This window comes from Capsicum annuum, chromosome 7 (assembly GCF_002878395.1).
Source record: "Capsicum annuum cultivar UCD-10X-F1 chromosome 7, UCD10Xv1.1, whole genome shotgun sequence".
Lineage (NCBI taxonomy): Eukaryota > Viridiplantae > Streptophyta > Magnoliopsida > Solanales > Solanaceae > Capsicum > Capsicum annuum.
Genome location: NC_061117.1, coordinates 223,371,817 through 223,428,983, shown reverse-complemented (window position 1 = coordinate 223,428,983; position 57,167 = coordinate 223,371,817). Strand labels below are relative to the sequence as shown.

General features: G+C 33.3%; 6 protein-coding genes across 42 annotated transcripts; 4 read left to right on the top strand and 2 right to left on the bottom strand.

Moving 5' to 3' along the window:
• The first annotated feature begins 4,286 nt into the window (after window positions 1-4,286).
• Window positions 4,287-9,165, top strand: LOC107856325 (probable beta-1,3-galactosyltransferase 2). The gene is made up of 11 exons (XM_016701318.2): window positions 4,287-5,100; window positions 5,856-5,952; window positions 6,048-6,112; window positions 6,216-6,427; window positions 6,528-6,591; window positions 6,953-7,025; window positions 7,111-7,231; window positions 7,374-7,461; window positions 7,551-7,676; window positions 7,762-7,871; window positions 8,704-9,165. Exons 1-11 carry the CDS (start codon window positions 4,976-4,978, stop codon window positions 8,850-8,852), a joined length of 1,230 nt encoding a protein of 409 aa, XP_016556804.1. The 5' UTR covers window positions 4,287-4,975; the 3' UTR covers window positions 8,853-9,165.
• Window positions 9,166-11,130: 1,965 nt separating this feature from the next.
• Window positions 11,131-14,057, top strand: LOC107856326 (autophagy-related protein 8C-like). 6 transcript variants are annotated; one of them, XM_016701319.2, is made up of 6 exons: window positions 11,131-11,311; window positions 11,409-11,489; window positions 12,821-12,876; window positions 12,981-13,033; window positions 13,592-13,710; window positions 13,787-14,057. In XM_016701319.2, the coding sequence occupies exons 2-6, from the start codon at window positions 11,453-11,455 to the stop codon at window positions 13,879-13,881; spliced, it is 360 nt and encodes a 119-aa protein (XP_016556805.1). In that variant the 5' UTR covers window positions 11,131-11,311; window positions 11,409-11,452; the 3' UTR covers window positions 13,882-14,057. The 6 variants fall into 6 exon arrangements, with proteins under 6 accessions (XP_016556805.1, XP_016556806.1, XP_016556809.1 ...); XM_016701320.2 differs by having other exon boundaries at window positions 11,165-11,306; XM_016701323.2 differs by having other exon boundaries at window positions 11,188-11,306; window positions 11,447-11,489.
• Window positions 14,058-16,051: 1,994 nt separating this feature from the next.
• LOC107856302 lies at window positions 16,052-17,078 on the top strand. The gene has a single exon (XM_016701285.2). The coding sequence runs from the start codon at window positions 16,552-16,554 to the stop codon at window positions 16,939-16,941; it is 390 nt and encodes a 129-aa protein (XP_016556771.1). The 5' UTR covers window positions 16,052-16,551; the 3' UTR covers window positions 16,942-17,078.
• Window positions 17,079-18,268: 1,190 nt separating this feature from the next.
• Window positions 18,269-21,959, bottom strand: LOC124900137. Its single transcript, XM_047415642.1, has 2 exons — window positions 20,761-21,959; window positions 18,269-19,043 (listed from the first exon to the last, which is right to left on the bottom strand). Exons 1-2 carry the CDS (start codon window positions 21,011-21,013, stop codon window positions 18,976-18,978), a joined length of 321 nt encoding a protein of 106 aa, XP_047271598.1. The 5' UTR covers window positions 21,014-21,959; the 3' UTR covers window positions 18,269-18,975.
• LOC107856384 lies at window positions 20,608-30,115 on the top strand. Of its 5 annotated transcripts, XM_047415633.1 has the most exons (9): window positions 20,608-20,910; window positions 21,966-22,047; window positions 22,130-22,266; window positions 22,342-22,392; window positions 22,468-22,776; window positions 24,593-24,662; window positions 26,332-26,745; window positions 28,818-29,195; window positions 29,379-29,521. In XM_047415633.1, coding segments are annotated over exons 5-9 (891 nt in total). In that variant the 5' UTR covers window positions 20,608-20,910; window positions 21,966-22,047; window positions 22,130-22,266; window positions 22,342-22,392; window positions 22,468-22,749; the 3' UTR covers window positions 29,381-29,521. The 5 variants fall into 5 exon arrangements, with proteins under 5 accessions (XP_047271589.1, XP_047271588.1, XP_047271590.1 ...); XM_047415631.1 differs by lacking the exons at window positions 20,608-20,910; window positions 21,966-22,047; window positions 22,130-22,266; ... (1 more) ...; window positions 22,468-22,776; window positions 24,593-24,662 and having other exon boundaries at window positions 25,821-26,523; window positions 26,608-26,745; XM_047415632.1 differs by lacking the exons at window positions 20,608-20,910; window positions 21,966-22,047; window positions 22,130-22,266; ... (2 more) ...; window positions 24,593-24,662; window positions 28,818-29,195 and adding an exon at window positions 29,893-30,115 and having other exon boundaries at window positions 25,810-26,745; window positions 29,379-29,564.
• Window positions 30,116-30,377: 262 nt separating this feature from the next.
• On the bottom strand, window positions 30,378-43,020 carry LOC107856360 (protein Iojap, chloroplastic). Of its 28 annotated transcripts, none has more exons than XR_007057911.1 (6): window positions 42,848-43,001; window positions 40,709-40,829; window positions 32,395-32,700; window positions 31,721-31,908; window positions 31,503-31,591; window positions 30,378-30,834 (listed from the first exon to the last, which is right to left on the bottom strand). XR_007057911.1 is itself a non-coding variant. In XM_047415637.1 (6 exons), the coding sequence occupies exons 4-6, from the start codon at window positions 31,819-31,821 to the stop codon at window positions 30,597-30,599; spliced, it is 327 nt and encodes a 108-aa protein (XP_047271593.1). In that variant the 5' UTR covers window positions 31,822-31,851; window positions 32,395-32,700; window positions 40,709-40,829; window positions 42,848-42,993; the 3' UTR covers window positions 30,378-30,596. The 28 variants fall into 28 exon arrangements, 11 of the variants coding, with proteins under 11 accessions (XP_047271593.1, XP_016556862.1, XP_016556856.1 ...); XM_047415637.1 differs by having other exon boundaries at window positions 30,378-30,733; window positions 31,721-31,851; window positions 42,848-42,993; XR_007057921.1 differs by lacking the exon at window positions 40,709-40,829 and having other exon boundaries at window positions 31,807-31,928; window positions 32,395-32,715; window positions 42,848-43,013.
• Window positions 43,021-57,167: the final 14,147 nt, after the last annotated feature.

Here is a 57,167-nt window from a genome sequence, read left to right as displayed (position 1 = left end):
TGTAGAATCGGAACCAAACCCTAATTTGACATAAATAATCTTAATTAAACATGCCTAACATAATTGATTTGTTTCTGTCGTTAATTAAGTCAATAATTTTAACTTATAATAATGTACTTTAATTTATTTGTTAAAAAAATTATAGGAATAAATAGTGCTTATTAAGGCATAACTTTATGTTTTTTTAAAGCTAAATTTATGTCTTTTAAGTTCAATAGGAATTGAGTCATGTCTGGTAAAATATAACCTTCTGAAACTAATTTATGTCTTGTAAGACAAAATTTGTGCCTTCCGATTCTTTTTTCAATAGCAAAATTATTTTCAATTACTTTTTTATTATTAAAAGTATCGACGCAAACATTAGTGACCACTCTAAAATTGGAACATTCGTGAATGACCAACTTTTAATCATAGATACAGTAGGGTTTGTTTACTAGCCAATTTTTTTTAAGTTGGTATACCTAACATCAATAATATTATTAAGATATGTTCCTATATTTTGTCGAAAAGATTTGCTATTTTTTTTTTTTTTTTTGAGAAAATGCATTGTTTTCACCTTAAACTATACACGAAATTGTTGAGACATACCCGAATTTTAGGAGGTTTTTATTGCTCCTTGAACTAATTATAATTGTATTTTTGACAACCTTAGTACCTACGTGACACATACGTGTGCCTACGTGGATATCTTCAGTGTGTTGATTCACCGATGTGCCACGTATGTGCCACATAAACAATAAGGTTGTCAAAAATACGGTTTTAATTAGTTCAGGGGTAATAAGACCCTCCTAAAATTCGAGGTGTGTCTCAGCAATTTTGTGTATAGTTCAGAGCCTTAATAAATACCTTCGGTACAAGTAAACTTCTCAATGTACTCTCTATCATCATTTTTATTTATTTATTTTATTTTATTTATTAGGTCTATATGATAGTGTAGCAGAATAATAAAATGGTTAGAAATTTTTTATTTTTTCAATCATTTCGGAAAAAACTTTCTTTATTAATTTACTATTTCTTTTAGTACACACATCTTCATAATCAAGATGATAACGATTAGGATTCATTATATTTTTAATAGATGTTTTTTTCCTAAATAAATCTTGAGCAATATAATGTGAATTACTCGAGTTTCAAATTTCAAGTGAATATCAAATAGCAAATGGGAAATTAAAAAATAATAATAATTTATTTTTGACTGCATGTAGCATGTGAATATGGAAGAGGAAGGATTAAAATAGAGAGTTAATGAAATGTTTATAATATTAAAATACAAACTTTAATTTTAGTAATTATGAGCTTATAAGGATCAGTTATTCTTTGCTCAAAGGGTCTTCAAGTCTTGACCTACCATGGACACATTATTATTTTTTTTGTTTTTCGTTCGATGTTTAAAATTCACATTCATACCATTACAATGGAAAATTAATATTCGCTAGCTTATTAATCCATATATTAATTTACCAAGTTAACTTGTATTTCATAAATTATAAGCTCCAGTTTTTTAAATATCATGTACTTTACACGTTAATCTCGATGAGTTGAATTAGTAAATTTTGAATATCAAACAGTTAATCAAAAAATAAAGTTATGTACATAACTTTTTTTTTTTTCATTCTCTTTTATATTTATTTATTTATTTTTATTAATTATTATTATTTTTGCAGAGATTTTCTTTGCTTTGAGCTTCTTATTTGGTAGGCAATCATGTTCTACCAGATCAAATATGGCTGGAAGGTGGTGATAATCTAACCACTATAGACCCCACCCACTTAAAACTTTTGCTAAAATACCAATATATTTTTTTTTTTTTTTCATTAAAAGGTTCAATTTTCTCTTTTGGAATCTGATTAATTTAAATTCACATATAAAAAAGTCACTTTTAGAGATAAAACCTTCCTATCAGAAACGACTTTCACATCCAATACTTGAACATAGAAATTTCTAGTTAAAAATGAAGAAATACTATCACTTCACCAGAACTTTTAATGATAATAGAATACCACGATTAAAAATAATACTAATACAATGAATTACAGAAGTTTTTAAGGTGTGTATTAGATGATGTTAAGGTAACACATCACTTTCACACTCTTTCAGGTAGGGCGAATTTAGTATTCTGATTACGAATTTGATAAAATTTAATAATTTGGATATTAAATTTCGTATTTATACTAAAGAACTTATTTAATATGCATAATAATAATAATAATAATAATATATTGAGAGCTCAGTAAATTAAAATAATATGATTCACAATTCGTAAACTACTTCTAATTCCATTATAATATTGTCCCAATCATATTGCCATGATATCTAATCCCAAGTATTCTATTTGATTTTCTTTATCCCTCTAATGCAATTATTGAGATCTAATTCATGGAATGCACCTTTTTATTTTGAGGATAAAAGGACCAAAGAGGACTACACAACTCCACAACCATATAAAATAAAGTATTGATATCTCAAAAAGCTAAAGATAACATTAGGGAAAACAACACATCACATGTTCCATTGAAAAGATAAAATTTTACCTCTTATGATATTAGTACCTACCCATATTTGCTGGCATTTTTTTAATTAGGTATAGAATTCAACATATGTAAAAAGTGATTTTTAATTTAAAAATTGGCATATTTAATATATGAATGAATTATAAAAGTATCTATGTATTATTTTATATATATGACAGAAAATGAAATAACTAAACTGTTAGAGTTTGTGATCCGAATTTTATTGATTTGGCCTTGAAAAGCTTACGGTGCGACCTATGTTTGTGATTTTTTGTGGGGTATGTGGTGGTAGTGCAGGGATCCCCAGGCCCTGTACGTTTTTGGGCCTAGAATTTATTTGTACACACGTATTATATAATTGCGGTTTAGTGAGCCGGTTTTGGACGTTCAGAAAATACGTCATTTTCCTTATTGTATTCTCCATCCATTATAGTGAAATTCCTCTGTTTCTGCCCGTGGCTTTCCCGCAAAAGTTTCCACATAAATTTATGTATTCATCTTATTTTTCTTTTGTTTATGATATTACTTATTCTATCCGATTTTAACATATACTCTGCATATCTAATTCATACTTAAATATTACTATATAGTTTTGCATTGCTAACTTTAATCATCTACCAAATGATCCTTTAATGCCCCCATGTCAACAGTAAACACCAATTAACATGGGACTTTCAAGTACTTTTTTTCCAACTTTTAACTTCTTTTTAAAAAAAGTTTCAACTTCAACTACTCATACTTACTGACTTACAAGTTTTAAGTGATTATTACTTTCACTTACTTTGTTTTACCTTTTCTTTTTTGTTTATTTTAAAAGATGCTTTCTTTTGTTTTTACAATTTTCTGATTTTAATTTTTCACCGTACATATTTACAATCACAAAACTAAAAATAATTTCCTTTTAATACATTCTACTATATATTTTAAATTATGACCTTTGAATTAAAACTTTTTATTTTATATTTATAAACTTCATATCAAATCAAATCGGACTAGACTCTTACTACTTTGGACCAAAAAGAAAATCTCTTGGCACACAACACACAAAATGGTAAAAACAAACAGCAAAACACAATTGAAGTGACCCCATTTTCCAACTAAATTGCAGCTGCCAACTTCTAACATCTAACAGTAATGATACAAGTGCACTGTCCATGATTTACTTTTCTGTACTAACAAATAACCACCTGTTAACAACACAAAAAAACACCTTTGTAGTGAGACAAATCTCAAAAAACACAATAATAACATATTCCAAGTTTAAAGAAGGTAAAGTATAAAGCATTTCGTATCATTACCTCATATGTGAGGCAAATAAAATGTTTATGATAAACTCTCGATTCAAGACAAAATAGTTTTTAAAAAGGCTAATACAAGAAAAAAAAAATAGGTAGTATCAAAACAATAGATTACAACCTAAACTCGTTTATCACTAAATATTACTCCTATAATTTCTACACACATAACAACAACAATAACATGTCCAGTGTATTCCCATATAGTAAGGTCCGGAGAGGGTAGAGTGTACATAGATCATACCACTACCTCAGATGAGGTAGAGAGACTATTTTCGATACACCTCCGGCTTAGAATCGACAACAGTATAACAAATACAAAAGATAAGTGTATATAAACTAATACAGTATGCAAAATAATACTACAGTCAAAAGATAATACTACTAAGAACTATCTAACCGAAATCATAGATATCACACAACACTACAAACAAGAAACTACAGATACAAAAAAAAGCTCGCTTGCTGTTACCGACGCAGAATTCCCACGCACACAAAAAAAAAAATTAAAAAAACAGTTTTTTAATTATTACAGTTACAAACATTTTTACCAGCTAGCTCACCGACAATGTCATCTCTCTCTCTTTGACAGAAAGAGAAACAGGTGTCCACCATTAAAAGAATAATAAGAAAATAGTTCTCTTCTTACTTTGAAAAAAGAGAAACAGGATGGATTCCTGAACTAAGTGCTGTATTGTGTGTGGGTCTTGTTTTCATCAAATTCCACATACTTCCCAATACTTTCTTCTTTTATTTCACCCCAGCTACCGCTTCTCCCATGTGAAAATAGAAACCCCCTTTGCACAGAAAGTAGAAAAAAAGGAATCTTTTTTAATATTCTTGAAATCTTGAAACTGCTTTTGGGGTTCTTGATTTGGGTTTGAATTGCTATTTTTAGTAATCTTGAGATTGATATTGCTTTGGGGGTTCTTGCTTTTGGGTTTGAATTGGCTATTTTTAGTCATCTTGAGATTGGGAGTTCTTGTTTTTGAGTTTGAATTTGATTTTTTTAGTAATATTGAGATTGGGAGTTCTTGTTTTTGAGTTTGAATTGATTTTTTTTTAAATAATCTTGAGATTGATATTGCTTGGGGGTTCTTGATTTTGGGTTTGTTGACTTGGGGAGTGAAATGGATGTTGTTTGAATTTAGCTATTAATTGGTTTAAGCAATGAAGAACACAATGAATTTGAAGAGTAGAGGAGGTGAATCAGCTGGAAGAGGTGTTTTTTCTAGGAAATTGACTGTTCTTCTATGTATTGTATGTTTCTGTGCTGGGATGCTCTTCACTGACAGGTGAATATGCATTTGATCTTTCTTTTGAGGTTTTCTTTTTTTGATTGGATTATGAAAGTTTGGATCTTTATCATCTAAGCCTTACATAGATTGTTAATATTCAATGTTTCTATAGGGAACTTTTGATCCTCTGACTTTTGTTTATGCAATGTAGAAATTTAATGATGTTATAGTAGTGCTTCTAAGTTAGGATGGTGTTGTTGTTGAAGTAGGCCTGTTTATTGTCATGAAAAAGATCTTTAGTTGCATTTCTGAGCTTATTATTGTACTCACTGAATCCCAAAATACTTGTCACTTCCCGATTCTCGAGATTCAAACTACATGAACTTTAACTTAGCTTTCCTTTGGCCATAGATTATGAAGTTGAAATCGAAATTTTTGAGTTTTTTAAGTCTGTCATTTTTAGAATTTGAAATTGAGTTTGCATATGCATTTTACTTGGAAATTTTTTTGAAGTTGTGTGTGGAAGTCCCAAAAACTGGTCTGAACAAGTATTTGGGAACTTGAAATATTTGACGATTGCGAGTTTTTATGTTATATGTTGTATTGATATGAGAGTAATTACAACTTATAGTACTTTTCATATAGTTTTCGAATATCTAATCCAATTAAGCTCAAAAGATTAGTTAAATTGACTCTCGAGAAGTTCAATGTGACAAGTATTTGGGACGGGAGGGAGTAGCTTAAAATGCCCAACTATTGAGCGTTTTGCAACTTTGTTCTATTTTTTCATCATTGAGGATATTTGGTTATAGGATGTGGACAGTGCCAGAAGCTAAAGGCATAGCAAGGACAACACAGATTGATGATCAGAAGCTAGGGGTAGTTTCCGAGGACTGTGATCCTACTAATGTGAGTATTAGATAAGAAGAGTGTAGCAGCAATTTGAGGAATGATTTTCGCGTCATTTAAAAATTAATGGTTTTTGATCTTCTTGTTTTCAACAGAAGGACGTGAAAAGTGAATCCAAAGATATTTTCGGGGAAGTTACTAAAACACATCATGCTATACAGTATGTTTTTCATGCTTTTAACTAATAGATTTGACGAATGTCATGCTTTATTCTCCTCCGAAACAACAAACTCATTGATTGTTGTCCTTGTAACAAAATACAGAACCCTGGATAAAACAGTTTCAAACCTAGAGATGGAACTAGCTGCAGCAAGGTCTTTGCAAGATTCTATACTGAGTGGTTCTCCGATAACGGAAGACATAAAGATCCCCGAATTGGCCAAGAAGAGGAAATATCTAATGGTCATAGGGATAAACACTGCCTTCAACAGCCGAAAGAGAAGAGACTCAGTTCGTGCTACCTGGATGCCACGAGGTTCTTGAGCTTCACTATTTGTGTTTTTCTGGGTTACTCTGGAGATTTTCAAATGTTGGATGCATGCTTAGAATTTTGATTATTGACTTGTGGAAAACAGGTGATATGCGAAAGAAGCTAGAGGAAGAAAAGGGCATTGTAATTCGTTTTGTCATAGGTCACAGGTAGGTACTACAACTGATAGTTGATATTCTCAAGGTGTTGTGTTTCCAGTGTTCTTGATATTGTTGTTAGCTTTTAATTTCTTTCCAGCAGTGACCCATCATCGCCCATTTATAACTTCTTCTTGTTGTGTGTAAAGTGAGGGCTTCCATTGGAAGTTTTCCTCGAGATTTTCTTACAGCATATATTAGGGATGACAAAAACAAATGTATTTAGTTTGCATTTTCTCAATTTTGTATGGTATAATTGAAGACTCGATACTTCTAAAAAGATATTTCAAAGTGGGGCAGCTGTTCTTTCATATTTAGTTACTTGTGATTTGATATTCTTGTTGTCTTACTCATGTAATTATCCAAAAACCAGTGCAACATCAGGTGGCATTCTTGATAGAGCAATTGAGGCAGAAGACAAGAAGCACGGGGATTTCTTGAGGCTGGTAACATTTAATGCTTTGGCCATCTTATATCAGATCCAACCCCTCTAAAACTAATCTATCGGACATGTTACTGTGACTTCTGTAGGAACACGTTGAGGGATATCTTGAATTATCTGCCAAGACAAAGACATATTTTACTACTGCTGTTGCTCTGTGGGATGCTGACTACTATGTTAAAGTTGACGATGATGTACATGTAAATATAGGTAGGACCTGCAGCCATTATGCCTCATTCTTTCTGCATCATAGATGGTTCACAAAGACCATATTTGTGTTACCATATACAACAAGTGCACTGCTATACTTATGCTATGACTCATGCGGCAACATGCTTGTTGAAAACTTCAGGTGCACTGGGAGCAACTCTGGCTAGGCATCGTTCAAAACCCAGGGTATACATTGGGTGCATGAAATCCGGTCCCGTCCTTGCTCAGAAGTAAGCAGAGTAGTTTCACTTTTGACCGTAAATGAGTCCTGGATATATTTCCTCAGCTCACTCCTATTTTGCCCCTCTTATCTTTGCAGGGGAGTGAGATATCATGAGCCTGAGCATTGGAAATTTGGTGAGGACGGAAACAGATATTTTCGACATGCAACAGGGCAGCTATATGCCATTTCAAAAGATTTGGCCACTTATATCTCGATAAATCAGTAAGTTTGTGCTTTTTCTGATATACTTGCCCTGTTCTTTTGCGTAGATATCATTTGCTGATCGTGGTTTTTAATCATGTACTAGGCATGTTCTACATAAGTATGTTAATGAGGATGTCTCGTTGGGGTCATGGCTCATTGGATTGGATGTGGAACATATAGATGATAGAAGATTGTGTTGTGGAACTCCACCTGGTAACAATTCGTCAAACTATTCCTTGGAAATAGAGCATTTTCTAGAACTGTCAAGTCTTAAAACCGCTGAAGTTTTGATTTGTTTATGTGCATTGAACATTTTTAGATTCGGCAGTGCTGTATTTCATTTATCCATCTTTTCTTGTTTCTCCAAGCAAATAAGGCAAGAATTATAAGTTAATGACTATCGCTAATTTGGGAAGGTGATTAAACTCTGCCTACAAGATCAAACAATTGGTATAAGAAAATCTCCCAAGTACACAGTATGATCTTTCACTTTTGGGTCGTTCAAAAGACTTAATATTTTTTTGGCCTCTTTATTTGTTTTACCCTTCGGTTTACATGGTATTAGAACAACCACAGGAACCGAGATGTTGTGGTTTACCCTGTGGCAGTTTAGAAGTAACAGGACATGACTCCCCCTTTTTGCTCATGACTGTTCTGTACTTTTTCATATGGGTGTCATTCTAATAGTGACATAGCTTTTTTCTTCCACATGGCTGCCTTGTCCTTTTATGCACATGGCACCGGTCTGTTAGTGTGTTCTTTTCTTTTTCATTATTGCCTCGTGACAGGAAAAAAATTGCATCTATACTATTTTTCGTGGCTCATTTGGTCGAGAAAAGTTTTGGAAAATTCTTGAATTGTGTTTCTGTTTATATTTTCCACCCTCTTTTACGCACTTCAGTTACCCTCTTGACTCTTCAGAAGTTTGCTTCCTGTCCATACATTAGATCCTTGAATGTATATCGCATTCTCACCAGGAATCTAGTCCGATCTCAAAATGTTCCGAGATGATTAATTCGACTTTTGTTTATCTTAATTTCACCAGATTGTGAGTGGAAAGCTCAAGCAGGCAACATTTGTGTTGCTTCCTTTGATTGGAGCTGCAGCGGGATATGCAGGTCCGTAGATAGGATTAAGGAGGTTCATCGACGTTGTGGGGAAGGCGAGAATGCTTTGTGGAATGCAGTCTTTTGACAAACTGCAGTGTTTCTCCAGTCTCTGGAGGCTCCAAAGTGATCGATCACCCGAACACTTGAAAAAGAAAGATGTATCCAAGAATTCGCGGAAGCATGCACAGCGGGAGAGGAAGGGGGGATAGTATAGTAGCAACCAGTTTCATGTGAGCCAAAAGTGTAAAGAGCCATTCTTTCTTAGATGCTTAGAATAATAATACGTAATTTTTTAGTACTAATAAGTGTGTTACTTCAGCAAGTACTTTGCTGCTTTTAATTATATGAAGTATTGATATGAAATTTCCCTTTCTTACATGAAAACCACATGTTATTCACGAAGTATTGACAGTAGAGAAGAATTTTATGTGGTTAAATACTTGGTAAAGAGTTGTCCTGGTAATATATTGATCATCTAAAAAGTTTGCCTAATAGTTATTAGGGGTTATTTGATATGGAATGGGATAAACAAAGTTATCTCAGACTAGTGCAAAAGAATATTCAACACAAAAGAAAAACAAGCAAACAAAAAAGGAAAGAGGTGAAGTCATTTGACATGCTTGGAAAATTCAACTAAAAGTACACAAGAATCAGTAGGCAGTGGTTCACCTACCTACCTTTAATTGCAAGTGTTGCTACTACTACCAAAATTTTATGATACCAAGCAAAATTAGTGATGAAAGAAAATCAAAATAGATATTTTTTTGTTTTTGTTTTCCATTCGGTGGACTAATTTGGATTCGCACCGCGTAGAGCCTCATTCGGGGGAAGCACTCCCTATCAAGGATTTTACCATATCAGGGCTCGAACCCGAGACCTCTGATTGATGGAGGAGCAGCCTCATCCGCTGCACCACATCCTTAACAATAAATGTTTTCTTTCTTACTTCTTCCGTTCATCAATAGTTCTTCACTATTTACTTGACATACAAATTAAGAAATAGTAAATGATAAAAGTAATTTCACCACATTACCCCTAAATATAATAAATTTAATGTTTTGAAAATACATTGAATAATGAATGTATTTAATGCTAAGAATAAAATAGATAGAAATAGGTAAATCATCCATTAGTTTTTCAAATTGGATAAGTATTGTTAAACATACTCCCTCCGTCCCATTTTATCCGTTCCAAATTTCCTAATTTGATGTCTCATTTTACTTGTCTTATTTTACTTATCAAGATAAGACAATATTTTTTTTTTCCATTATACCCTTAGTGTAATTAATTACTCCTTACTATTAGCATTCTTGAAAAATATTGCAAAGAGGAGTACCATTAAAAATATAAATGGTGCTTTGGTATTAGTCATCCATCAATATTAAAACTAACAACAAAATACAATTAAGAGGGGTAAAATGATAAAATTACATTACCAATCATTATTTTTTTAATAGTTATGTCATCCCAATTTGAAACGAGTAAAATAGAACGGAGAAATTATATTTTTAGCATAATAACCAATAAAGTTGGGCGGCGGACGTAGTTGTTTATTTTCGAAAATCAATAAAATTTTATTACTTCTTTTCTATACTATTCTTAGTATTGAATAACAACATAAAATAGTAGTAATAGTCAAATTTAAAGTTTAAAAAGTTCATGAACTTATCCACCTCTAATTATAATTTCTTAAAGGATTTGTCAAATCAACATGTGCTAAATGAAATGAAATGGTAGAACATTAACTATTACCTCGTTTTATTTTATTTGGACCTTATTGACTTCGCGCATTCATTATAAATTTTTTTAATTAGAGATCTATTTTACTAAATTAATCTTATTAATGGTATTTTAAAACTTTAAATTTGACTACTAATGTTTATTAGTTATTTAATAGTAAGAAATCATTTGGTTGGAAATAAGTTATCCCGAGATTACTAATCTCATTCTCAAGGTGGAATAAAAATAACACTATAATTCCGGAATAAGTTATCTCATATATTTCATTCCAACCAAACATGGGATAAACTCATCCTAAAATTAATTTCGAGATTAGTTATCATTATCTTCTGTACCAAACGAGCCCAAAGAATAGTATGAGCTAATTTCATAAATTGTTGACAAATAAATTAAAATTCGGAAACAACCTCTCTACTTCTTCGGAGGTAGCGATATGGACTGCGTATATTTTATTCTCCCGGATCTCACTTTGTGGAAATACACTGGATTTATTGTTGAGAAATAAATTAAAATAATTATTTTTAATTGGAGGGACAAGTAAAACCATTAAATATTTGATAAAGATTATAAAGGCTCCCAATTGAACAAAAACATACTTAATGGTATTACTTTAAACTCACCCTTAAATGTAAGGGACTACCTTTGTCATTTTCTCCCGGGAAAAAAGGGATAAAATAGGAAAAACGTACATAATTCATTATCCAATTATATATAATGATTTTGTTTATTTATATTTATTTATAAACAGAGAGAAAATTTTATTTTTTTCTTTCACTCTCTTTGTGATCTTCCTTTGTGTGTAAGGTCTCTTCCCCTAAATAAATTCCGGATCTTTCTCTTTTACTTACATCTTTTTGGTTAAAAAATAAATTAAAGCCCTAATTTTATTTTCATATTTTAGTTTGCAGATTGTTCAATTTTTGTTGGTATTATTTTCAGATCATCATGGCTAAGAGCTCCTTCAAATTGGAACACCCTCTTGGTAATTTTTTTATTTTTTCTTGTTTTTTTTTAATTGTATTGTGTTGTGGTTTCAAGATCTGATCTTTTGATTTGTTCAATTACGAAATTTCTTTAATTATAGTGATAATTGAGGAATTTTTTGGGGTTGGGTGGGGGGTTGGGTCTGTGTGGTGGTGTTGGGGATTGTACCTTCAAAACCTTTTGTGCATATGCTTGATTCTTGCTATTGGATTTTTTTTTTTTGGGGTTGAGGGGGTGGGTGGGGGTTATACCTTTAAAAACTTTTGTGCATATTCTTGATTCTTGCTACTAGAATTCTATTATTTTTTTGGAGGGGGTGAGGGTGGGGTGGAGACAGGGTGGGGATATTACCTTCAAAACCTTTTGTGCATATGCTAGATTCTTGCTACTAGAGTTCTATTTTTTAGTACATTTTCCACTGTCTATTTGATACTTCACCTCTGAGGTAGAGGTACGGTCTGCGTACATTCTATTTGTGGGACTACACAGGGTACGTAGATACAATCAGGGTGGAGACGGTGGGATTTTGAGGTGGGTGGGGTGAATATCTGTAAAACCTTTTGTGCATATGCTTGATTCTTGCTAATCGAATTCAATTTTATATTCTTTTTGTTTAAACTTCCAGGCCTTTTTTGGTTACATATACTTGTGAATTTCACTGTCTATTTGATATAATTGGAGGTTTTGGTTTGCCTGATATAAAGAAATTTTTTATGGGAGGTTATGGAGTTTCGCCGTTTCTTTTTTCAGTTACAATCATGTGTGTCTATTTGTTGTATAATACTGTGGTAGGACAAATTTACTAGTAGCTTCTTTTGGTATCTGCTGCACTTGTAAAGATTTCATGAGAAATTCTCTTCACAATGTGGTGTAGAATATCGTAGTTTTAGTCAGCAAAAGAATCCTCTTTGGTCGTAGAAGTTGTTTGTTCTTAATGTGGATAATTACATTCTCTACCAATGGCCTTACGGAGAGTAATTGTCTATCATTTGATGGTTGATCATGGGCTTCTTGTGTATACCTTGCATATATGTTTTTTCTTTTTGCCATGTTTTATTCACTGTCGGTTTTCCTTTTCATTACTACTTTGATTTGTTACACTAGAGCCGGAGATCCTTCAGAAAGAACCTCTCTACCTCCATTAGGTAGGGGTAAGGTTTGCATACACTCTACCCTCTCCGGACTCCACTTGTGGGATTTTATTGGGTATGTTGTTGTTGTAAATTCTTTTGGTTTCTCTTTTGAATTTCCTTCCGTTGCAACATTCTTTCTCTGCTATCATTGGATTCCATTTACCTGTCTTGTTTATTTGGTCATATGTTCATTTAGAGAGGAGACAGGCTGAAGCTGCTCGTATCAGGGAGAAGTACCCTGACAGAATACCGGTATAACTTTAATATATTTTCTTGCAATACTCGTCTGGATGTGCAACAAAATTTATCCTATGCTTTTTCTCCAACCTAATCCCTTGTTTCTTCTTACTATTTAGGTGATTGTGGAGAAGGCTGAAAGAAGTGACATCCCTGACATTGACAAGAAAAAGTTAGTCTTTAATCACCTTGAGCTTTGCAATTTTTACTTGGGTTTTCAATTGGTAATATCTTTAAGCTTAGAGCGCTTTATTATTTTGTCATAAATGATCTTGTGTGTTTCCCTGTGAACTGTGAATACCATCAAAATATATCTTGCAGATAATTTCAAGATTGTATCTTTCTAGTTGTTGCACTCGAGTAGTATGGTTACTATGGTATATATCTTCCCTTTGAACTATGATGTGACTTGTGTAAATTCTTGATGTCTTTGCACAGAAGAGTATATTTAAGTATTTTTTATTGTTGTCGGATCGTTTTAAGTTATTAATCAGGCTGAAAGATCTTTAATTTGCTTTAGCAAGGAGATGAATAGAAATGCAAGACTGGTTTTTAAGTTGTAGAATTTCAATGAAATTCAAGGACCTTTTACTTTCTTTATAGTCAAGGGGTGTTAAGCAACTTCCGCCAGTGAGGTTGAACAGAGTTAGCTGATTTTCCCATGTGCATGTTTCTTTCTAAGCTTTCTTATGTTCTACTATAAATTGTTTGTTAATTGAAATACTTGCAGGTATTTGGTTCCCGCTGATCTGACGGTTGGGCAATTTGTGTACGTTGTTCGCAAGAGGATTAAACTCAGCGCTGAGAAGGCCATTTTTATCTTTGTGAAGAATATCCTCCCCCCTACAGGTGAAAAGAACTTCTATAGCATCTGTACTATTTTTCTTACAATTCCTTGGTTGATTGTTCTTCCACATTGTTACAGCTGCCATGATGTCTGCCATTTATGAGGAACACAAGGATGAGGACGGCTTCCTTTACATGACCTACAGTGGCGAGAATACTTTTGGATCCTTCTGAAGATTCGAAACTGTGTAAATAAGTCTAAGAAACCATGTATATACTTACATTAGCTACTCTTTCGGAATTATCTTTCTACTACCAAGATGCTTTCTTGAGTTGACATTGACTCGTTTATGTATTTACCTTTACGAAGATGCTCATTTTCCCTTATCTAAGTTGGCGTTGCATTCGCATTTCCTTTTCCTTGGTCACAAAAATAATTTGATGGTCCACTTTTCTGTTTTGTCATACTTCCATGTGAATCACTAATGTTATTTGAGGTTAGAATTCACTAAGCAGATATCTGGCTTCTTACAAGGCTTAGTTATCTACCCTCAATCATCAATTTAACAAGGAATTAGTGTTGTTTTGGATGCATAGTAGATCAAGTTCATCATTGCACATTGTCTTCATCTCTTGAGTTGTCACTTTCCTGGATTTGAGATTTTATCTTGTCTCTTCTTGTCTTTTCTGATACATTGGCGTTTCCTTCAATTTGGAGGTTTATTATCATTATTATGAACTCCATTTCTGTATCTTAGGAGTGTATCTGAAGTTTAGCCAATACACACTTAGGCTTGATTTCTGGTGTTCAATAGGATACTAAGTCTTAGTTCAAGTGTTTCAATGAAAAAACTGTGCTAGTTTAAGAGGTTTATGTATTGGCACAATACATGAATATACCCTTTTAACTTGACCTCATATTACATCTATGACCTTCAACTTTGGGTGTGCACAAGTAGATACCTTAATTTGTATAAAGTTGAACAAGTAGACACATATGTCATATGTGACATCCTATGTGGCCAATCTTTATACTACGTGGCGTCCTACGTGTATTATGTCACACAATGTGTATTTATTTGTTCAACTTTATACAAGTTTAAGTGTACTTGTATATATTCAAAGTTGGAGGTCATAGATGTGATTTGATGTCAAGTTAAAAGGGCATGTTTATGTATTATAAGCCTTGTGTATTTAGCCTATAAACGTTGATAGAAATAGCACCCAAGAGGGGGGACCATGGTATGGCATAATACATAAATATGCCCTTTAACTTGGCTTCCAACTTTGGGTGTGCACAAGTAGACATTTGAACTTGCATACAATTGAATAAGTAGACACGTGTCATATGTGGCATCCTACATTGCTAATTCTTGTCCTACGTGTATTATGCCACATAGAACATGTGTGTCTACTTGTTCAATTTTATACAAATTTAAGTATTTACTTGTACATATTCAAAGCTGAAGGTCATATATGTGAACTGAGGCTAAGTTAAAAGGGCATGTTTATGTATTATGTCAAAAGGTATACGAGGAATGTTTGATACTTTGTCAGGAAGGGAGAAACACCTTGCAAGTTACAACAACATATCCAATATAATTTCACAAGTGAGGTATAGAGAGGTCCCAATCTTACCCCCAACTTGTGGAGAGATTATTTCAACATATCCAATGCAATTCCACATACCTTAAGAGTTGGGAGGCAGTAATAGGATCATAAACTATGTTGAAATAGTTCCATCTGAGATTGGGCCACAACTGTTGGTCAACTAGGCCTTACTGAGATTAAATAGAGCCAAATGATTACAGATGTTCTATAATAAAATCAATTCAAGTAATGTGGTAATGGAGGTTTAATTGATTAATCCAATTGATGATTGACCTTTCAAGCATTAGATGTATATATGGTGAGGACCACCCTAAACAAATGCTTTTCAATTTTTCTGCCTAGCTTCTTGTTATGTTGTGGCCTCCATAAATTGTCCTTTCATATATTATTAAACAATTGGCCTACCATAAGCAATGTTGGTAGTTTTCTCATATTTAATTGGGTAAGAGTTTCTTTAAAAATATTTGCACTAAAAAGACGCATTCCTTCTAAAAATAACTGCTTGGACCAAGGTAGGAAAAACAAATTTCATAATTATTTATCCCCGCCCTCCACAAATTCCAACCCCACCCTTTATCCCATCATCTATGTTGCTCCTACTTTTTAAAAATATCATCAAATACACGTTAAATATTCTTTAACCATAATCTATATTGCTTAAACTCTTTAAAAGATATCAACATATCCATGTCGAATACTTCAAAACTGATGGCATTTTAAAGAATTCAAATTCCATAGTTTTGGAGAGTCTAAGCAAGAGCCCACCGTTCCCTCTGACTCCTAAAATGTTTTTTTTTTTTTTTTTTTAAATTTTAACATTACCAAAGATCAAAAAATAATAGTAGCAAAAAAAATTACTTATTTTTTAGAATTAAGACGTTTCTTTACTTCGTTAGAGGTAGTGATATGGTCTGCGTATACTCTACCCTCCCCAAACCCCATGATGTGGGAATCTATTGGGTTTGTTGTTGTTGTTTAGAATTAAGACGTTATTACCCTATCGAACTATAATCAAAGTTGCTATAACACATCTTAATTTTTCTTTAAATCAAATTATAAACATCATTTAATAGGGTTATTATGGTAAACTCTAAGCATGTTGTTAATTACTATTTTTTTTAATCAACGTGTCATCTCAATTTGGGACGGAGGGAGGGAGTATTTTTTTTAGAGAAATCGTTTTTCAATGGGAGTACCAAACACACCCTTATTCGCAATTTACCTGTAAATCATTCATTTCGCCATAATCCTCCTCACCTCAATTTTGCCCTAGCTTAGCTCAAATCCGCCGCCATGGCCTGTGTACCAAATTCCTCTATGAAACTTCTCTTCGTAGAAATGGGCGTCGGGTACGATCAGCACGGTCAAGACATCACTTCAGCCGCAATGCGAGCTTGCAAAAACGCAATTTCATCAAATTCGATACCAGCTTTTCGAAGAGGATCCATACCTGGAGTTTCCTTCGAACAAATGAAACTGCAAATCAAGCTAGGAGTTCCTCGGACTCTGCAAAACGCATTAGATCTGGAGAAAGTGAAATCGGTGTTTCCTTATGGAAGAATCTCGAACGTTGAAGTCGTTGATGGCGGATTGATTTGCTCTAGTGGTGTTGAAGTTGAAGAAATGGGAGATAAAAACGATGATTGTTACATTGTTAATGCTGCTGTTTATGTTGGCTACTGAGTCTATAATTAGATTGATAGTTTAGCTTTTTTGCAAACTCTACAACAGGCAATAAGAAAGTGAAATCAGTGTATGGAAGTTAGAAAATACTTTATTTTGCATCAATTTAAGGCGATCTAGGTTTCGTTTGTTTGAAATTTGAATTCACATTTCATATATTCTTTTTCATAACTGTTTTGATTTGCGGCTACTTGAGTTGAGCCTTTCGAAAACAATCTACATACACTCTATCCGAATATTTGAATTTACCATTTGTAAGTCTTGTGGTTGGAATGAGCTTGAAATATCAGTTTTTTTTTGAGCTAGTGAGATGGAAAATTTAACGCGATTGGGGCAAATTGAAATTTCAATTCATTGTTTAAGTGAATCAATATTTGAGTGCTTCAATGCTAAATTGAGAGTTGAAGAATCATAAAGAAGAAATTCATACTTCACACATAAAAATCCAAACTTTAAAATTGAATTTTCGGAATTATTTTCGATTGGATGTTAATTAATTTACTTAGGCATTAGGCAACTTATATCTATACATCAACACATTCAATGTACTCTCATAGATCTGAAAAGGATAAAGTGTACGAAGTTCATACGATGCTACTTATATCTATGAAGGCAAGAGGGATGAGATGTCTCTAAACTCAATTACAACAACATACCCAGTGAATTTCCACCACGTGAGGTCTAAGAAGGATAAAATGTACGCAATCCATACAACTACCTTCGAAGAAGTAGAGATGTTGTTTCTGATGTCTCTAAACTCAATTATGGTTTGTAATTTTTTTTATTTTTGGGGCATCGATTTCATGGATCCATTCTCGTTATGTTATTTTTTGAATATATCTTGGTAGCCCTAATTTGTGTCCATAAGCTACACAACACTCAACTATCATTAACATTTTATCCTAATTCGTGTCCTCTCAAATTTCTTATTTAAAGTCATGTACTGAATAAGCTGCATTTGGATCATGTCTTATCTACTCATTTCTATCTCACCTAAATCCATCCATGGCCAGCCTTTCACACCTTCGCATTGGGATTGGGATGTACCTTTTCTTCATATGCTTAAACCATCTCAATCTCGTCTCCCTCATTGATACCAAACGGTATCTAAATGAGCACAAAACAGTCCACAATCTTCGCAAAACAGTCCACACGACAAGACACCAAACGGAAACAACAAACACAAACTTAAACGAAAAAGAAGATAGGTAACTTGACACAAAGAGAACACATAATATAGCAACTAAAGAGTTTATTAAACTCTAAAACCTCAACAAAATACGTTAACAAGTACCAAGTTCTTACGGTGACCGCCAAGGGAATCAACTCACCTCAAGATCCACCGTTTTCAAGCAAAGAACAATATTGATTTTTCCAAACCCTAAGCTACAATGGCTAGTCCAAGTCCTAACTAAGAACTATACTAAGGTTCTACTCTCGAGAGAGAGTATTTTCAATGTCTCATATTTTCATCCTTAAACAACTAAATAGAAAAGACCTAATAAGAGACTATATATAGACTAACTTATTATATAGTATAGTGGACTAAAATACCCTTAATGAAAGGGGAGGTCATGGGTTGTTTCTTTAATATGTGCAATCCCCAAAATACCCTTAATGAAGGGCGCTTCTTCAATGCTCCAAAACCATGGAGTCACACTTCAAAACTTGTAGTCTCGAATTGGCATCAAATGTAAGCCCCCATACAATCTTCCACACGCGGATTTGTTTAATGGCATGCTCAAAATGGGTCCTCCATGCATGTTTTCGTATCCTCGAGATGATAAAGTCTTGAGCCTCTATGTGTTGGCCTCTAAAGATGTCATCAAAAGATAAGATAGTCATTTATCCCGGATCACTCATTTTATCGTCTATTGATGCCACCTTGTTCCTGACAGCTTCATTCATAATTTTATCTCCTAATATTGCCACATCTATAGATCTCATATCCATAAGTGCTAGAGAGCAGGTAAGATTAACAAGAAGGATGAGATGACTCTAAACTCAATTTTGGTATGTGACTTTTTGACTGATTCAAATTCTTGCTGGAAAATGACATTGTGGGGGGTAAAGCGCTCCGCTCCCACCAACGACTTCATACCCTGTGCACGAAATTGCGACATCTGATTAAGAATGGAGGAGTGCTTATCACTTCACAATAACCTTTCACGGCGAAAAAAGGAAAGTTGTAATAAGTAGACAATCAACATAAAACTAATCCATTGTAATTCTAATTCAAAAGGAGTTTTTAACTTGCTTGATTTAAAAATAAATTCTATACAATCAAGTTAATTAATTTGACATTGATGCTTAATTAATTAACTAATTTAATTGATTAAATCAAACTTTCTTACTAGTTTGTTGTGGCCTTTATAGATAGTCCTTTCATATAGTATTAAAAAAATAAGAAAAAGCTCAAATATGCCACTGAACTATCAGAAATGACTCATTTATGCTATCGGTTAAAAGTTGGGCTCATTTATGTCATCGTCGTTACAAAATCGGCTCATCTATGCCATTAATTTTTAACAGTCAGTTTTTAAAAACAACCTTGCCACGTGGCAGTTTATTAGAGTGTCACGTCATTTTTTTTAAAATATTTTTTTTTGAATTTGTTTTAAAAAAATTAATTTTTTTTGATCCATTAGAAAGAATCCACGCAACTTTTTGATCCATTGAAAATTAGTTTGATCTATGCTTTTACAATTTGATTAATTTTTCATGAATATATTCTTAAAATATTCTCGTTCGATTCGTTTTTTGTCATTTTTGACATATTAAGATTGTTTTCATATTTTACCTTTAATATGAATTATTTTTTTCTTCAAATTAATTTCAAATACAATAGTAAAAAAAAAAAAATTTCTTTTTTTTTTTAACGATTAATTTCTTCATATTAGTTTTTCAATATTGAGCGTTTTCCCTCACCATCAAATATTTTAATGATTGTTTATTTAACAGAAAGTATGAAAAATGAATCTAACAGAAACTCATATTCTCTAAGTATGTAATTCACATATTCACTGAGTGACTTTTTCCTACAATAGTAAAACTGAAAATTTACTAGAGAACAAAATTTGCACTTTTGGAGAAACACAAGATAGAACAATTTGTACTTTTTTTTCCCTATATTTTTATAGAAAAACGAAATATCTATTGAGATATGTAATCATTTTGATACAATTTAGATTCAAAATAAATTATACTAATTAAAATTGAATATGAGTGTTTGAAAGTTGAAATTGAATATTAGATCAGATCGATTTTGAGTCCTAAAAATTTAAAATATAACATGAATACATACTAGGAGATTTTCATTTAAGTAAAAGTTATAATAATTGTTGTTCTGAAAACAAATAAACAATATAGGGGAAACGTTATATGTACACTCGATAGAATTATAATAATGAGGATAAATTAAATCAAAATATAATAAAAGTAAAGTATGAAAGATTTTACGAATCTAGAAAACTCCCCAATAAGTAATATAAAAAATAGTAAAAGATTTTCATTAAATTAGAAGTTATAACAGATCACTTTACCAAGCATAAATAACAAAAGTACCAGAGAAACCTTAATAGAGTAAATAACAATAAATTTAAAACATATTTGTTTACTGTTGTATTTGAAATTAATTTAAAGAAAAAAATAATTAATATTAAAGGTAAAAAATATAAAAATAATCTTAATATGTTAAAAATGACAAAAAAAAATGAATCAAACAAGAATGTTTCAAGAATATATTCATAAAAAATTAATCAAATTTTAAAAATATATATCAAATTAATTTTCAATGTATAAAAAAGTTGCCAGCTTCACCTGGTGTGGTATGAGTTGAAGAACCAGCTTCAGAGAATTGGAGTCGCGGAGGAAACTGTGAATCCTCCAGCCTTGTAGAAATTCTCCTCCCAGCTGGGTCTAGATCTGCCTCTAATTCTTTTTGCTCACAGATAGAATGGATTGAGTGAGGTAAGAAGTTACCAAATGTTAATGGCGCTAGTTGCTGTTGTATTCCACTCGCCGGAGTGACAATTGCCATCGGCGATGTTGCCGTAGTCCGTCGTGTGGTCATTCCTCAGCATAGGCGTACATTAGCTGCCTTGCTATCGTGCGCTCAGAGAGAGAACATGGACCTCTCCCTGCCCGTGTTAGATCTTAGCACTAAAATCTACAATAGATTCATGAGTAAATAGATTATCCATTAGGCATGTAGCAATACCGGATGCGTTGGTCTGGTTACAGTCCTTGGTATCCTTGTTTAATAACTGCATGATCTGTGTCTATATTCATCTTTTGTGAAACCTTGTGCTTTATTCACTTAATGACTTGATGAACTAGTGCTTGTTGAGACACAGTAGATGCATGATCACCAATACTAGACTGATTTCCAAAGATGTCAAAAGTAACATTCCTTTAGCCTCCATGATTTGACTGTCCATAACCACCCATTGATTGCACATTATTATATCCAGGCTTCTTCCTTGACTTCTAAGTCATTTGGATATCCAATCAGTTTATAGGAATTCTCATTAGTGCCCATATGAAATGAATATATTCACACTTCATTTTTCTACGGAGAAGATTGAATTCTACTAGTTTGCAAAGCAATTGGATCAGGATTATCACTTACAACAACTAGTTTCCTGTAAGGTCTGTCACCTTAGATATATTAAAATATCTTTCACACCTTCCGATCCATGCTCTAGGTTCACATCTCTGTCAGAAACCATAGTTTTAGGCAGTCCATGCAGTTTATAAATTTCCTAGATCAATACATCTGCCACCTGTACTGCGGTTTAAGGGTGTTGTAGAGCTATGAAATGCCCATACTTGGTGAACCTGTCAATAACCACTAATATAGTGTCCTTACCTTGAGACCTAGGTAGTCCTTCAATAAAATCCAAGCTAATATCACTCCAAGCTTGAGTTGGAATGGCCAGTGTTTGTAAGAGTCCTGGCTGTGCAACATTCTCATCCTTGCACCGTTGACATATACAAATTCTTTCTCACTTTCAACATTGCAGGAAGCATTAGTTCTGTTCGCCGCGGAGCAAACATCTGGTGTCGTAGTTCACATTGGGGACGAACGGACTTACATCGTCCCAGGTAAGAGATTTTTCGTAGTTTGAATTCTCTCCACTTCTTGTTTCGCACATTTTTTTTGATTCTTTTTTTTTTTTTTTCGCAGTTCGGTGCGGTGAGATTTTGCATAGAAAGATGCAGATTCTTGCACTAAGCGGCAGAGCATTGATGAAATTTTTAAGCGATTCATTGATACGGCAGCACGAATTCACTCCTAGATGCATTAATCATGCACTGTCATGGGTAAGAACCTATTGCAACGCACCGAGTATCGCTCGTATCTAAAGTTTTTATTGTATTATTTGTATTCTCTGACAGGAAGCATTGGGAAAAAAAAAACCCGGACTCAGTATCTTGCATGAATGCAAGGTTAGCGGCCCCAAACTCGAATTACTCTATAGTTTCCTTTTAAAACTTCTCTAATACGTTATTAATTATTTTCAGATGAAATGTTATGTCACAGAAGATTATGACTCTGCCCTCATCAAAGATGAGGGATCGTCAGCTATGATTCGGTATTCATCAACTGAATCGATCAGACTGTCTGTAGAGAGCTGCATGACAGGGGAGATTCTCCTTAAACCGCATTTGGCAGAGATATAAGTTTCCCCCACCCCTACCTCCCCCCAACACACAATGTCCCCCCCCCCACACCCACCCCCCAACAACACATTAATGTATCTTTTTTCTTTTCCTTTTTAAACAGTAATGGCATAAGTCTAGACGATGGGATTATTCGTTGCCTCGAGACATGTAAGGAAGAACTAGTTGATGCCTAATTACTTACTGTTCATTACTCAATGCACTTGTTAATACATTACATTTCTTCATTGCTTATATAGAGTGGCATATATGAATTTTGAACTAGGTGATGCACTTGTTAACAATCTTTGTTAATACATTACTTTTCTTCATTGCTTATATAGAGTAGCATATATGAATTTTGAATTTTAGAAAAGGAAGGTTGCCACATGGTATGAACCAAACCTCTTGATTCTGCTTGAGGCTGAGTGGAATAATAAGCAGTTGAGTGTAGGATTATTGTTGGACTTGTCAAATCAGTGTACTAATAATAACGTGAAGCGTGGCGTGCCAGGCATTATTAATCCACCAAGCCTCCATGCAGCTAAAGAGTGGCCCTTTGGCTTAAATCGGTCAAACTTTTTATCTAAAGAAATGTAATTCATTTCTAGGAAACCTAGAGAGCAAACGGTAAGATTGTTGTCATGTGTTCAGGAGGTTACGAATTCAAGCTTTGAAAATAGTTTCTAACAGAAATGCAAGGTAAAACTATGTATAATAATATATCCTTGCCTATCTCGAACATCACGCATAGCAATAGTTTTAGTGCATCGGACTTTCCTTTTATAGAGAGGACATCTCTAGTATAATGTAGCTTTGATAAAAGTTAAATTAATAGTAACATACAAATTGGAACGATTTTATTAAATTAGGTGGAAGACCCAAGGTGGAGGGATGGAAAACAATGATATGATATTTTTCGTGAAATTGAATACCGACACATGTTTGCAATAAGTGCTTTTAGTACGTGTTGTTCGTTTGTGATTTTTTGTCAAATTTTAGCCACTATAATTCTAACCATAGCATGGCTTAAATTGGAGTAATATTCAAATTCATTGCTACTATAAACTTTTAAAACAAGTACTTCCTATACAATATTTTACTTTACTCTATTGAATTGAAAGAGTATAAATTAATGCTGATGCAGATTTTTAAGGTCGATCGTTCAATCAATGATGCTTATACTTCCCATTCATACTTTAAATTCAGATACCTAATTTCTTAGAAAAAGAGCCAAACTCCTATTCCTTCAATTAGTTTCGTTATTATTATTTTCCTTACTTTATTTGAATGTGGTTGCTTCTCATGAACAAATGAAGTGGATTTTAATTTTCTCTTTTTGCTACGCTCCTCTTAAATGTCTAGTTTGAATGTCGGAAAGTGCTAAATAGCCACAATATTTTGGCCCAAATTTGGCCACAATTGTGAAAAGACTTTCATAGCCTTCTTTAGCTTTTATCATATTTTACCAAAAGGGCAAAAAAAATTTAAAAATTCCATTGTGGCCAAAAAGATTTTTCCTTGAATGTCTTCCTTAATTGTTGAAATCAATTTAAAAATTAAATAAAATGAATACAAATATTATTTTTACTACTCTACTTTCTTATGGTTAAATAACATGCTTATACAATCAAGAGATGTATGTAGTGGGGAGAATAGAATCTCATCAATATTTTTTATTTAAATATATCGAATGCAAGACTTAAAAAAAGAATAAATTCTTGATATGAAGCGTTGTTCTCTTAAAATTAAATGCATGTGTTTGTTATACTAGTAAAAGGCTAACGTCAGTCAAACTGATATTATTATTATTATTATTTCATCCTCATTCGGGTTGATAGGTTTATGACACTACAAAATGTATTCCATGGTGATATGGGTTCTGCTTTACTCTCTTTGTTGTTGCGTTCATGCTATTACTGTATGTAAGATATCTGCATATTCTGTTTTAGTATAAAAATTTGCTATGCTTTTATTTTAATCACAGGTAATTACAGCAACAATCTCTGAAGCGTTGTCCCTAGCTGCCCAACAAATATACGAGTGTTGCTTTTTAGGTACAGATATACATACTACTACCAATGCTGAAACTCCTTTTCTTAGAATTTAGTTGTATCACTAAATAAAAATGTCGCATCCCACCACCCCTATTACCCCCACCCCACCCCCTACCTCCAATAATTACTAAATTTTGTATTGTTTCAATGGGTACCATGGGAGAAGCTAATTGAATTTTTCGTTTGTTCACACATGTAAAGATCAAGGAAACAAATACAGGATGGATTTTTTTTATTTTTTTTTTTCAATAAAATGCTTGCATCTCACAAAAGTAGCAACAAAATTTTAATGTCATGAAATTATTCCTTCAAAGAATATCCAAATAAATCTATTAGGTAATCCGAAGAACGTCACTTAAAGCACACGTCATAAGAAATGAGTGTCTTTAGATATATGAAAGCAAATAAATTTATATCTTTGGAATTAACCTAAGGGTGAGCTACCTAATTTAATGAAGTGAGGTTAAAATATAAATAATTTAAAAGCTTTGACATAAACCACAAAGGATAATATCATACGCAGCCTTACCTTTACATTTCTACAACAATTTTCAAGGCTTGAACCCGTGACTCTTGATCACATGACAACAACTTTATAGCCACTTGTTAATCGGCCTGGTCAGGAATTCTTTCTTTTTTTTTTTTTTTAAGAAAATTTTTAGGGTTTTGGGCCAAACTAGCTGTTGGCCCAACAGCTATATAGCCATTTTTGGATCCAAACAGCTAGTTTGGGTCCATTTCTTTAAAAAAAATAAAAATTACTTCAAAAACTATTTTTTAATCTCAAAAGAACTTCTATAAATATCCTACTCCTTCAAATCATTTTTCACACAATTTTTCACTCTCTCAAATCTCATTGTCTCTCACATCTCAATTCTCAAATATTCAATATATTTAATTTCTTAAAGTGTTCACTTTAATTTTTTAATTTTTCGTTTACAAAGTATGAGCGAAAGTTTCTAAAGTCGCAACCTTCGAATACTTCCAAAATTTGATATTGTCGTCCACCTCTTACGTTTAATTTTTATTTATTTTATAAATTATTTAATATTTAATTTTATTATATTTGTGTATTTTAAATTTTTTTAATTTAATTTTTCCTCAAGGTTAACCTCGTGGAGTGATTTAGTTCTTCGAGGTGCATCATGATATGTTGGTACGCTTATATTGGTTGCTAATACTGTTATTTGTTTGTTAAATATACAGAAAACAGAACTCAAATTATTGAGTATTGGAAAAATAATTTCGTTAGGATTCATAAAGTTTTTTTTTTTTTTTAATTCAGTTTATCTTCTGAATTGACTGGTTTTGTGTTTTCCATTCAGTGGTTATGGTCTCGATATAATATATTTGGGAATAAACAGCGTAAAATTGGTGTTTTCAGAGGATTCCATGGCAGGTAATGTCCTGCCAGCTCTGGGTCGTGTGAAGCTTAGTGATTTGATAGCATTAGAAGGTCTTCCTTCTGATTCGTATAAGTTATCGGTTTCAACTTTGTCACAGTCATTAGCTCAATATTCAGCTGCCATTATACAGTTGTCAACAAGTGATGGAGCTTTATTAAGGTCTAGTATAGAGTCTGCCCGGCTTTACTTTCAACATAAACCCTCTTATCCTCCTGCCGATGTTATTCATTCTGATGACTCTAAGACCTCTGGTTATCATGCAGATCCTCAACAATGGCAAGAAAATTATGATTTTAGACCGGGGCTTACGGATAAGCCTGGTTTGCATGTGAGAGATTTTCTTCACGGTCATTGGGTTCTTGTGGATGGTGATCTTGGCCCTCAAGAAGCAATAGTTTATCCTGGTCTCGCAACTGCGGGTTATATCAGCCCTGCACTTCATCGGACAGACATTGGTAATCAGCAGGGTAGCATGTATGGACGATGTTCTCTTTCTTTTAAACTTATGCCCAAGTCCATGACCAACCTCAATTGTTCAGAGATGCGGGCTGCTGGTCATGGAGTTGAAGCTCAATTCCAGCTTCCTGTACCGGTTGACGACTTCATGCAAAGATCAACTGATCAGTTGCTTAACAGGAACAATTTCCCAACATTCAACTTTCCGACAGCCCAAGAAGGTATGACACCTTTTTTTCCCGTTTCCTTATCAGTATGGAAATGAAAAGCTAGCACTTTTCGTGTTCTCTTTTATTATCTTTTTTCATTTAATTGAATTCGTAAACATGATAAGGATAAGGTGAGCTAAAATTGGCTTTCATGGACGACACTCCCTAATGTTTTCAGTTGGAGTGCCAGTTGATAGCGTGATTAGCAAAGAACGTTGTTCATAATCTTCAAACTTCTACTGTTTTTGGAAATTGCAAGTCTAATAATAATGTCTAGTTGCAAGAGTTAGCATGATTTAGCAGTCCATGCAACTAAACATCTGAACAAAAGTATTTTCTTGAGGATGGTCACATCCCTGTATATATGGGTGTGAGTGACATCAGAGAAAAGAACCTCAAAAACAGCATGCCTTCTTTTTACAAGGAATCTAAGACGTCTTGAATAGCTTGAGGAGTATCCATGTATTCCGATTTACACCAAAAACTAAGAAGAAGGATAAAATTCATCTTAATTTTATGTGAGGAGCTGCTTGTATCTTCAAAATATCTTAAATTACTCTCCGTCACAAATTCCACTCCTTCTTTACCTTAATTTTCTATAAGGAGCTTCTTGTATCTTCAAAATATCTTTATTTACGTTCCTTCCAAATTCCTCTCCTTAACATACGGACGAAAGTATTTGGTTGTTAATATGAAGATTTTGCACCGAAGGGTGTGGTCAATGAAGTTGGTTGAGAACCTGAGGTCTCAAGTTCAAATTCCAACAGAAGCAAAAACACGAGGTGATCTTCCCATCTGTCCTAACCTTGGTGGACAGAGTTACCTGGTATCTGATGTTGGTTGGAGGTGGCAGCTATCTCGTGGATTTAGTCGAGGTGCGCTAAAGCTGACCCGAACACCACGGTTATCAAAGAAAAAAAAGAAGATATATTTAGAAACATTGCTGACTGAAGCTGCTGTAAATTGGTGTATCGTGTCTGATTACATCAGCAACATACGCAGTGAAATCCCACAAGCGGGATCGGGGAAGGGTGGTGTGTACACATTCTTACCCCTTCTGAAGTTAGGTTTTTTTCTTTAGTCCCTTGCCTCAAGTAAAGCATAATATCATAGATGATTGTGGTTAGCAATATGAAATTTTTTGTGACAAGCTTAGTCATTACAAGTTTTTAAAAATTTGAAGTGAAAGGTCTTATTTTGCTGGTTGAGGACCTGAAGGACTGGTATTATCTCAAGTATCCAGAAACGACTGATCAAACATGGTCAAAGGAGATACAGCAGCTTCTATTGGTTAAATTATAAATTAAAAGGTGCCAGATTCTGTTAGTTTCTTTTCCTATATCAGTGCGAAGAAGGAACCTAGAAGCCAAATCTACTTACAGTTTGAAGTAAGGGAACTAAAGATTTGACCTAAAAAAGGGGAGATAATGAAGGATGCCTTTTTTATTGTTGCAACTTCTTTTGTTAACTGCTCTGCCATTTTTTCACGTTGCTTTGATTGTTTCTCTCTAACTGAGGACATGACTCTAGATAAGAAGGTGTGGAGGTCGCGGATAAAGGTGGAATGTTAGTGCGTGTGTGGGTGGTAATGAGTAGTTAGGGAGCTATGGTAGGCGGGTTAGTAGTCCTAGGTCGGGGTTCATTGGTAGGAGCCGCTAGTGCACGCGAATACTGGGAGCGGTAGTTTCTTATTTTTGTATTGCTCTTATTTTCGTGTCTCCCTTCTCTCTTTTTTATTATTTTTTTGGTCCTATTCCGGTTATGACACCCTTTCTGTTTCAGGTACTACTTTGACCTTGTTTTACTATTCTTTATCTTGAGCCAGGGGTCTATCGGAAACAACCTCTCTACTTCTTCGGAGGTAGACTGCGTACATTCTACCCTCCCCAGACCCCACCTGGTGGGATCACACTGGGTTTGTTGTTGTTGTTGATGTTGCTTTGATTGTTTCTCTAACTAGTCCTCAGACAATGTATTACTGCTAGCTGGACTTTCTTAACATTGAATTAAGCTCTTTTCTGCTAGTATTCCTTAGCAAGAAACTTTTAACAACAGGTCCTTGGATCGATGAAATGCTGATACAGGATCTATGAAGCCCATAATGAGGAGGAGGAAGAGTAACTCAAGATCTAAACCTCTTCCACCTTCAAAGAGGTTGAGATTGGAGGCACAAAGAGTTCTCAAAGAGAGAGTTCAAGATATAGCTGATAAAAAGGGCATCAAGCTGAGGTTCTGCACCTTAAAGGATTGTGAAAATCATATCCAGTCACTTGATAGCCCGTGTACAAACGTAAGAATGGAGATTGGATGGCCACCAGGAGTTCCATTTGTCCACCCACATGATCTCCCAAATAAGGTTAAGATTGGATTTCTTGAAACATATGAACCTGGTTGGTCTGCAACTCATGATATGGAGTTGAGCCTAATCGATCCCGGACAGCCAAGTCAGCACACTGCGAATTGTAATTATCATTCCCCTAATTGGCCTTGCTTTTCTACTATATTTAAGCCGTAGATGTTTCTGGTTTCTTTAGATGCTTAGGCGTGAGAGATTGCATATAAATTCACATCCTTCCGTCTTCTGCAATAGCCATGTTACTAGTAATATTAATCCATTTGAAATCAACAGTTCCTTATTTTTTTAGGAGCAAAAAGGGTAGCCCGGAGCACTAAAGCTACCGCTATGCGGTGTGTCCGGGGAAGGGCCCCACCACAAGGGTGTATCGTACGCAGCCTTACCTTGCATTTCTATCAGAGGCTGTTTCCAAGGCTTGAACCCGTGGTCACATGGCAACAACTTTATCAGTTACTCCAAGGCTCCCTTCTGTCAGGTACTTGATATGTCTTTGGTTTTCACTTCTCATAGCTTTAAGTAGTGGTTGAGAAAAAAAGATAAAAAGAACTTGTAGTATGAGCCAAAACAGCCTTCTGGAACTATATTTATGTCAATTAAAGACACTTTGTTTTCCCAAATTAGGACAACACAAGGTACAACTCATCGAAAGGTGATTACATGTAGTTGGAGTATGGCGTGTGGACTAAATTTGGGTTTCTTTGAACATGAATCATCCTTGATGTAGATTTACAAATGCATTTTCCAAGTCTACTAGTTTTTCTGTTCAACTCTTCTATCAACTGAAGCAAAAATTTGTTTTGCAGGAGTTCATATTGCTATCAGAATTGCTGCCCGACAAGCGCTTGGGTCCTTAGACCAAGTTTTGGTTGCTTTAATTATGCTCATCTCATGCACATTTTGCTAATTTTTGTACACACATTTTCAATTAAGATGTGAAACGCAGAATGCGCTTTGTCGTTGGTTATCCTAATTGCTGTCCCTGTAAATATTAGTTTTCTAGATGGAATTTTAGTCCTAAATTCTGAATTTGCCCCCAGCTCTCATACTTAGCAGTCTTAGAACATTGTATGTTGGCCAAAGAGTATTAACTTGTGCTTTCATTTTCAATCCCCTTATTTGATGTTTTATGCAACCAATTGGACCATCATGTTGATGTTGGAGCAGCATTACCTTTTTTTAACTTAAATTTCATCAGTAAGCTCTTGCTAATGATATGTTTCTTCTACTGAAGCAAACGAACGGTAACAGGTCAGTAAACTAACAACAAACAATAAAAGTACTTTGAGGATGAGATAATGAGTCCATTGAGGGATTCGTTTAATTCAGTACGAATGCAAGTAAACTGTTTCTTTACCAGATTTTCTACAGAGCAAAAACTCAAGTACAGAGCTTCATCTTCTACAAGAATTATATTCTTCCTAATAAAAAATGGTACAGCAGGTGGATCAACACAGTTAATCATCTCATTGTCAGCAGTTAACTGACTCTTAAATTGCTACAGTTTCTGTCAATCACCCCGAGGCCAAAATGTTGGGACTTCAATAACCGCTACATCCTCGCAATTTTTGTTGGTTCTCAAATGGCACTTCGATGGATGCTGCATTGCTATAGATAGAATTCTTCCAGATAGTAGTACTCGCGCTGCTGAGGAAGAAATATATGAACGACAATGTCACCAGTGATTAAGAGAGGCATGGAGCGCATATCAGCAAGGAGAATAACACACTTTCATGGCTTACTAGCACCTGCGGTAATGTTATAAATAAAAGCATGCTTTTATTATCTGCTGTTGCTATAATCTTCTTATAAAATCTACTCTCTATAATGAAAAGACCAAAATACAATAAGGGAGCTGCAGCTAAATTAGATAACGCTAAACGCTGAGCGGAAATGATACAGCTTGATCTATATATAGACGTCAAACACAGCTTAAATTTAGTGAAAATATATTGAGGTAAAAGGGATAGTAAAGGGTACATAATATGCAGCACCACCTTCTTTAAACAAACAACTCATGTTTAGTCATTAGAGCATTGGAGATAACATATGAAGCAGGTCATGATACAAATTAATGCTCCCTAGCATGGTCAGAGACATCTTGAATAATAACGGATTGTTGCAAGTTCTTTTATACCTTGTAACAGTTGAGCGCGATGTTTGGGTAAGTTATGCTGGACAGTTAGAAGCAACAGAGTTACACAGTAAGTAGTCGGAGGAGTAAATTAGTCAACAACAAAGTTACTCCCTTCTAATCAATGTGCAGAAGGATATTGTCCCTTAACTGCACTTGTTTATGTATGAAACAAAACATCGGGGTGAATTAAGAACGAGGGCAGCAGATAAATTCATATCCAGTGACATTCGTCAGCCAGCCATGACACAAATAATAGCAAAAGTACCATAAATTACTTACCAAAGTCCAGTAGCGTCCACGAGCTGGGTTTTGAATCTCCTGAAGCAACTTTTCCATATTGTTCCTCAGCCATATCTCTTATTCTGGTCCTGCATAAGAAATTTAAACAAAATTCAAAATTGCAAAGAACAGTCCTCTTAGTCTATTTATTCATTTGCGAATATTTATGCTGCTGCTGGTAAATATCCAATAGGAAACCTCGAGGTATGATATCATACCCAATGGCATCAATCTGTGGGCGAGAGAATGCAGTAGCAATAATGAAAAACCGAGTCCAATATACTAGAGGCTTGACAAAGAGAACCTTTAGCCTTGACATCACTTGCAACTTTAGCTACAGCCATTGCAACTGCAGAGGGAATAGACTGTCAAAGACTTCAATCATCACATTCATTCTCAGATTCTACTGCAGTTAACAAGTCAAACCTATAGTAAGCAAAAATGCAGCGAATCAAATTGCAATTAGTTATAGGCTATACTACCTTAAGTTCTAACTTACAATTAGAGAGTTCTGATATAAATAACATTATCTAAAAAACCTTCTGGTAGTGCTACAACTAGATTGAAGAGGCAATGAAAAAATAATGAGCACTTTAATGCATGGAGTTCCTACACAGAAGAATGGAGGATTGGAAGTACAGTAATCATAGTGGTACAGGTCAAAAGGGGTCTCAGCCTATTTCTTCACTACAGGGAGGTATAATGCAAGTACACTTTAAATTTAACTTTCAGGTTTGTGTGTGTGTGTGACATAATATAACTAAAACTGTTTCTAATGGTTATATAGTACAATACAACACGATATTAGAACAGGCAAAAGCTTAACACACACGTGATTCTTTTTCTTTTGCACGAGGTAAACATGTAAAACTCTATGGATTAATATACTTACAGCTTCTTGAGCAATGCTTTTAGCTTGACTATGTTTAGTGGATTTGTCATTTTCAGCAGGAAGTCGAAACTCATGCATCATCCAATCAGTTTTTGTGCCTTTTCCAGCACTGCCTCAATAGTAAACCAATGACTTCTTGAGGCCAATACATTCATGACAAGCAGTAGAATTATAAATAGGCTTATCAATACCAGTAGCCTATTCCAGAATCCAGAACCTGTCACCCTGTTTGTCTAATACTGTTCCTGTATTTTCTCCCTCTTTTGCAATAGAAGTACCATCCCTTTTCTCCCATTTTGCTTGACTCTACACCAATATTGACTACACATCAAAAAAGTACGATTTTATGTGTAGAGTGGGGCAGAAGCTAGAGTTTTAGCTACGAGTGCAGTAAAGTTCAACAGTTTTGGTCAAAAAATCTCTTAATATGCATGCATGCATAATTTATTCAAACCTACTAAGATGCCTTGTTTGATTTTCATAACGCATAAACTTAAAACTCTGAATCCTTAAAATAACATGGCTGTATTTTTCTGGGATTAGATTCTGCAATCCTAATTCTACCTTCTTCTTTTGCTTTTTCCCCTTATTTGTACTTTAAAGACAGCTATTATGCGTTAGCATTCAAATTAGAGGCTTTAGGGTTACTATATACTATAACTAATCCTGAACTTCTACATGAAAACATAAAAAGAGGTTCTAACTAGATATGATGATTGATCATAGTATTTTTTATCACCATTATACGACTTAGAATATTGGTGGACAAATTCCTTCCCCACCTACATCTCACTCATTCAAAATTTATCTATAATGCTCCGCGATCGCATCCCACCCAAAGTGTCAAAAATATATCTTTTCACAAGTAAATTTAGTTCAGTGTTTAGCTGACTGTTGTGAAGTTGAATCCCTAGTTAGAGAAAACAACCAAGTAAGTTTTAGTGGCTTGCCGAAAATAGTAATCACACAGTGAAGTCTATATCCCACTTTCCATTTATTCAACTAGCTAGAAAAGGTTACACTGCTCAACTAATTCATTTGACTCAATTTATTCCTACCATTTTTCTGAACCTAGTTACGATTATTACTTGTACTACTCAATATAGAGATTTACACGTAATCATAATCACTTAAGTATGATTCTGAGTAATGACAATTAAATGTAAATGTCTTCTATATTATGATAATCTAATAAAATCTTCAATCGTTAAAGGTGTATTTGATACCGAGTAATTTTAATTTTTTCATGTTTGATTGGTAGAAATATTCTGTAAACTTTTTTTTTTTTTAAAAACAAAAACAATTTCTTAAAAAAGAATAATCAGAAAAATGACTTCAGTAGCATTTGAGTTGATTGTCCTTCCCTCAACTCCAACCTACACTGACTCACCCTACCCCTTGGACCACCCTAACCCCGCTCTCTCCGCACGCTTCGTGCTCGCCCTGACCCCGGCCTCCCACACCAATCCCCACCCCTCACCCCCAAACTTTTCTAACAGACTCACCCATCTCTATTTTTATAGCGTTTGTCTGAATTATATATAAATATTCTTAAAATAATATTTTATGTATAGTTCTCAAACTTTGAAAAACATATAAAGGAAACAACTTACTTTCATGGAAACCATTTCATAGATCGCACTGAACTGCTATATACCAATTGTCCCATATTGGATAAATAGAGAAATGCTAATGGATTCTCCCACCAATTAGACCAGTCTTTTAGATTGGACTCTTCTGGTTGGTCTATAACCTTGGTGCTTTTGTTGAGAGTCCACGCGTGGGGCCACGACTCGAAGTGGTGACCTGTGCGTCAGAAGTGGCGGCCTGGACCCAAAAGGAGTGTCAGTCATTACCAACTGAGCCCAGTCGTGACCAGTCGTGACCAAGGAGGTTACTGGTTCCACGCATGGGGCCGCAACCTGGAGTGGTGGCCCAGACCCAAGAGGGGTTACTGGTTCCACGCATGGGTTCTTCCACATATTAGACTAGCTAGTCTTATGGATTGAGCTCTCCCGTTTGGTCCTCCAAACCAACATGATCCATTTAATAAGTCATAAGAGATGCGTTCAAAAAGTTTCGTCCAAAATTCATTCGAACGCCCACACCCACCTATCAATCCATAGGGTAACACACGAAAAATTACAAAAAAATCTTTAATTTTTAATATTTTGCTCATATATCTTTAAAAAAAGCGTTGGCCGCCCCTCCAAACCAACACGATCTATTCAATAGGTCGTCAGGATCGTGGACAGGAAGTTTTGCCCAAAATCTATTTGAATGTCACACTAACCCATTAGTCCATAAACTAACACACGAAAAATAGCAAAAAATCATTAATTTTTAGTATATTGCTTTTCATGAAAAAATCAACTAGCACCATTACTTCTCACATTAATTCTTGCGTGGACAAATTTCAGGGGGGACGACTTCCCCATCAACCAAGTCAACTTGACTTTGGGGCTACCCATACTATTGCTTTTTTGCTATTAATATCTCCATACTTTGTGACCATGCTTGTCCTATTTGGGCCATAGAAGTTAATCAATTTCAATGCAAAAGATATTGAATTGGCGTATATTGTAATTTGATGGATTAATGGTATTTTAATACTTTATTAATGCTAGATTAATTAATTATTTTTTTTTGTATCATTATAATCTAGTGTGAAAGTTGTCATTTTTTTAAATTCTAAATAGTCAAAAATATTGGCTAATCTTTGTCAAAATTAAAGAATCAACAAAGATGGCTACTATTCATTTTACGGGTACTATTTATTTTTCAACTACTATTTTTTATTCATCTTTTCTATATGAATTCTCCTATAAATAGGAGTATCATTTTTCATAAAGAAAAGTGAGAAAGAAAAATATAGATATATACAAGTTTACAAAAATTAAAAAAAAGAGTTTATTTGTTGAAGGAAGGTGTTTATTTTTGAGAGCTTTGAACTCAATTTTAGACCAGAATATTGAGTTATTGTGTATAGATTGTTGTATCCTGGAGGGGACAAGTCAAAGTATGTTACTGCTGGACCGGAGAAATAATTACCACAGTGGGCTTGAATCTCCTTAAAGAGAGCGAGATATATGCGCCTCAGCCATAGAAGAAAAAAAATATTTTTTTCTTTATTTATTTTGTAATTTTCAGTTGTAATCCATTGTAATATTTATTGCAATTTTATTGTAATATCACCAACAATTTTAAGGAGATTCAACAATGGCAACAACTGAAAATTCCGCAGATGTCAAGCTGGGAGATCTAAACAAGTCATTCCGGTTCAACTTTACTCACTTTAAAAGGTGGGAGGGTAAAGTTCTTTTTTACCTAAGTCTTCTCCATGTCTCTTATGTGTTAACGGAGAAGAACCCAAATAAAATAGATAACTCTAACATGACCGACGACGAACTTATTTCTCTTCAAGAGAAAACTGAAAAATACGACGGTGACTCCTACAAGTGTCGGTATTATTTACTAAATTGTCTGATAATTTTTATGATTATTATGATAGAACTTACTCTATTGCAAAGAAAATTTGGAAAGCATTGCAGGGTAAATATGACACTGAGGAGGCAGGAGCGAAAAAATATGCGGCTAGCAGATTTTTTCGTTTCCAAATGGTGGACAACAAATCAGTAGTAGACCAAGTTCAAGATTTTATAATGATCGTTGGCGAGCTCAGGTCTGAAGAAGTCAAAATTGGAGATAACCTTATTGTTTGTGCATAATTGATAAACTTCCACCTTCGTGGAAAGAATTTTAAAAAACTATACGCCACAAGCAAAAGAAAACTTCTCTTGAGACTTTGATAATGAGAATCCGTATGGAAGAAGCAAGGGGCCAAGATGCACTTATGCAAACAGAAGAGAACAACATCATATCGAAGGTAAATTTAACTTCAAGTAATGCTACCCCTGAACCTAACAAAAATACTGCGTTGAAGCCTAAGAAGAAAAAATTTAAGAAAAATAATGGTAGACATCCCAATAATAATAATAGTGGAAATAACCAAGCAAAAAAAATGTACATGAAAAAGGACTGTGCTTTGTCTGTGGCAAGAGTGGGCATATTTCTCGATTTTGCAGGTATCAGAAACGTGGATCTACACCTTAAGCAAACGTTACCGAAGAACCTTTTTGTGGCAATTATTACAAACATAAACATGGTGGTGAATGTTGATGGATGGTGGGCTGACTCTGATGCAAACCGTCATGTCTATTACGACAAAGACTGATTTAAAAATTATACAAAATTTGAGAAGCCCAAAACCATCATACTTGGAGATTCACATACAAGTCAAGCACTTGGAATGGGGAATGTCAAGTTGAGATTTACTTCTGGAAGAGTATTAATCTTAAGATATGTACTTTATACTCCTTCAATGAGGAAAACCTTGATGTCTAGTTTTCTTCTTAATAAGGCATGCTTCAAACAGATTATTGAATCTGACCAGTATGTAACTGTGAAAAATAATGAGTTGTGGGGAAAGGGTATGCATGTGATGGTATGTTCAAATTAAGTGTTGAGATGAATAAAACATCTACTTCTGTTTATATGCTTTCTTCTACTAATTTTTGACATGCTCATTTGTGTCATATAAATAATTGTTATGTGGGAATCATAAGCAGTTTAGGATTAATTCCAATGATCAAAAAGAATTTTGAAAAATGTGAAGCTTGTAGTACAGCTAAAATCACAAAATTGAAAGAAAAACTGAATTATTAGAATTAGTTCATAGTGATATTTGAAAACTTGGTGGAATTTTTAACTCGTGGAGGAAATAGATATTTCATCACTTTCATTGATGATTTTTCTAAGTTTACATATGTTTAATGAAAAATAAAAGTGATGCTTTTGAGAATTTTAAAAACTTTTCTCCATGAAGTTGAAAATCAGTTTAATAGAAAAATAAAATGAATTAGAAGTGATAGAGGCCGTGAATATGAGTCACTTGAGTTCAATTCTTTTGTAAGATCATTGGGTATAATTCATGAAACTACTACTCCTTATTCTCCTGCATCTAATGGTGTAGCGGAAAGGAAGAATAGAACTTTGGTTGAGTTGACTAATGCCATGTTAATTGACTATTCATTTTACGGCTACTATTCATTTTTCAACTACTATTTTTTATTCATCTTTTCTATATGAACTCTCCTATAAATAGGAGTATCATTTTTCATAAAGAAAAGTGAGAAAGAAAAATATAGATATATACAAGTTTACAAAAATTAAAAAAAAAAAAAGTTAATTTGTTGAAAGGAGGTGTTTATTTTTGAGAGCTTTGAACTCAATTTTAGTCCAGAATATTGAGTTACTGTGTATAGGCGGTTGTATCCTGGAGGGGACAAGTCAAAGTATGTTACTGCTGGACCGGAGAAATAATTACCGCAGTGGGCTTGAATCTTCTTAAAGAGAGCGAGATATCCGCGCCTCAGCCATAGAAGAAGAAATATATTTTTCCTTTATTCATTTTGTAATTTTCAGTTGTAATCCACTGTAATATTTATTGCAATTTTATTGTAATATCACCAAAATAATTCAAAGACAAGTCAGATTTTGAAGCTTACAAGTTTGATAATGTAATTCATTCAAGCTATCGTATTTAAAATTAATAATTTATGCATATTTAATAAAGTTTTTGAACAAAAAAGTTTGAAAACAGTCTGCAACGAATCAAGAAGGTTCAGTAACAATGGATAAAGGTCTTCACCACTCAATAGAGAATAGAAGGATAGGCTATTGAATTCAACCAAACTCGTAACTTTTAGTATAGCTCCGTGTGTAGTTGCGGAACAGACAGGGGAGGAGCTATCCTTGGGCTAGGCCAGGGGTTTTCATCCGAACACCCTTCGGCGAAAAATTATATTATTTATACATAGTTAAAATTAATTTTAAGTTAGTACCAAAAGTCTTGTGTGAAGACAATTTCGGGAATTTAGCAGCAGCCAGGAAGTCAAACATCTACAAAAGTAGATTAAACCAGAGACACAAAAATATACCATTAAAGGAATGTGAGACTAAAGAAAAGGTCAAAGTCTTGAATCAAGACATAATTGATATATATGTCCTTTTAGTTCTGAAATTTGAGTAATGAACTTTGTTCCTTTGTGAAGAGTAGACTATACCGAATACCAATTAGACACAAAACAAAATGACAAAATTCTAGGACAAAGCTTGTATTATTGATTCCCAGTTTTGTATCAAGGACCCAAGTGAAAAATAATGATGTATAAACTTTGGTTTATTAAGGGATACATTAAAGATATATGAACCAGCCTCCATAAATAAAACCCATGCAACTTAAAATTGTTCTTGCATGAAAAGGGGCGTATTCGGGCCAAATCGATGTGCCATAGTCTACGGTTCCGGTGGTGTGCCCATGGTCCGGACGTGAAATAGGCCAAAAATAAACCAAGGCGTGTCAGGGAGGCTGGGGAACGGCCTAGTATAGTCTATTTGGGTAGGCGGGACTATTTAGGTGGTCAAACGGGCGAAACAATGTCATGTCCGAGTTTAAATTTTCAATACTCGCATTCACTCTAGCAATGTCACGGGACATGGCTTCAAGACGAGCCAATATAGCATTAATGACATTGTTGTCCATCGTGGGTTGAGTGGTTGAAACCTCGGGTTCCATTACGATTATACCCAAGGCAAACGTTCAAGTTAGGGTCAAACCAAACACTAAAACAGTCCACAACGTCACACACAGCAACAACAACAAGGTTCAAGTTCTTGAACCCGCCAACAACAATACCACACAAAACCTACAAACAAAACACATGTTAGTTCAGAAACAACCTCACTACACTTTCACACTTTTGTAGTCTCCCACTTGATGTCACAAGTGCTGCAAGTTGACTTGTAGCTCGTGATGAGTTGAGGAGTAAGCCTACTTCTTGGACGGAATGGACTCTTTGTTTGAAAACTCAAGAAAGTAATGCTCGAACTTGAACTAAGAAATACTATGACTCAAAAACGAGAAAAGCACAAAAATAACACTAACACGAAGAACGTACTCAAAAACTAATTCACAACTTAGTAGATATTTACTAGTTGTCAATTAGTATAAGAGTCAACAAAGTTGAGACCGATGGAAACAAAGAAGAGAAACTAAAAATTCCCAAATTTTGAGCCTTGTTGATGACGTGGCCAACAACTAATGTCGTTGGAAATGTTGTTGAAGTTGAAGAAATTTATTCCAAGAATTAAGTTGTTCAATTTCACACTTTTGATGAAGAAATTTCGGCTATGTGGGTAGGTATACAAGGTTTTAGACCCTCCTTTCAAGAGTTAAAAGTTTTTCACCGGTTTACACACTGTTGGCAAGACAACCGTTTTGGATGTCTTGTCCCTTTTTCCATTTTTGGACAATCTTGAAAAAGTGTCGTACTCTTTTTAGTAACTACTTTTTGAATGTCTTCTGTTCTTTTACTAATTTGGTGATGTCTTGAAAATGTTTCCAAGACAAACACAAAGTCTCACTTTTCTTTTCTCTTTTCAAGATCAAACAACACTTTTAAAGATAATTCTTCAACACAACATGAAGGACAAGAAGAACAACAACAAGCCGTCCAACAACCTTAAACAACAACTTAAAACTTAGCTCAAGAACTTGGTTTTAGACTCAATAAGCGTTAGAGAGAAAGAAAACCAACACTAGAAACAACTAAGACAAACAAAACACACCTAAATCTAAACACAAATCTCGGCCAAACACAACAACAACAAGAAGAATACTTCAGCCAAGAACACCAACACTTGGAACACTTTTTTTTTTATTTTTCAACTAATCAAGTCCAAGATTGGTGTTGTAGGAAGAAAATCAACCTTAGCTCTGATACCAAATGATACCAAACTTTCCAAACAAGGCACAAACAGTCCAAAAATCGCAACACACAACAAGACACAACACGGATTCAAAATGACAACACAAGAACACAAACGGGTAGCAATATATAAAGAGGATAAATAGATTGACAAAAGAGTATATAGACTACAAGAACACCAAGATATGTCAAACCTAAGGACCCTTATAACATACACAAACTATCACCAATCTCCTACGAAGACACAAGAGGAATGTTACCTCCTCTAGCACCAACGTTTCAAGCCAACAATTGCAACACGAGTGATATTCACACTTGTGACCTAATTTCGATTTTGTCTCAAGTGAAGAGAGGACTTGGTGTTTCAAGGTTCAAGACTAACAACAATAATCAACTAAGAAATGAAAACCCTAATACTAAACTATATATAGTCAATTACATAACAAAGTGAATTATCCAAAAGACTCTTAATGACTAAGGAGCACCTCTTTAGTGTAAAGTGGAGCATCTTTAGTATGCATTTTGGTCCTCCCCACACTTTAGCATTGCACTCCCTTGGATGGCCTCGTGTCACACTTGCACACACATCAATCTTCATAGTCGTGCCTGTATCAATACCACATGGCAAGCGGAGGAAGGAGAAGATTCCTTTTTAAGGTTAGGGAAATCTTAGTTGTTGCTGAAGCTTGTGGGAAACGTTCACACCAAGGTAAAGAATAATATACTCAAGAACTTCAAGGTAAAATAGCTAACTCTTACACTTTTGCGTATGCGAATGCTGTTTGTGTGGCCAGTAGCCCATTGAGTGTGAATAGTAGCTTACCTACTTGTGAGTTTATTCATTTTTTGCCTCTTGTTGATGATGTACATGTTGTGAGTGAGGATACACAAGTTGATCCTATTGATGACCAAATACACTCTTTGTAAGATCAATTTATGTCCACCTAGTATTGAAGTCATTGTGTTGAATGATAGTACATCGTCTATTCATTCTTTGCCTCTTGATGATGTTGTATATGTTATGAGTGTGGATACACTAGTTGATCTTATTGATGACCGAATTTACTCTTCTTGTAAGATTAATTTGTGTCCACCTAGTGTTGAAGTCATTATGTTGAATGATAGTACATCATCTTATGGGAATTGTGTTGATCAACTTGTGTGCGGAACTAGTCCACCACTTGAGGTTATGTGTGTTGTAATTAATAGACCTCAAGTGAGAGAGTAATTTGAAAATGTTGGTCAGAATAATAGGAGTGAAACCGTGAGCTTGACATTTGGTAAAGAAGATCCTATGGACTGTTTTGTTCACCGGAATGATTATGTGTTTGAAACCTTTTGAAACTTGATGGTTGTCCTTTAGAGAGTGAACTTGCTTGTGCCAAATCTGCCCCAGGATAGATCATTCTCATTTTAGGTAAATTTCTTATTTGAAGATGGTATAATCACTCCTAATGGACCTAGCGGTGAGAATGATGTTGGGAGTATAGCTTGTCTTGAAGGCTATAGCTTATATGCTATACCTCACTATGGTGTGACAATTTCATCTCTTCTTGGAAGATGAGAGTACTCTTAAGGGTAAGGAATGTGTAGTCTCGGAAAGAAATAACTAATTGGGTTATGATAACGCTCAAATTACACCTCTGGTATGAGAATGCAAGCGATTGTCGTCAATATATAACCCAACTAGGTTGGGGTCGAATCCCACAAGGAATACACTTGTGAAATTAAATTGTATGCTAGTTAACTGACTGGTAGTCTATTGCTTCCTGTGAATTAGGGGTTTGGAGTTTTAACAAACAAGTAGATATCACAGTAATTGGAATGGTTGTAACTAAGATTTGAGGACAAGCCGGAGTTATGTTCACTATGGGTGTTGGTATTTGACAGAAACTAGATGCGGTTCAAGATTCTCTTGGTGGATAGAAGCAACAGATTATCCTTGCCTAAATTCTATCTGAATGTCTCTCGACCTATCCCAACAATTTATTACCTAATTCTCTCGAACTTAGATAACTTATACTTGCTAACCGGATGTTATCTGAAGTAGATTAATCCTGTTACCGTTAAGTGAGAGCTAGCCTTCCCACACTCTGTTGATAATTCACTTCCTCTAATTTATTTCTCGGTTAGAGCAATAAACCTAAGGCAAACCTATTGTTTGCAACCAATAGATGATTAAGTGTAAAACAAAGGAATTACAACATACTCCTACCACCTTTCGAATTTTTAGACACCTAGCATCAAGTCAAAACCTAACCCACAGATCCCATAAATCGGGCTAAAGGGTTTAGCCACTCATGCTAGAACAAACATGTTCACAAGTTGAATCCATAATTGAGAAGGTTTACTTACAGCAATATGAAAATCAAAAGTGTTGCTTGAATTTATTCCAACTAAAAATCCCAAAATAATGGTAACAATATTCTTAAAAGTTATGATCCAAAAGTGTAATTGAAAGCTAGAGAGAAAAGTAATGAATAAAGTCTCAATAGTCAATCACACACACACACACACACACTGTGTTTCGATAATAATCTGATAACTGATGCTAATGAAACCCTAAAAAGTGCTTTAAATAGTTAATCCTAAATAAGGAAAGGGAAGGAGAGGAGCCTGCTTACCATCATCGTCTGAACTTCTCATCGTGGCCAACGGAATTTGCGAACAAGGGGTTTTGTGAGAGAGACAAGCGAAGCAACTTTATTTAGAATAGGAGAAAAAAAAAAAAAAGTTAGTCGGCGGAAGGGAGAAAATTAGCTTAAAATAATTTGGATACCCATATAGCGAAAAAAGTTTAAAACGGTGGAAAAGTAAAAGCCTAACCCAAATATAATTTAGATACTAATTTGAATCTTTAATTTTTAAACTCTATCTCTAACTACGGTGTACAAAAATCAAATCAATCGATAAAAATGTTATTAATTTATTATTATTTGGTTATTGAATTAACGATTTTTTAATGAATTTATAAAAAATAATTATTGGGTTATTGATTCAATTTGATTTTTTGTTATCGGATTATTGAGTAAACCGATAACCCAATAAAAATATTTATATATACATATAAATATAATATATTAAAAGTATGAAGACCCTTGGAAAAGTGATTTGAACTTTTTGCCCTTCATTAAAACACTTTTCTTTGGACAAAACTGTCTTTTCACTATTTTTTTAATTTATTATTCATTATATATTAATTAGACTTACTAAAATATATGATAGAAGAATTAATTAATATTTTCCTTTCTACTTAACTTCCTAAAATATATGGTATATATATAGTAGACAATTCATAAACCAAAAAGACATTAGTTATATTTTGGGGGAAAATCATGTATCCAAAATAAAAAAAGGAGACACACTAATAATTTTGGAGAAAATTTCTTAATCAGCCGTACTCTTTTTTTTTTGGTTGTGATAAAGTGAATTTTTTAAAATATATTTATATAAAGGAAAAAAGGTGAAAACACTATAAGAAAAAAGTGAAAATAACATGTAAAATAAGTAACAATGCTTAAAGTAAATTCTTATTCGATTTTTTTTTTTTAATAAAGGCTATATGTATAGTTACCAATTAATTAATTATGTCTCTGTTTCTTCACGTGAAATTGAGGCTTTTTTCCTACAAGTCTCTTAAATATAGAAAGAGTGGTTCAATATTAATTATGAGGACAAAAACTTACAAACATTAAAATAAAATCTATATGTTAAATTAGAGAACTCATCTAGCTTGATTCGACATGTCTAGATTGGTTGATACTTGATTTTCCAACCCTCGATTTCTTCGCTCAGCCAAGAATTACTTGGATCAAAATCGAAGCTTTGTGATCACTATTATATTTTATTTTTTATAGTTTACATGTCGTAAATGAGTGCCGGTTGGCTTTGAAGAATTTGTTGTGTAAAGGTTAAGTTTAATTATATTGTTTTGATATCTTTATTATTATTATTTTATTTTAATTTACAGATGCAACATGAATGTGGATCGACTTGGAATTTTTTTTTAAGGTAAAAGTTAGGTTTAATTGTATAATCGTAATATCTCTATTATTTTTTTATTTTGTGGTATTTTAGAGTTCGTAGATGAATCTTGATCGGTTTAGAGAATTTTTTGTGTGAAAAATTTAAATTTAATTGTATTGTTTTGATATCACTTTTGTCGTATTATTTTATTGCAGTTTACAGGTGATAAATAAATGTTGGTCGGCTTTGAGTTTTTTGGTATGTAAAGGTTGGATTTACTAGTATTATTTTGATATCTCTATTATCGTCTTATTTTGTTATTATTTACAGGTGGTAGATAAGTGTCAGACGATTTTGAGAAATTTTTTATGTGTAAAAATTAAATTAAATTTTATTAGTTTGATGTCTCCATCATTGAATTGTTTTGTTGCAATTTACAAATGGTAGATGAATGTCGATCGACTTTTAAAAATATTTTGGATAAAGATTAGGTTTAATAAATAAATTCTCCATCTTTACATACTCAAAAGATATTAAATTTAATTATTATATTCATTTTTATTATTTAAACAAATATCATGTTTAGTGTAATATTTGAACTCACTAAAGCAAGATACACGCGCAAGGTGCGTACATATATATATATATATGGAAAAAATACCTACAAAATTTGAAATTGAAAAATTAATAGCAACTATAATAGAAAAACCTAAAGAATTGGAATTAAAAACAACTCAACTAATATCTAAGCTTGTAGAACAGGTAGAAAACATAACAACAGAAATCAAAGACTTACAAGAAATAACAAAAAGAATCGAGTTAACTCCTAAACAAGAACGAAAAAATATAATACGAAAACCGCAAAAATGGACTTTCTATCAAATCGACGGAGAGCCTTCGAAAATAATACAGGACAAGGAGAAGAAAGACAAAGAGTAAGTTTTTCAGAAAATAGAATAGGAAATAACAATATATTAGCTAGAATATGTCGAAGACAACCTAATGCAGAACAGAATCAAGAACTCAATGAAATAATAGATGTAGACAAAGACCTACAGATTTTTCAACAACATCAATTAAAATTACTAAATCCTAAGACACTATATAATGCAGGATATTTTTCGACAGATAACCAGTTATATAGACATTATAGAGAAGAACAAATATCTGCCATAGGAGAAGACTTTAAAATATTAGACTTAGTAAATGCTCACTCGCTAAAACATCTAAAAAATAGAATGGTTTTAATGCATATGAGTTTAATAGTTATAGGAATAAAAGGATTAACTAGAAAAAATTTAGGATCCAAAGTATTGATAACCATATATGATGATAGATGGTCAGACATTAAAAAATCAATAATAGGATTAACTGAAGTAGATATGACTAATAATGGAGGAATATTTTACATAAGTCCAGACTTTCTAATGAATTTAAAAGAATTTGGACAAAATATTAAAATAGGAATTCAAACTAAGGGATACGAAGAAATGAATAGAGGAAATAATTTACTAATGTGCATAGGTTTCATTGGGAAATTAACTTTAAGCAGTAATACGAAATTTAAATTAAAAGTAAATGATGTAGTAGAAATAATGGGGAATAAAGGTATAAGTTTAATAAAGCCAATAAAAATAGATCCCGAAATATACGCAGACTTAGAATGGAATTTAAATAAATTTACTAAACCAAAAACTTTTACACCAGACTCTCATCTATTATATACTACAAGTAAAGGAGAAACTTCTGTAAGATTTACAAATTATAACTACACAACCAAAAGAAACTTAGACGACGATAAAACAGAAAGTAATATAGAAACGGAAAGCGAATTTATGAATATAGAAGTTTTACAAGAAGGATATGAAGTAGACATGGCCATAGAAAAGGCTGAAACTTTAGCGGAAGAATATAAAAATATAACTTTCAAATGTAAAGGATGTCGAAAAGACGACATGCAAATTGAAGAATGTATAAAACATTTCAAAAACTGTTTAGAAAGAAATGATAATTTAGGATATAGAAATAGCAAAACTCGCCTTAAAAAAGATGAAGACACATTTTCTATAATAAGTTCTGCTATTAGTTATAAAGAACTAGCAGAATTGGAACCAACTAGCTCCTCAAGTGCTAGCCCGTTCCAACAAACAAACCCTAATCCTCAGCCAATCGATTATAGTACAGGTAATGTACCTAGACGACCAGCAATTAGGATAAACCCCGATACAGAACTTAGTGGCGATCATATAAAACCAGCAGGAAAGAGAATGCCGATAGAAGAACCAATTAAACTACAAGAAGGCGGTAGTAAAGGAAAAATTCTGAATATAGCAGCACATGATCCCCAAATGTGGGATACAGTAATAGATTTATGGAAAGGAATAGTAGCTGCAGATTACCTAAGACATTATACAGAAACAGATACCGAAACAATGTATAAATATTTAGAAACTTTTCTAGGAGAATCTGCAAAGGCTACGTGGGAAAGTTTTAAGACAAATTGCCCATATGACTTCCAGGTTCTATTAAGTATGGGGCCAAATCCCTATAATTTTACAAATAAAATGCATATGTTATTAACAGAAAAAGATCCAAATAGTGGATTATTAGCTCTACAAAAGGACGCGTTAATAAAACTAGAACAACTAAGCATTTCACATTGGGTATATATAAAGAAATTCCTACAAGACTACTTCTATTATTGCACTGTCAGTGGAAATACATTTAATGAAGAATTAGGTAAAAAATTATTTAATAAATTACCAGGAGCCTTAGGAAGAGAAATAGAAGATAGATGGTATAAGAGAGATGGGGTAGTTGCTAACCCGAATTTAAAATGGACAATAGGACATAGAACACAACATATAATGGATATATTAACAGAAAAATGTACAAACATACAAATACAAAAACAATTGAAACGAAATGAAATGAATTTCTGTAAATCTGTTATATACACAACTCAAAATTATGATCAGAAACAACATAAAAAATATAAGAAAAGAAATAATCAGAAACCATATAGTAGAAAACAATACTTCTTAAGAAAGTCAAAGGCTAAAAAGCCTTGGTTAAATAGAGATAGACATGTTAGAAAATATAGAAACGACAGAAATTATAAAAATAAACTAGAATGTTATACGTGTGGCAGTATAGACCATCTAGCCAACATATGTCCTAAGAGAAATAATAATAGAACTAGAAATTCTCAATTAATAGAAGATTTCCAAGAAACTTTATTGAACGTAGATGAATATATGTCCGATACAGAAAGTATATACTCAATAATAAGTATTGACATAAATGATAAAGATAATCCAAAATCCGACTCTTCTGAGTCAGACGAGGATAACCTAGTTAATGAGCTGGGTCAAGAAATAGAAGATTTAGACTTAAGCAACCTAATGATTAATAATTTAATGAATGTTAATCAAGAATGTATACATGAATTTCAAAGAAATAAGGGTTTAGATAGTAATCGATGCCGTATATGTAATTGGTATCCAAGTAAAGACAACAGAGCTAAATGTAAAAAATGCTACCTAGAGGCATGTATAAATTGTATAGAAAACACTTTAAAAATAAAAGTGGAATCAGAAATAAATAATGGACAAAAATATACGACCAACCAAATTCTAAACCTTAGGGTCTCTACTCTAGAAACCCGTTTAAATGATATGGAACAAAGACTAAATATTCTAGAAAAAGGAAAAACAAAAATCACTTTAGAAGAAACGGATACCCAAGAAACAGTACATTTAGAGAAATTGGAAGCAGAACTTATGAATTTAGAAAATACTAATACGAATCTAATATGCAACGAAGATAAAGAGTTCTCTACTATTAAAGTTTTAGTAAAAATCAAAATTAAAGAGGTTGAAATAGAAACTCTAGCATTAGTAGATCCCGGATGTACTAGCTGTTTAATCAATAAAGAAATAGTACCAGAACACTTATTAAAAATACTTGAAAAACCTATAATGGCTACTCAAATGGATGGATCACACAATATCTACAATTATTATATCGAGAAAGCTCAACTAAGTTTTTTAAATACATGTAATCAATTCTATAATCCAGTCTACAATGTTAATAAAATACTAGCACGAGATTTAAATATAGGATCAGATTTTGTTATAGGATTAAGATTTTGTATACAGAATCAGGGAGGATGTCTCTTAACAAGAGACGGAATAATGCTCTTTAAAAATCTAACTTATACACCAGTACAAACGGCAGCATTGCCAACAGTATATAGAACATTAAACAGAAACAAAACAAGATTTAGTCCCGAACCATGCTGCGACAGTTGCCAAAACAATCAATGCCAAAATAGCAACCTGTCAAAAGAAAACCTAGAGGAAGTTAGAAACTATACACTGCTTAATGCAGAAGGACAAGAATGTTTAACTGATATTGAAAAAGATTATACCCTAATAAGTATAGAAATTCAGTTTTATAATTTTAAAAAAGGAATAAATAGGATAGGAATAATAAACAGTCCAAAAGACTTGGAAAACATAATCTCTATATTAGACAAAATGGAAATAATAGGAGAAAAACCGTTAGCCCATTGGGGAGCCAATGAGATAATGTATAAATTAGATATAATCAATTTAGAATATACGATAAAAACGGCACCTATAGAAGCTAATAATGAAGATACTAAAGAATTTGATACACAGATAAAAGAACTCTTACAATTAGGAGTAATAAGAAGATCTACCTCTAAACATAGATCAGCAACTTTTATGGTAAGAAATCATAGTGAACAAGTTAGAGGAAAAGCTCGCATGGTAATAAATTACAAAAGATTAAATGACAATACTAGAACAGATGCTTACAAATTACCCGATAAAAGTGAGTTAATAAATAGAATTCAAAATAAAAAGGTATATAGTAAATTTGACTGTAAGTCAGGGTACTGGCAAGTCAAAATGCATCCAGACAGCATAGAATGGACTGCTTTCACATGTCCAAGCGGACATTTCGAATGGTTAGTTATGCCATTTGGATTAAAAACAGCTCCGCCCATTTTTCAACGAAAAATGGATAACATATTCGGAGAATATAAACATTTTATCTTAGTATATGTAGATGATATTTTAGTATTTAGTCAAACCATGCAAGAACATTTAGGACACCTACAAATAATTTTTAGGCTATTTATTAAACATGGTATAATAATAAGTAAAAAGAAGATGGAATTATGCAAAACTTATATTAATTTTCTAGGAATCACGTTAGGAAATGGCAAAGTAAAACTACAACCACACATAGCAAAAAAAGTACTAGACATGCCAGATAAATTAGAAACAACAAAAGAATTACAAAAATTCATAGGATTAGTCAATTATGCACGAAATTTTATCCAGGATCTAGGAAAAATAGCAGGACCATTATATGCAAAAACCGGTAGCAAAGGACAAAAACATTTTAATATAGAAGATATTAAATTAGTCCAAAAGATTAAAGAAAAAGTCAGCAATATCCCAGACTTAAAAATCCCATTAGAATCAGACTACCTCATAATTCAAATAGACGGAAGTGATTTAGGATGGGGAGCTATTTTAAAAGCAAGACCTAATAAATATAGTAATAAAAATGAAGAACAAATTTGTGGTTATCAAAGTGGCGCGTACAAAGAAAAAGGCAATATGAGCGTCATAGACTTAGAAGTATTAGCAATCATATATGGCCTTAATGCCTTCAGACTATATATACTGAATAAAGAAGAAATATTAGTCAGAACTGATTGTGAAGCCATAGTTAAATTCCATCAAAAGATAAATGATAAAACTAGTAGTAGACGAAGATGGCTAAATTTTACAGATACTATATCAGTTTATAAGAATATAGTATTCGAACATATAAAAGGAAAAGAGAACGCATTAGCTGACCAGTTAAGTAGATTACAATTGGGAACAACTAAATAAAAGTTTAATTTTTATTCCTTTGTTTTCAGCATGAGACCAACAGGACAAGCTCCTGCAGACAAAGGCAAAGGTATAGCTTCATCCTCGGAAGCTTACCAACAGACAATGTTAGGTAACTTAAACTTTAGACCATTAGAATCCCTCGAGACAATGGAACGAATTCATTTCGGACCATTTAATTTAGTAGCTTACCCTGAGAGCAATATATCATTTAGAATAAGACCAGACTATGTTTTAGACAGACCCCAACGGTGTTTAATCGACAACCTCTGGATTTCTTATAACAGACAAAATAGAAACCATTTCATGGCATCTATGAATGCTTTATGTCATTACATGGCCGAAAAAAGTAGGCCTCGTTTTAAATATTATGTAGTAATTCATGGAAAAACTAATGGCATTTTTCAAACTTGGTTAGAAGTATTAGATTCTATACAAGGTTTTAAAGCTCCTCTTTTTAAAGGTTTTAATGATTTTACAGAAGCTACTAATCATGCTAGGGGATATTTAGGCCCAAACTATTACATATCTCCTTCTTTAAGACAAAATCCAGATCAGATACCCCAGTACAACTTGCAAAAGGAAACTGGAAAGATTATTTTTTGTAACCACTGTTCTTCCATGACTGAAAACTTCAAAACACTCAATGCCCAGAAAGAATCTCTACTCATGGAAAACACTAGACTAATCAAACACATACAAATGTTAGAAATAAAACTCAAACGCCAGACTCCAGTGAGCAAAACTGATGCACAAACCCAGACCCCTACTCAGAGTTCTCCATCTCCTCAAAAAATGGATGAGAAGGGTGTGCATTTCCCAATAAATGCTCAGAAATCCACTGTACCGGATGTTGGTACAGCTAGTCCGATTCAAACGGTGATCGGTAAAGACCCATCAAATCCGTTCATGGCTGTCGCTTTGCCAAAAAGTGAAGATGAAGGTTGCTCTTCATCAAAAATCAAGCTAAAATCTAAGACTTCAAAAAAGACTTTAATATCCAAAAGAAAAACTGAGACAATAGAGACTATCATTAAACAAACACTAGATAAATTTTTTAGAAACCAAACTCAAGACAAATATATAGATGAACTTTCAGACGAACAACCAGACAATGCAATGCCAACAATAAATAATACAGAAAGTAATTCTGCAAGATCAAACGAAGAAGATAGCATAGCACAATTCGAAGATAGCATAGCACAATTCCAGGATGCTCAGGATCCATACGAAGACGACGACTCAGGCATGAGTTTCGACTCCATAGCCCTGCACAACTTGGATACGTAAAGATATTCTACAGAGACACTACAGTTGTCCTAATCTGTATCAGTAGCTAGTATGGTCAAGTGGGGATGCCCACTTTATGTCTTGTAATAGTCCGTGTCAGTCTGAGTGCTTCCTTTATCACTACTTTCTAAAAAGAAAGAAAAACTGTTGAAGCACGCGTCAACAAAGGTACGAAAAGAAATTTAATAACGCATGTGACGATGGGGCCCAATGCGTACCCGACTTGCATTATTAAAGTTTTCTTTCTTATCCTTTATCAAAAGTGTCGGCCAACTATACTTAGGCCACGTAGCAGTTTTACAACCACTCTTTCATGTAAATTTTTGCCTATAAAAGGCACTCATTTGTAGTAGAAACACAGACAGAGAAGCAAGAACCAACTCCACATCTCCTTGTAATGTTTAGCACCTTTCTCCCAAACAACCTGTCTACCTAAACCCAGTGTATTTTCCATTGTAACATCTTGGTTTGAATAAAAGCTTCAAGATATAAAACTTTAAAATTTGCGAGTTAGTAGGTAATGTTCCCAAAACCTTCTCGATTAAACCAAAAACCGAATCATTAAGGACTAAAAATCGATAAACCGTAAATCGATAAGAAATATCTTATTGATTTGGTTATTGATTTAGCATATTTAAAAACCGATAAGCCAAACCGATAATATGTAAAATCGAACCGAACTGGCCGACGCACATCCCTATCTCTAATCTCTAATTTCTATTTTTATTTTTATTATCATTTAAATAGAATTAAAATCTAATAAAAAATAATGAGAAGCTGGATATCCAACTTTTTATTTTTTAAATAAATTTTTTAAAAATTTGATCAAAATATTTACCATTTTATCTTTAATATTTTTCTTCAGTTACAACAATATCCTAAATTTATAGTCCTCAAATATATATATATTTTTCTCTTTGTCGCTTCGCTTATCTCTTCCCTCAAATTTTCTCTTCATCTTTCTTCTTTATTTTCATCAAATTCGTCATTACATCGAAGGTTTGTTCAAAAAAATAATTTTAGAATTAAAAATAATATATAATTCACCCTATTTATGGTATCAACAACTTTAAAGATAATTAATTTATTTTAAAAAGTGTTTAACATCAGTTGCTCACCAAACACATCAATAATTTTTTTCAGCTTCAACACTTTTATTCAAACACTTATTGCTTAATTTATAAACACTTATTGTAAATTTTTAATCACTTAAACTAAAAAGTTATTTTTTTAATCCTATCCAAACTAACTTTTAATCTCTATTTCTATTTCTAATCTTTAATCTTTAATATATTAAAAATGTGAAGGATCAATTTTTCGCTTTAGATAAAATAGTCTTTTTCACATGATATTAATATTAATTACAATAAGCATATTAAGATTTAAAAGAAGAAGGTGTTCCCATTAATCACCAAAGTAGAATATTTATAAAACAGTAGTCTTGTTAATGGCAGGTCAGCTATCTTAACTAGATCGAAGAAACTAAAGGACCTAGTTATCCAAAATGAGCTATAAGCAGAAGTGCTAACATGTTCATTAGAAATTTTTTGCTTGAAGCAACCCTTTCAAATCACCATTCACTCTTGTGTTACAAACACAAGCTATTTTCTCTTGCAATGCTATTTAGGTGTGTGTTTTACCTTCAAAAATGCTGTAATTTCTTGTTCAACACAATATAATATCCCATACTTTTCTTAGTTCAACTCAGTTCCTAGTGCTTGCATAAGAGAGGCTAAAAGCCTGAAAAATTTAGTTATGTTAAGGACTTAGCGACCTTTTAACTTTAAGGAATTTTAATGGGTTTTGAGTTGATTCATGTTCAGGAGTGTAAGAATCATGTGTCTAGGGTAAGTTTCGGAATTTCCAGATCGACGAGGTTTGGACCATATTTGGATCTCCAAAACAATGCATCGCGGTGGCTGTAGCTCCATGACGGCGCGTCGCGGTGATGTTGCAGTTCCAGTAGCTTGGCGTGGCGCCAATTTTTGCATAAGCTTGACAAAACTATCTCGCCTTGTAACGTTACACTGTTAAATTCAAATTTATATAAAAATGCCAAATTGAACGAGTTAAAGAAAACAACTAGAGCATTGTGCCAACTAAAAAATTGAGTGTAACACAAAGAGAAGTACCCACCATCAATAATAATAATAGCACCAAGTACTTGAGCAAGTTGACCATAAATATTCATGAACGACAAGTCCAGTACTGAATTTGAAAGCATCCTACAATCAGACACCACATTCAAAACCAGCTACGAAGAGAACTCCCACTAATTTTCTTATCTACAATTCACTCTTTTATCTCAAAATACTTGTTATGTTTCATTTTCAAGAGGACCAACATTTTTACATGCATTTATTTGTCAACATATTATAGTATCTTTCATATAACTTTTAAATATCTAAATTTTAATTTTAAATTATTAAGTTAATCTAATAAGCTCCTAAGATTAATCAACCATTTTTACATGTCATAATTGCAACTCCTAACATTTTTCATATAACTTTCAAATATCTAAATTTTAATTTTAAATTATTAAAACTTAATCTAATTAAGCTCCTAAGATTAGTCAACCATTTTTACATGTCATAATTACAACTATTAACATTTTTCGTATAACTTTCAAATACCTAAATTTTAATTTCAATGTATTGAGTAAATTTCATCTAATTAAACTCCTAAGATTAGCCAATTTGACCCTGGAGAAGCAATAATTTAATCTAACTAACTTTCAATGATTAGTCAAATTGACCCTCAACAAGCAATAATTTAATTTAATTAAGCTCCAAAAATTAGTAAAATTAACTCTTGAGAAGTAATTTGATCTAATTAAAAAAAAACCTAATATATTAAAGTTACTGCTATGCGCGGTGTCGAGAAAAGACCTCACCACAAGAATATATTATACGCAACCTTACCTTCCATTTTTGTAAGAGATTGTTTTTAAGGTTTGAACTTATGACCTCCTGGTCACATAACATCTTTACCAGTTACTAAAGGCTCTTCTTCAAATTTGATCTAATTAAACTCAAGAAAATTAGTCAATTTGACTCTCGAGAAGCAATAAATTAATCTAATTAAGCTCCAAATAGTAGTTAAATTAACTCTCGAGAAACTAAACATAAATATGACAGTATCTTTAGACGAAGAAAGTGCAATATTTTAATATAACAATTTAGACTAGCTAAATGACAATAATAATAATAATAATAAAATGGAAAAAAGAAATAATAATAATCGATTATACCGAAGAGGACCAGATCTCAAATGAGTTTCAGCAAAGAAAGTAGAATCCCAAGGCTCATTTTGATTCTGAAGAAAATAAATCACAAACAATGAATTTCCACGATTTTGCGGACCTTCAAAATTTTGAATCAAATTCTCCTGTTGAAGTTGTTTGTATATACATCTGATCAAATGGATCAATAGAGTTGACGTGTGGATAGCTGAATAGTTACAGTGATGGAGCTGAATTCTCATATTCATATAGATGAACCAACACCTAAATTTGCCTTACTCCTCAAATGCCCTCCCTCCGATCTTCCATTTTCATCCATCTAAAAAATATGTTATTTTTCTTATTTAATAATATCATTTCAATTTTACCCAATATTATTTATTAAGAAAACATAACTAAAAAGTAAATATTGAAATAATTTTATAAATTTTACAAAGTTAATATTTATTTCTTAAATTCAGTACTTGATCAAATAAAAATGAGATGGTGGTAGATTGGTAGTAATATTTATATAATATTTTATTAGAGCCGTGAATATGGGTCAGGCCCGTTGAGCCGGCCTGACCTGACTTATAATTTGATGGAGTTGGACTTTAGTTTTTACAGCCCTAAGGTTTTTTGGCCCGATCCAAATAAACCTGTGACCTATAAGGCTTAAGTAATGTGGGTTGGGCCGGCTCGTAAGTCAAATACATGTAACTATTTAAATTACTTATTAGTATTTTTATTTGGTTTGGAGGATATCATCTCAAAAGTTATTTAATTTCGCTGTTAGAATTATTTTTTTGGATGTTGGAGACTTGACTAACAAATATTAATACTATGTAATATTGTCTGATAATATTTATGTTTATTAACATTCTAAAATTAAATTTTTAAATATTATTTTTTAAAAAATGGGCTGGCAGGTGAGGTCCGCAGCCCATCGAGTAATGGTGTGGGCTTGGTGTTTTTTGACCCATCATTTTGATGGGCCAGTCCGGCCTGACTCGTCAAACTCAAAGCCCGTGTGGGCTAATCCAAATAGGTTGGGATGACCTATATTGACAGCTCTATATTTTATGATTTGATTTTTTTGAAATTTTCGTACCCGTGTTTCGTATTGGGTAGTTAAGGTAATTAAATAAAATACGTTATTTTCTTATATCCATCAACGTGGAGAATGTTTGAATACGACTGAGGAGAATGTATATACTTAAGGAAACATTTGTTTTTTTTTTAAGATTCAGATGTCTTAATCTGATTGCACATCTGAATGATTAAGATGTTGTCTCTAGATTTGAAAACTGAATGATTAAGACTGTTTGTTTTTCAACATATGAATGTGTAAAAAAAACTTTTTTGTATATAATAATATAAAAAATACAATTTAAATAAAAAACTAATTATATATCAGAAAAGTATGTAATTTAATACAACAAAATTATTATTTGATTGGAAAAAATATGTTTGTTAGTAAAATATGTTTGTTAGTAATAGTGGAGATGGTTTATTGGTGGTTGTGGTGACAATGATTGATGACGGTGATTAGTAATGTTAGTGGTGATAGTTGTGATAGTTGGTATTGTAGTGCCTGTTATGATGGTGACGATTGATAGTGGTGGTGGTGTTGTGATGTGACGTTGTTGGATGTTAGTAGTTGGAGGTGTTGTTTGTGATGACCGAAAAATGAATGCATGATGATTGACGATGTGTTGGTCCTAGTTGGAGAGGTTGTTAGTTGTGATGGTGGAGGAGATGATTGTTAGTATAGATAAATTGTAGCGATAATAGTAATTGAAGTGATGGTAGAAGTGAAGTTACTAGTGACAATAGTGGTGGCCGCCGAAGAATATGTGGAGGTTGTGATGTATTAGTAGTAGTTAACGGTGGTACTAGTTGTGATAGATGAGTTAGTCGATAGTAGGGATTGATCAGTACTGGTTGATGATAGTGGTGTTATTGACAGCGGTGGTGGCGATAAATATAATGAGAATAATAGAGGTAGTAGGTGTCATAGCGGTTGACAACAATAGTTTGTAGTGATATTTGTTGTTGATGGTGATTGTGATGGTGGAGGTGATTTGTGGTGGTGGATGGTGGTTGACAAATACGGCGGTGGCAGAGGTTGTGATTAATGATTATGAATGGAGTGGCGGTGAATATTATGCAACACCAAAATACCTCTTTAGACCTATTAAGACTTGATTCTAGATCTGAATAATTAAACCTATTTAGACCTAGACCTATTCAGGCCTATTAAGAGCTAAAATCTTAATAAAAAGCAAATATACTTAATGATCTGAAGTCTGAACCATTCAGATTCAGACCTTTACTAAATGCAAACAAATGAACTCTTAAAGTATATAACATATTTTATATAATTAATTTAACTATTTAAATAAATAAAAACACATAAAAAATAGGTTTAAAATTTAAATTGAATAAGGTTTATAATTTAAATTGTAAGTGTCTAATTTGAATAGTTTATTTGGATCTGAGATGTTCAATTGTTTCGAATACCTGAATGAT

Excerpts from the sequence above, each read along its gene's own strand:
- LOC107856325 (XM_016701318.2), top strand. The coding sequence starts at position 4,976 with ATGAAGAACACAATGAATTTGAAGAGTAGAGGAGGTGAATCAGCTGGA. Across the intron at positions 6,113-6,215 it reads AAAACACATCATGCTATACA|AACCCTGGATAAAACAGTTT; the intron begins GTATGTTTTTCA and ends AACAAAATACAG. Across the intron at positions 7,026-7,110 it reads ACGGGGATTTCTTGAGGCTG|GAACACGTTGAGGGATATCT; the intron begins GTAACATTTAAT and ends TGACTTCTGTAG.
- LOC107856326 (XM_016701319.2), top strand. The coding sequence starts at position 11,453 with ATGGCTAAGAGCTCCTTCAAATTGGAACACCCTCTTG. Across the intron at positions 12,877-12,980 it reads AGTACCCTGACAGAATACCG|GTGATTGTGGAGAAGGCTGA; the intron begins GTATAACTTTAA and ends CTTACTATTTAG. Across the intron at positions 13,034-13,591 it reads CCTGACATTGACAAGAAAAA|GTATTTGGTTCCCGCTGATC; the intron begins GTTAGTCTTTAA and ends AAATACTTGCAG.
- LOC107856302 (XM_016701285.2), top strand. The coding sequence starts at position 16,552 with ATGGCCTGTGTACCAAATTCCTCTATGAAACTTCTCTTCGTAGAAATG.
- LOC124900137 (XM_047415642.1), bottom strand. The coding sequence starts at position 21,013 with ATGACCACACGACGGACTACGGCAACATCGCCGATGGCAATTGTCACT. Across the intron at positions 19,044-20,760 it reads TTCAACTCATACCACACCAG|GGTATGAAGTCGTTGGTGGG; the intron begins GTGAAGCTGGCA and ends TTTCGTGCACAG.
- LOC107856384 (XM_016701409.2), top strand. The coding sequence starts at position 26,055 with ATGGCAGGTAATGTCCTGCCAGCTCTGGGTCGTGTGAAGCTTAGTGAT. Across the intron at positions 26,746-28,817 it reads CTTTCCGACAGCCCAAGAAG|GATCTATGAAGCCCATAATG; the intron begins GTATGACACCTT and ends ATGCTGATACAG.
- LOC107856360 (XM_016701376.2), bottom strand. The coding sequence starts at position 31,821 with ATGTCAAGGCTAAAGGTTCTCTTTGTCAAGCCTCTAGTATATTGGACT. Across the intron at positions 31,592-31,720 it reads CCACAGATTGATGCCATTGG|GACCAGAATAAGAGATATGG; the intron begins GTATGATATCAT and ends TTTCTTATGCAG. Across the intron at positions 30,734-31,502 it reads GTGGACGCTACTGGACTTTG|CAGCGCGAGTACTACTATCT; the intron begins GTAAGTAATTTA and ends TTTCTTCCTCAG.